The 72,089-nt window shown below is 37.0% G+C and overlaps 1 long non-coding RNA gene across 1 annotated transcript; it reads left to right on the forward strand.

Annotated features, from left to right (window-relative positions):
* The first annotated feature begins 17,330 nt into the window (after positions 1–17,330).
* LOC121643546 lies at positions 17,331–39,687 on the forward strand. The gene is made up of 3 exons (XR_006011121.1): positions 17,331–17,342; positions 20,456–20,462; positions 39,614–39,687. It is a non-coding gene; the product is annotated as an uncharacterized LOC121643546 (long non-coding RNA).
* The last annotated feature ends 32,402 nt before the right edge of the window (positions 39,688–72,089 follow it).

The following is a 72,089-nucleotide window of genomic DNA, read 5'->3' on the forward strand; positions in this document are numbered from 1 at the left end:
TTTTGTTATATCTAACTGTGTTATGGATTTGGCATATTCTATTTTTATTTTCCTTTTATTATTTTGGTTGGAGCACAAGGCCTTTGCAAAAAAAAAGAAAAAAAAAGAAAAAGAAAAAAGATCAGAGAAAAGAACAAAGAAAATATATATTTTGAAATATGGGCTGCATGATGAAACTTCTTTTAATTATCTTCACCTACATTTTTTTTTTAATTTTATTTATTTATTTATTGGTTTCAGGGTTTACCTGTTTAGCTTCATCACAATCCAGCTCTTTCTGGCTTGTCTTGCTTTTTTTTTTTGTTGATGGGAGGACTACAGTCAAATCCAATGAAAGAGGAAGATGCTGGCCATGCTGAAGGGTTTGGTAATGAAGCCAGTAATGCTGGAATGACTGACAGTGATGCTGGTGAAATAGCCGGCTCTGGCAATACTAATAGTGATTCATCTAACACCAAATGAATCCAAAATTTGGTCAGAAAAGAATAAAAACAACTATTTACTGGAAACTGCAACCATTTAAATAAAGAAAAGCTGATCACAAATATAATATTTAATAATATTCACTCAAATAATAGAAATAAGTTTATATAAGCTGATATAAATAGTAGTTTGTAGTCAACCTTATTATAAAACAGCTCACACACATTAACACTGACTTCAGTGTCTGATATATCAGTCAAGACACATATTTACTGAGACGTTAGGCCTGCAAAGTATAAGGGCTGGGATATACTTGCTGTGAACGCAAGCGTGCATGTCAACGCTCCTCTATGTCTGAGTATATACTTGCTGCAAAAAACAAAAGCATGGCACAGCCAAAACGCTCAATACTGAAGGTCACCACTAGGGGCAGCACACAACACTGACTTTAAAATAGTGAGAAAAGTCACACTGTATTTCTGGGGCATCAACTCCCAAAACTCTTTCAATCTGTTGCCAACAGTTAAGACATGAGTGTTTATCACTGTGGAAGGGGGGAGACAAGTTACCTTGCATCAACACGAGCGGCCTACGTGCCAAATGAATGCTGGGAACATGTGGCAGCACATATATCCCAGCCCTAAAAATATAAAATAGCTATTGAAAAATATAAAAGGGAAAATACATGATTCTGGGGTTTCACCAGCAACAAAGTCCTATTTAAACAGGTTCCAAGAATTAGGACATTGCCTTGTTGATGAAATACTACATTTGATCAAGGGGTCCATATAATCACATTATCAAAATTTTGTTTTGGAATCTTAGTCATTACTGTATGCAACAATATTAAAAATAAATTATGCTCTCAACAAACTAAGAAAGCAAATATAGATAAGAGTGAACCGTAATGCGACCTTTTAAAAATTTTACTCATTTTCATTTGAGTAAAAATTGTGATTAAGCCTCATTACTGTGTAAACGGCAGCATTATTATGTGATGACAGTGATTTTAATAGTCTCGTGGTCTTTTTGGTTAAATAAAACCAATGAAAATCACATTTTCTTCCTCTTTGACAAAGATCTATTATAGGGTATGTTTGTTTATGTAATACATATAGGACTACTGCGACTTGTAAACAAATTGTGGCTCTTTGTTCTTTGAAATACCTTAATTTCCCCAGTAGCTGCTCACAAGTCAACAGTCTAATAAGTCCCTAAGGATTGCTCAACTGCAGTGGTAGAAATGTTCAAAAAATGTAAAATGAGGTGTGTGTATTATTCAGACACAAGTCATAGAGTGGCTGTGTTTGACAGTGAGTTATTTAGTTGCATGTACGCACACAAACACAGCATTGCATACCTGCAACCCCCACTGGGAGCCTTGAGTCTAAAAATAAAAGGCCTAACAGCACAAATTTAAATCTCAGAGGGACACAGATGTCTTCAGTCTTTCTTGAACTGCAGCAGGTCTTGTTACATCTTCCTGTGAAGTAATGCAAGTCGTTGTTTTCTGTATTTATTCTGTTGTTCACAATATTGTATGGCATGTCTGAGCTGTGATTCCTCAAGTCCCTAAGACATTGAGAAGATAGGGCCTCCGGGACCTTATGAACCAATTCAAAAAACACCTGCTTGTTTTCTCGGTCTCATATACAATTTACTTGACTTGATATACCCACTGAGATTGTCATGCAGGTTCAAGAGGGAACATAAGGGGAAGATTCTGAACCTAGATCCAGTGAGGTCACAGGATCAGTTCTCATTACCAGCAACACCTTTCAAAACACAACACGTTTCATCCATCTACTGACTGCAGCACACAAACTCTTTGTCTCTATACAAGAACAAAGGAAGCTAACCACATCTTAGCCCTCTCTCTGTATTTCATACACAAACATGAAACCAATATTGATTTCTTCCTCTTCCTCTTGGACAGAAAGAGAATAAGCTTTTTTATTTTTTCAAATGTCATTTAAACAGTGTATCTTCAGTATCTAAGCACATCAGGCTGTTGTCCACTGTCCCCATCTTGGTCTATTTGGCGGCTCCTCCAACATCCGATGTGATATTTTCTCTCTCGTCTGTACTCCAGAACACAGTGTCATAAATACCAATTTTTTACTGGACGCAAGTGTAGATGTGGAACGCAATATGCAGCAAATAATGTGGCTTATGCAGATACATCCTCTGTGAATCCCCAACTGAGACTATGTACTGTTTCAATTTCACATATCCACTGTGTATTTATTTCTCTCACCATATATGTCTGCCAGATACTGGACACCTACCATGTCCTACCATGCAGTATAAAAAAGAAGGTCAAGAATGCAGTCTTATGCTATATGTACCAGATTTAAAGATATGTATTTAAATAGGTGACATACTGGTTTAGCACTTGTGCCTGATATTACCAGTTCACATAAAAGTACGATCATTCCAAAGCAATTGCATATGTGCAGAGAAAAAAAATTAATTATCACATTAAATCATGTGTTCTTCCTGTAGGGGCTGTTTTTTTTTTTTTTTTTTTTTTTTGTGCTAATGACTGGGATTTGATTTTGTGTCATTGAATGATTGTGTCATTAAATGTGAAAAGTACTTCTTGGTGTTGAGCCAAGAGTTAATTTGTGAAACATTTATTGTGGCACATGTGCAATGTCAAAAGTTACAAAAAAAAAAAAAAAAATCCTTGGCCTATCTCAGCTCTCTGCCTGGAAAAAATGAATTATCCAATCAAGCAGAGTGGCATTTGCCCAAAAATGAAGCTGAGAGCTGGAGGCAACATTCTCTGCAAATTAACCTTTCTGAGACTCTTGTAGAGGCAGTGCACAGTTTATTTCAAAGAAATTTGTACTGTTCTGTTTCATTATCAGAATGCTCTTGTTAAACATAATATTAATGCATGTTAATCCATATGATCACTCTCCACTGTTTAGTAAAAAACTAAATAAATAAAAATGGACAACTCAACAAGATCAGATAAAAGAAAGAAAAAAATTTCACGAAATCAATAAGTGGAATCAAACTAGTCATTTTAGCTAACGATTAATGACTTACATTTCCACTGCAGTGTCAAACTGTGGCATGCTAGTGCTTAGCAAACAGTATTTCTTTTAAACAAAAGAGAATTAAATAGTTAAATGCTCACCAGGGATATTGATTTGAACAGTGCACTGGAACGTGGCAGTGTTCATAGATGGAACAGTCTGCCAAGGCATTGTTGTCAACAAAATGGTAGAAGCTTTATCTTTTCAAATGCTGGTGCCACAGTGAGGACAGAGCAAAATATGGAATTATAGCACAATAATACAGATTGGCTACTAACAAGGTTAGGTGCTGATAGGATTTGAGGAGAACCTTGTGCTGCGTTTCTGGGCAGAGGTGACTGGAGTATCAAGCCCTGGTTAAGAGTAATGGTTTCCCTTCAGGAGGATGTGAAATTGGATTGCTCATACAAAGTGCTTGCCGAGGATAAACCTGTGTTATCCAATTATCCACCTAAACTACATAAAAAAAATGGAAAGTGTGGACTCCTGGCAACATTGTTTTCCTGGAATAAAAAAGAATATTTTGATAGCAGGCACCTTAAAGTGTACACATGAATCTGACCACCTTAATGTCCCAGTCCCAGTCTTTTAATGTGAATAGTCAAATACATATTTTGTTATGAGTGTTTATCTACTCATTTTATAAATCAAATAATGTGAGAGTGGAGAGGAGGCATCATTCTAACTGTCTAAGTCCTCTAATAAGCATTTAGTGCATGCAAAAGCCAATGTAGATAGCACAGTTGCCCAACAGAGGGCAATAGTTTATTGCATAATGCATTTCACACTCTTGCACAGATTTGCAAATTAATGTCTTTAATTTCATAATTCTTATCCTCACTTTCCCAATGCTCATTTATGCTGCAGATAGGACATTTTGTGCAAACCTACTCTTTGATTAATGTTAAACTGCTGACAAAAGGTTGCTGCCCTGTTACAGAAGCTGGCCTTGAGGAGTCTTGGTTTTATTTATTTCTTTATTTTTTCCACTCAAAAACACTAATGAAATGTGACAGAACCATGTGTGCACAGCCTTTCTGTGGTTGCTGTGGCACTTTCTGACTTCCTTATGATCATGGCATCAAAAAGTGACACTGGCTGTCCAGATCAATTCACATCTGCACTGATGTTTTGTAAAACAGTACACATTACTATTGCACAGGCTCACAGTGATCAGATCAACTTCCTTCTTTTCTAACCGTTAAAATCATACACCCTAAAATTTGCATATGTGGCTCGGTGGTGATGTACATAGCAAAGGAGTTGCGAGCTGCTCTTGCAGCTCACTTATGAGAAGAATATCCACTTCCTAATGAGACTGATTCTCAATAGGAAATACAAAAGCCTTTCTACTTCTAAAAGAGTCAGTCAGCACACATTTGCATAAAAAAGCCTTTGATTATGATAGATATTGCCTCTAGTCTCAAAAACACTGGCCTGGGGTGGCTCTCCAGTCAGTTAGCCTCCAGTTACGGCTTATATTGTTCTCTGATATGAAAAATTATGCATGCCGTTGCTCAGCTTAGAAATGTGGAAATGGCTTGCCTTTCTCATGTTAAAATTATTGAAGATTATATACTAATTAGATACTAATCCAAACAAACAAGCACACACACTCAGAACTTTCTTTGAGTACTCGGGCATTTGCATTCAACCACTTGGGAATGATATGTTAAAGGGTGCAATGCATTCAGGAGGACAGTTTCATTGTTGGAAGGATATATAAAACAGCCAGCATGGGATTCAGCATCCAGACAGACCAACTAGTAAAAGATTAAAAGTGAAACTTCTAAAGTGGAAAATAAGATGAAAACCACTGGGTTCTGAAAAGAGCGACGACCAATGAATTAGTTATCAACCATTACTGACAAACCCAGCCGACTTCATGCCTCTTAAAACGCAAAGAAGGCGATAGTGAGGGGGGTGGGGAAGGGAGTAGGATGTGTGTGTGGGGGGGATGAAGGAATTAAAGACAAATTCTGCGTTTGCTGTCATGCTCTTTGAAATTTATTATTAGGTACAAATGGGAATGTAAAGCTGTGCAATCCCAGGATGGCTCACCCAGGCAAAGAACATCCATTGCCAGATGTTTTTTTTTTCTTTTTTTTTTTTTTAATTGAGAATTGAGGACCTCCTCCTGCACAGTGAATTGTACTTAAACGCTGTAGTTAATGTCTCTTGTGCTCTGAGTACACATTTATTAAAAGAAGAAGGGCTGGGTTTCTGGGGAGCAGAAGTCTGGCCCTACCCAGGCCTTTGGGCCCCCTGTTGAAGTGTAAAGTGTCGGTGAACATGCTCAGCAGGCATGAGAAGTGGCCTGTGCCAAGTGTGATCGAGTGGGGAAGGACAGCTGCGCTGTGCAGAGGTCTCTTTGAAGGGCGCAGCAGTAATGACCTGTCCTCTCTGTGCGGCCTCTAGTGGGGCCGAATTCTGCCATTACGATGCTGCCTTCAGATTAGGCCTGCAGGTGCCAGCGATGCAAGGGAGTAAGGATCACAGGCTCTGGGTCAGTCTTGTCACACTGGAGTACTGGGATTGTACTGGGCCTGTGACAGGTCTTGTAGAGGGGGAGCACATAGCAGGGAGTCCAATCGCCCATTGGCCCCCTTGACACCCGCCACTATGTAGGCTCGTGATTCCCTGCGGCAGAAGGATGATTATCTGCATGACAGAGCCTGGTGCATTTGCAGCCAGTGACTGTGATAGTCCCTGGCAGCAAGCATTTTTTAGTTCACTGTCTCATGCTCCTGATAATTTCATGACAGGGTGTCCTGCACAGCTGCAGGAAAGAATGTGTAGTTGCATTTCATAAATAATCACTTAGTTAAACCATTACATGGGACAGATGTGATGTGAAAAGCAAAGAATGGCAACAAAATCTGCCTGGAAAATACAAAGGTGATTTAAATGTTATGCTTCTCTGTCTGATGCTTTGGCTGTGCTGCTTTTACCCGGGTGGATACAGTTGTCATTCGGCGAATACCATGATTCTAGGCTCTTCAAACTTGAGCTCTCCAGAAGGGTTGATGACATCTTGGCAGCAAGAAATTACAATGTAATGACTCATTTTCTGCCTGTGCTACTGTAAGTGATAAGTATAATGGAGTCTTTTTTTTTTGAGAGGGACACTGGTAAAAAATAATATCTGTGTTGATTTTAACAGTTATGCTTTGATAAGGCACATAGAGTGTGGAAAAAAAAAATCACTTGGCTCTAGTTTACAATGGCCATAACCTTCTAACTGCTAGTCATAGTGTCTGATGAGAAGAATTTGTATGGGAGAAAAATCATCAAAAGTTAATTGAAGTAGGAGGGAAAAAAGATTATGTGTTTGGCATAGTTATTCTTTCAGCATAAATGATAGCTAATAAATTATAGATTGTTGAATTTGAAAGGAAATTGTTTTATCGTGGGGATGCCTCTATGTGATTACAGAGATAAGATCTATCTTTACATGTAATGAAAAATGTTGTCACTTTGCCCATGCAGGCTGCGAACCCCAGACAGGTCATAGCTGAAAAAATTCATTTCCCTGTGTCCCAATTAAAGCCTGGAGGATCCCAGAGCTTGCTATGATGTGACATGGCTTCACACGAGCTCTGAGGCAAGGCCTCGTACTGCTCCACATTGTGGGAATGAACAAAGCATCAGCTTCTGATTATTCTTTCTGGTATTGCTCTGAGACAATGTGCCGTCCTTTTGAGGAGTTTTCAGGCTATGCAGATGTTTGGGTATTTGTGGAGCCTGTGGTGATTGTAGTGAAAGAGGACTGAACTGCCACCAGGGATGTAGCTTGTTTTCTCGACTTTACTTTTTCCAAGCATTACTTTGCATGCCTCCACCACATAAGACATTTTTTTAGCCTTTTATTTAAATTCATGATCCAAGAAAGCAAAGCAAAACTAAACCAAAAAAAACAAACAAAAACAAAAAACAAAAACTGAGCATACTCTTCATGATCTCTTGAATGTATGTTGGACAGGAATCAAAGTCAAGGTTTAGCGCAGTTCTTTAACAAGACTATGTTATCTTTATGAATGAGCATTTTAGAAATAGTCTCATACTGACCTGGACTGTGTTGAATTTGATTATAATGGGACTGAATTAGACTGAATTGGATTAGAATTGAACTTAACTGTGTTGAATTACCTAAATTTCTATTAAATGAACTGGGCTGATTTGAATTATAATTCAGTTCAGCTGTATTTAATTGGACTTTATTCAACTTGCTTACTGTCTCTGTGAAGTGCCCTGAGATGATTTTTGTGGTGGATTGATGATATAAGTTAATTGAAATTTAATTGAATTCTCGCACCGCTCAGCTGCTTTTATTGGAGGAGACAGGGTTTTTAGTTTAAACTGTTTATTATTAAGACTAATTAAGTATATAAGAAACACCTTCTTCCCTTTTGTTTATTTCTTTATTTCCTTAAGTCTATCTTTGCAAGGAATTATGAGGAGCCATGTCAAACTCTTGCCAGTAATAGCCACTTCTCTGCTCTTCCTGTTGATCTGTATTGGTGTTCAGTCAACTGAAGGTAACTCAGGATGCAGGGGAAAAAAAAAAAAAGACAAAGCATCACGAGCTAAAAAAAAAAAAAAAAACGACTGAAGCTCTTCTGTATGTGTTTAACAATTATCTGCAATGTAATGCATAAGTACATTATTGATTGTCTATATACTGCAAGCAATTTTTACTGATGTGTTTTTCAATAATCTATGTCCTTATTTCCTTAATGCCTCTGGACTGCTTCCTTTGTCTACCCTGATTCCATTTTTATCTAACAGGCCACTGAAGAGTAAATAAATCTGACTGTTCTGACTTTAGCACCGAATTTTTCTAAAAAAAAGATATAAAAATGTTGAAAATGTGGTTAGAAATAATGTTTTCATAATGGGTTACGAGCACAGCCCGAACACTGAATTCAGCTGATCAGAGGTTAAAATGTTTATTTGCTACACTCAGAATGACAGACAGCATTAATAAAGTTAATCTAGCAGACTTAAAAAATACCAAGGAGATCATCCTGCAGGTCATCTGCGTATGGGTGCTTGTACCTTCTGCAATTACCACAACAGTGAGTGAGCATAATCACTCTTAGCAGTACAAACAAGATGACATTTTCAACAAATTAAAGCCACAAAAAGGTTCGCTAAAGATCACTGAATTGTCACGTTGGGTTAATTTTTCATTATCATTGTTAGTTATTTTTAAAATAAAGTTTTGACAGGAGAAAAAGAAGTGCGTGCACATGATTTATTTATGTTTCTTTTTTGTTTACTTTGTGCATTTGTGTCACCACATTTTTTTTTTTTTTTCAATAATTTAAAGTGACAAAAATCACTGTCAGAAACTTGGGTCTTCAGCAGTGTGTTGTATTTGTCCCTCTCTGGCCAACATTGATATGTGACTGGAATGTTTTCATTGCATTGCATCCGGCACATTTACAGTGTGCTGTTGATGGCGTGTTGCAGATTTATGACCTTGTGTGTCCAGAAAACAAACCACGCTGATTGTATAAAAGTCGTATAAATGTATTTCTTACATTCTGTTCCTGGGAGAGTGCGATCCAGTGAAGGACAAAAATCCAGTGTAGAGCAGACATTGTAAATCCAGGACAGTTACTGTTCGATACCATCAGCAGGGTCAATGGAAGTGTAAATGGTCTCAATAAAGGTTGGAGGTTTTTTTACGATTGTGTCTATGGCAACCAAGTAGCTTTAGGAAGGAATTACTATCGTTGTTCGTACTATAACTGCAACCAATCTTTTTAAAGCAAAGGATGTATTACTAATACTTCTTCTGTTAATGCTGCACACTGCTACATGCAGTGCTGTTTACACTGAGCCTATTGAGTGAATTTCATCCTGCCATTTCAGTACTCAACCTTTTTTCATACATTCTCTGTAAACTGTGCAGAATAATCTGGTGCTCCTACTTGTCTATGTGGAAATTGTGGCATTAAAGTTTTTTTTGGGCTAGGAAATGAAAAGTTGAGGCGCTGACTAGCAGATGATGAAGTCAGAAAAAAAACTTATTTCAAAACAGTGTCTGAGACTGAAAGCTGTGTGTGATGTTTGCTAGAGTGCAGATCAAATACTTTGAAAACAAGTCGGAGATAAGGGTTGAAAAGGGTCTTAACACTAATAGTTCGATATACAAACAAGTAGATCAAACATGTTCTCAAACAAAAACATATACTTCAAGCTGAAAAACCTAAAGAGTTCGCAGACATATCAGTGGTGTATAGTGCTGAAACTTAATGTTGTGACACAAATTCATATTTGTAAAAACTTTAAGTTTCTTCTTAGTGACATTAGTGAAAACCTCCCAGTCACAAGTTTAAAAAAAAGGTTAAAAAAAAAACGATGCCAACAAACTGCAAACAGGCAGGAAATCATTACTAAATCTTTCAATATCTGATCAAACAGCAAGAGGATCCAAATGTCCAGTGTCTTTATATTGTTTAGTGTTTTAAAATGTGCATTTTAAATAGCAGAATAACGTTTATTTTACTAATGATAGCACTGTGCACAAGTACTAGAGAATTGCTTATTCATCACAAGAATAAAATAAAATGAGATTAAATCAAATTAATCTATGCTTCATGTGTGATAAAAGCCCTTTGGTTCAAAGCTCATTCAACATTATGAATACAACAGCAGATTTTGACTGCACATTATTAAGATGTGGCCACAGTTTAGTTATCACATTCTCATGCATTACTAACTTAGAGCTATGCAATATTATCTCATTTTCATGCATTGCTAAGTTGTGATTATTATCTCATTTCCATGTCTTAGTAAATTGTGGCCATGCAGGGATTTTTATTTTCCCACAAATGCAAACAGAAAGACTCTTAATACCTTAGAATATCATCAAATCCTCATATATCTGTCTCAGTTTCACACATGCCTGCATTTTTTGAAATTGCTACACATTTTCTGGATGGGCTGTGAGAAAACAAGGCTTTGTCAGATGCAACAAACTCCCTGGACTTAACAAATGTAGCTCCCTGATATTAAGGCCAGAGATGAGGGAATGTGTGAATAGTACAAGTGATTCTCCAGAGAATTCGTGTGGCTGCTTCATACTTTTCTACTTGCCTGTGACTTATATATATATATATATATATATATATATATATATATATATATATATATACGCTTGTTTCTCAAAATTGCAGACACAAGAAAACATGTAGAGTTAATATCAACACAAAAATAGATGTCACTATGGATGAAAAGGCAGTTTTATCTGCTGTGCTTGATGTGCTCTAAATAAAACATTGTGACTTCCCAGTTGTAATTTTCACATCCTGCACCCCCTACTTTTACAAGCAAGGTGCTATTTGATTGTATTTTCAGGTTTGAGAATTAATGTCTCATAGATAATCTACTGCTGTAAAGCTAATCTGTGAATAAAGTCTCAACCTGATGTTCTAAATATTGTCCAGCATTCATGTGAGGAAACAAACAAAATTTTAATCCTAAAATTTTAATCCTAAACCATCCATCCATATAATACATCTGCTTATTCCATTGCAGAGTCAAAAGAAAACTAATACACAATAACTAAACCCACAAGTTCAAATAGAGATAAAAACAGATTTTAATGAAGCTCATGCAAAATTTGACAAGAAAGATCTTTTCCATCTTGTCTGCTGTAATTATCTGGTTTGTGGGCTTTTTATCCTGCTATGCTTTTTTGCTTTGTCACTTCCACTTTCCCACGCTGTCAAACTTACTTCATTGTTAACTTCTGTCATCACAGCTCTGATCCGACGGTCTTCTTACCTGGTACTTTTTAAGCCAATCACTCTGATCCCTGTGCTTTACAAACGTCTTCTGTTATGTAATTTCCTCTCCAGGCTGCTTTTAATGCAATCTGCCTTCCTACCCATCTCCACCTCTTCCTGATACTAGTGGAGCGTCATCATAGACTTTTGCCACCAATTACCTCTGCTTATCAACCTCCAGCATTTAGAACCGGAGGTGGAGGGGGGGGCATATATCATCTCTTTTCTATGCATGTCACTGCTCCACTTAGATGACGCATCAGATTCCAACAATTATTTCAAATTCAGCTCTTGCAAGTATTCACATGCTAACTAGTCAAACGTGTAAAAGGTTAGCAACCTATCATACTAATGTGTGCAAAAAATTCAAAACCAAACCCTGGCAAGGTTTGTGATTTACTCCGATTAAAGCAGTAAGTCCTGGGCTTGATATTTATTACAGTGTTTGAAACTGTCTGCCAACTTAAAACAAGTTTAAGAGTAAAGTTGTTTCTGACTTGTCTGCCTTTAATTGTCTTCTTCAGATTGAACACCAATACTCATGTTCAACCTGTTTCAAATTGATTTTCCTTGCTGCACATCAGGCTTCTCTTTACTTCTATTCTTATTGGTTTCATTATGTCTGCCATTACTTTCTGCAGCCTCATCTTGATAGCCACAGCTCACTGCAGGCAATGTCCCTATGACATACTTGCACAGCAAATGGCCCAAAACATACCCTGAAACATCCGCAGAACTATTACAAAGCCAATTGAGGCTAATGGAGAAACTTTGGCACAGCGGCAATCATACACAAAGAGATAATGTGTTATACGTTTTTATGGAAAAAAAAGAAAAAAGAAAAAGAAACATCAATACGCAGTTTCTAAAGAAGCAGATTCTGAGAATGTTTTGACACAAAAATGACAAAAAAAGAATAAGCCCTTATTTTATTCACAGTAGAGTGTTTATGAAATATATAAAAACTGAAGCCTTTTACTATTTCATAAAAATATCTAAACACATTTTACATTTTATATGGCTAAAATATCAGTTTATGTGATTTATAAATAATCAAATTCTATTTTCAATTACATTTATACAACAACCCAACCTGTTTGGAATTTGGATTGTACATGAAAGCTGTGGTAGCTGCTAATAACAACAGACCTTTTTCTTTGGTTACATTTGCACTGAGACATGAACGCTGAAGCAACATAAGGACCAGATGGCACCTTGTAGACGAGTCAAAGTCACATTGTAATCCACCCGCGTTGTGCAAGCTCTATTAAGCCTTGGCTTTACTATTCCTCTGTGCTTTCTTAAAATTCTTGGCAAAGATCAAGAAATGTTTATTTGGGTAACATCAGTGTTTAAGAGGTTTTTTTTTTATTTTAATTTTTTGCTTTGGTTTGCATTAAATTTTGTTTTTCTTCTTCTTTTTCTCTGTAAATGTGGATTGTGGGATGTTGCTCTTATCCGTTCAGTCAATCATCATTTGGACTGTTTGCATATTTGCATTTGCAATTAACACATCATGGGAGGTTCCTCCCTCAATGTGAGGAATCCAACTTAACTAAAAGGAGTTCCTGCCTTGTGGACACAAAGGAGATTGAGCAGTTCCTTTCATAGCTATGAGAGCTCCAATGAGGTTCCTGTGGTTTATTGCAATTTTTGATGGAGAAATAAACAATAAACAATGAACAAACTAAAGATTTGGACAGGGACTGAAAACAACAACTGTTTAACCATATTTCAAAAGTAATAGAGAACACATTAATAGGCCAAGGTCATTCAAGTTTGCAAAAGAAAAAAAAAAAAAGAAAAAAACACAACTGGATTGATGATACAGTGTGCTCTGTGCTATAATTTGCTTTTTATATTGCTTAAATGCTCAAAATTTGATGTAGGTACTGTGAGCATTTTAAGTAACTTACATTTGCTTAAAAGGACACAAGTGGGGAAACAATAGAAAAACTATTAATTATGATATCATGGTTGGCATTGTAAGACACTCTGCACCCGGATTATGCATTACTATTAAAAATGCCTTAGCAGCTACACAGTACACACTGCAGGAGTGGATTTCATCAGCATGGCCTGCTGTAAATCCTTGGCTCAGGAGAGGATATAGTTTATCACAAGCACAAATCTGCTCCCCTTTCTTAGTTGATCCATTCGCTGATACGCAAAGGAATTCAATCAGGCCAAGCTTACTGACATAAAAAAGGATTTCTCATTGCAGTGGTGGGACTATACTGCTGAACTGACTTAAAGAGCTCTCTGCACCTTTAAGGATGGTCCTTTGTTGGACAACATTAAAGGTGACCCCCAGGCCTTTATTCCAGATATTGAGCAAGTGCTAATACTCATCATATGTCTAAATGGCAAGACTGCTTGGCAACCATGCATCATTGAGAACAAAATGGGCAGTATCTTCTTATTTTCTCAGTTTCTCAGTGAAATGACTGCAACAATGCGTCTTCCCTGATTTAAATCTGCAGAACTGCAGTTCAGTGGGGAGAGGCCAATATACAAAGACATCGGTGCATTGTGTTTCAAGTAATGGTTGAAAGTTTACAGAAATAAACCTAATCTATAGAGGGTTGGAAGTTCAAAAGATATCTGGATCTTCTTAACAGCTTTCTGCTCTTCGGCCAATTAAGTCAAGTTTCAGACTGTCAGTTACCTTGAAATTGTAAAAAGCGTGAAAATTGTACTTGTGCACTGAAGTAAAGTACTCCATGTTTAGTTTTCTAGACATGTTATTTAAAAGACTATAGTTGTGTTTCCATTACCCATTGAATTATGCAAAACCTAAATATTGCAATAAATAAAACTGGTAAATCTCAAAGGTTTTTACACTCTCATGAGGCAGTTTTTCAGATGTGTTGATATAGAAGTATATTGCTAAAATGTAAAGGAAACACTTTTTTCACATTTATAATTCACCATTACAAAGGGGGTCATATGACCAGCTCATTTCAAGTAAAGATGGTGCAGTATGTATGGATGGCGGAGGAGACAGAAATCTTTTTGCAAATAATCAGAGAAAAATATAACCATCATCCTTGATAGTTCAATTTAGTTCAGTTTCTTTGCCATTTGCAGTATTAAAAAACACACTGGAAAACAGTTGCAAAGAGCTCAAGTGCACTGTCGACATTTAAACAGACAAAACATACGAAACACAAACCTAAAAAAATACAACACATGGACACATTCTGAAGCGCATAAATACTAAGAAACAATAAAAACAATGTATAAATAAATAGTAGTAAAAGAGGTAACTAAAACAGTAAGGTGCATGTCTGAGGCATTTCAAAGTGCATTGTTCAAAGTCATGACAGCTTGTGGAAAAAAACTTTTAGTATGACGAGATGTAGTGCATTTAATAGCGCCATATCATTTCCCTGAGGGCAGGAGGTCGAACATCTCTGTAGCAGGGTGACTAGAGGGATCACTGATGATCTGTAAAGCTCTTATTAAAAGTCTAGATTTGTAAATGTCCTCCAGGACCTATAGGTCACAGCCTATTGTCCTGTTGTGAAGGATCGAGCTGGTACAAGGCAAGGACACAGTTGGTTTCAAAACAAGAACAGGTTTTATTTACCCAAAAGAGTACTCACACAAAAAGTTTGGGCCCTTAAAAGAGGTCAAATGAACAAAAATAAACAAAAGTATAACGATAACTCAGAAAACTTTAAACTAACTGTTTAACATGTAACTCAAAAGAAACCAAACTAACACCAGACCAGATCAGACCAGTTCTAAAACTCAAGAGGTGTTGACAAATACTAAACAAATACATTAAACAATTAGACAAAACCTAAACAGTTAGCTCATTACTTAACACAAGAATTACTCAAAAATAATACAAGAAATCAAACTAATCAAAATCGTAACAACAAAACTAATTGTTTCACGATATAAAAGCCATTAATCTCCCCTCCGGAAGGAGCTGACTTGGTCTGGGCCCATGGCACTTCCTGCTCCCTGGCTTCTGCCTGTTGAGCTCACTGCTGCCCCCCAGCGTTCATCATGCTCCCCCCAGCCCCATTAAGAGAAAAACATATGTTAAATACACAAACTTAAACAGAATTGAAAATACAATAGTGCTCCAATGTGCGCGCTAACAAAAGGGAACTAAAGCATTTCAACCTAATTTAAACCAAATATAAACAGTGTTAACTCAAACTAACATAACTGAAATGTGTTGGTGTAGTGGGGGTTACCGCCTTTAAATGTGTGGCCGCAGATACGGCCATCACACCTGTGAACAGAGCAAACCACTCTGTTTAAAGTTTCCTTTTCTTTCACAGTGAGATTACCAAACCACACTTTTTACAGAGCTGGTAAGAAGATTTTAGATACCACACCGAAAAAAGTTTAAAAGAATAGTTTTGTTTTAAGTGAATTCCCTTTTCGTAGGGATTTTCATAAGAAGAACAGACACTGCAGAGCCTTTTTAGCAATGTTACTAGTGTTTGACTGCCAGCTCAGATCACTGGAGAGTCACACCCAAAAACTTACATTCATCAACCATTTGTACCTCAGAATTATGATAATAGGCACGTTGTTCTTACACCAACTAAAATCAATAACCAGTTCACAGGTTTTAGAAGTGTTCAGAACAAGGTTGTTTTCTTCACTCCAGCAAACAACATTTTGACCTCTGCTCTGTAATGTGATTCATACTTTGAACTATCAGACCAATAACAGTGGTGTCATCTGCATACTTGACAATCAGATTGTTAGGATGATTAGCAGCACAGTCATATGTGTACAAAGTGAAAAGCAAAGGACTTAAAATACAACCTTGTGGGGAGCCCATGCTTATAGAAAGTTTATCAGAGAAGCATCCATTAATTTTGACCTTCTGTGGTCTGCAAGTTAAAACATTTAAAATCCATTTGCAAATGGCATCACCAAGACCAAGAGTTTTCAATTTGTGAATGAGCTTCACAGGAACCAGAGAGTTAAAAGCAAAACTGTAGTCTATAAAGAGCATCCTAGCATGAGATTTTCCTTTATCCAAATGTTCATATACAGGGTTCAGAGCAAAAGAAAACAAGGAAGTGAAAATCTCCTTCCTCCTCAAAGTGGAAATCTCGCGGGACGAGATTTTATGAAAATTACAGCCTATGCACTGAACACTATTCAATGGAAACACCTGCAAATCGTAATTGTACTTTTTTGAAGTTTTAGAAAAATCACTTTTATTTAGCAAAAAACTGTAATGGAAACGCAGCTTATGATGTTTATGATTATTATATAGGAGGGAAAGCTTTCACTAGTAGTTCATTACTGTTCATGCATTATGGGTAAAAGTGACACAAGATAGTTACGAACCCAAATAGCTCCAGTCTGTGCAGATTATGGTGCAGCCACAAAAAAGGAAAAAAAAATCTGAAATATACCTCAAAACAAGATTCCTTATTCTTTATTGGTTTGTTAATTGGGTTAATTGGGTCCTCCTAATGGAGGCGAATACAAAACATTACAGACAAAAAAGAACCCAGAAAAATAAATAAAATAGACAGACTAAAAAATCTAAAGCTTATACAACACCAACCCCTTTTAACAACAGAAGAAGATTAACACATAAAGCAAAATTTAATAAATATATAACAAGAAAAATAAGTAAACAATTTATAAATACTATAAATGATATAAATAAGTAAACAATCATAAAACTAACTTCATGACATCTGGAGGTGTCTCTTGCATCAGTGTAAGAAACAATTATTTATTGTACATATTTTTAAATGCTTTCAAGAAATTGGAATTTTTAATATTTTCAGGAGAATCTTTCGAGAGTTTTAGTCCTTTAACAAAAACACAGTGTAAAGTAAAAACCAACATTTAATGCTGGTTCTTACCTGCTTACCTTAGCTTCTGGATATTAGAGGGTAATTGTTTGTTCTTAGTTTTGTACAAAATTTGGATTGATTTATAATCTACTTGTTCAGTATTGTTACGTCCCGTTTCAGGGGTATGAGTGGGGCGCAACATAAAAGACAGTCGTGGACAGGTGTATAAGTAAAACAGAGCATTTTATTGTGGTGAGTATAAATAAGAGCTAAAACAGGAAGTCAAACCTAACCAAGTTTTGGGGTTAGAGGAACTCCTGAAAGAAATAAAAAAGGTTAAAGCTGAAACCATTCACAAAATCCACCCAGTAAACCATACAAAATTTATACAAACAAAAGTGTGCCCCTAACTTGGCGTGATAACTAAATAACAAAAGGTGCAGCAGTTGCAATAAACTAAATGAACACAATCACCAACAAATAGCCTAAACTAGCCCAACACAACACAAACAAAAGGTTAACAAAATGGCAGAACACATAGTAACCCGAAGCGCAACTCAAACCTAAACTGTGTCTATAACAAAGGCAAGCCCAAACTAACCAGACTATTATTATATCCCCAAGGGAAAAAGCTGCAGTATGATTGGCTGGGCGTTGAGCCAATCAGCGGGGAGGAGACCGGGTGCGTCTGATCCAGCCAGGTATTTGCATGTGGGATGAGCCCCAGCTGTCTGCAATGAGCAGCACCTGTAACAAGTATATTTCTTTATGCATAACTGAACAAATAATGATTTTGTTGTTTAATGATAAGGTTTATTAGTTACTATTCTAATCTTTTGTAATAAAAAAAAAAGAAATTGAATTAGTTTTATATGTTTTTCACCAAACCTCAACACAGTGCATCATTTATGGTACAGTTAACAAATGATATAATTTTAATGATGAGAGAGAGATTTTGTTGGCATCAAACCACTTTTTAACTATCTGTAATTCAAATTTCACTGTATCAAAAAGAAAAACCCATATAGGATACATTTATTAAATAAAAATCAGACATAAATCATTTAAAAACAATATAAGTAACAAAAGCCCTAGTACAGAACCATGTGGCACCCCATATGTAACCTTCAGCAACTTGGACTCTGTATTATCATGTACAAATTGATGCCTGTTATCTAAATAGCTTCTCAGCTAATTGTAAGCAAGTCCCCTGATAACATATTTAATTAGAAGCAATTTATGATCAGTGGTTTCCGATGTTGCTGTAAATCAAATAAAACTACAATAGTATTTTCCCTTTTTTCAGTAACATCAGTAAGTTGTTTGATACTAATAGCACATATTTATCAGCAGATTTATACAAAGAAAAAAATTTTTCAGATATGAAGGAAATTTTCCATCCATTAGGGACAAATTACAAATGTAAGAAAAGGGTGCAGATATACACCACAATATTAATATGACGGCTAATTTCTACAATTTTTATTCGTTTTTTAAAATTAAATTTAGCACCTTCCATGTATTGTTCATTTTAATCCTCCAAGATGAAGAAAATCAGAGGGATGGGATGGTGAGAGTGGAACACAGTGTGTGCAACAGCTCTTTCAATTCTAACAGAAGAGCTCCACTTTGTGTCATCTGCTGTTCCAGGTAAACATTTAGCAAGCTGAGGGGAATGAGTGGTAACTTTCACTGTGGTAATTTCCATGCTGGTTACTGAAATGATTGATGGAACTATTAAATTTAAGTATTTATTGTTTATTTGTGATGCAGTTGTGACTCAGTCTTACTGTGTTTGAACAGTAAATTTTCAATTTCTTGAACAGCACAGAACAGTGTTAAATTGAGCAAACAATTACCATCCATAACAAAGGATTCTGAGGGGAAAATGAATTTCAGTCAGAATTTAATATCAAATCAAGTTTTATTTGTAAAGCACTTATCATTCATAAAAGCTGCAGAAAGTGCTTTGCATAATAAAAACATTTTTATGTATTAAAAACACACATAAGTAATTTAGAAGCACACACTTGATCATACTGACACAACATACTACACAACCACAAACTCGCATTCCCAATGTCTGTCACAAAAGTAGATTTCTTTGTTTTTCTGAATGAACATACTTTAAGGGAAGCTCTTAGCCGTTCTGTCACCTGGAAGAAGTAAAGAGAGAATAAGCGAATGCAGAGGGACAGAAAGTGCACTACAACCAAAAAGCCTTGTATGATGAACTTCAAAAGGGGGAAGGTCTGGTACTACGTAACAAGGTAGAGGTCGGGACTGCCGTCACGATATGCTACAAATTAACAGCTTTAACTGGCAAACAGCATGGAGAAAAGCACATTAGAGGCAAAATGACTTGATGTTACATTGAGTTACTTTAATGTCGACATTTTCACCAAGACACACATACCAACCTACCAGAATGACTGATTTCTTATAGTACACAAGCCTAACGGGATCATACCATTTACATGGATTTTCAAAAAAACTATATACAGATAAATAATGGAAATATTTACATTAAAAGTTTCCCAGAGACCATGCATATATTTACAAAAAAACCATACTACTCAAAAATCATACTAAATATCCCAACCCATGATTAACCAAATAACCAATAACATCAACAACACGTGAATAATAACTCTTAGGAAAAATTGGTGAAAAACCATACAATATGCCCTTTAGATGGCAACTGAATAAATATTTTACCAACAATTGTTATACAATGATTAAACTAAAAAGTATGGTTTACATGCAAGTTGAAACAGTTTTGAAAAACTGTCAGTTTTTGCTTTGAAATTTGAAAATTCAAGATTAAATCAACCCAAAGATCATTGAGATGTGCTGAAGATGTGAATATAGGATTTGATTAAAACAATATACTTGCGAAAAGTAAATCATATAACATTAATGACCTTCTTTTCTATAATAATAAAAAAAAATAAAAAAGAAATAATTATCGAAACATTTAGTCGTCTTAAGCCTGGTAAAATGGTAAATGGTCCGTATTTATATAGCGCTTTACTGTAACTGGAACGATACCCAAAGCGCTTTACATCATACATCACATTCACCCATTCACACACACATTCACGCACTGATGGCGGAAGCTGCCATGCAAGGCGCTCAACCATGACCCATCAGGAGCAATTAGGGGTTCGGTGTCTTGCCCAAGGACACCTTGACACGAACTCGACTTGGCCGAGGATCGAACAGGCAACCCTCAGGTTACGAGACGACCGCTCTACCTTGCTGAGCCATGCCGCCCCAGATTTTTGGGCTGTTTTTGTCCCGATTTTGCCTACTTCCGACCTCGGACGGCAAACACCAGATAATCGTGAGATTTCCCTATACACTTATCATTTGGTCTGAGGTGTGTTACGAGCAGATTTGTCCCGATAATCCGCTCCGAAATGGGTCGTAGCCAACAATCAGAATTATTGAACATGTTCAATATTTCAAAGCCGATTTCTGAGGAACGCCGATGACTCGTGCATTTTGACTGCGTGCATGGTGACGTGAGCCAGAATGTAACCAATTAGAGAAAGAGCTGGCTGGGGAACAAGGAAGTAAATAAAGCATGTGTTCATATTGTATCCAGTCTGTTATTCTTTTCATTTCTGTATTTGTCTGTTAACAATAGTCCCAAGGCCACCATCATTCCCTTGTCCTATATGTCCTCTTCCATGCTGTGTGTTGTGTTTTACGATTGTTACTATGTTTCTCCTTCTGTGTTTTTTGCTGGTTGTTGCTATGGTTCTTCTTCTACGTTTCGACGTTTGTCCGGCTCGTCATGTGTGTGTTGTTCTGTAATTACATTATCAGAGCACACTACACAAACCTGATTTTTTTTTTTTATCTTCATGTGTGAGGTCTCGACCAGATGAAAAATCTCATAGGATTAAAAAAAATCATTATGTCTGTCAGTTTTATTGGTCATGTGGATATTTTTTTTAATTCAGATTTTCAAGATTATATCCTTAACATCTAAAAACAAACCTAAAAGGTTAACAATAAAAATGTCATTTTTACCTGAATACTTTCATTTGTAATAATTAAAATAACATTACACTCATTTGGAATGCTCTTTTCTAAATCCTTCAATCTTAGCATCAGAAACAATAATGTTAAAGTTCAATAATATCTTTTACTTTAAAATAACGATAACATTGTAATTTTCTGAAGGTATAGAAGTTTAATGATACCGTCTCTGTCACTGTATCTCTTGAGTTTCCTGTTCAGTTTACATTTGCAGTCACACATGTGCAGGCGTATGTGCATGTGTGCCAACATGCATGTGAGTCTTGGAGCAGGGAAGTTTGAGCTTTTTCTTCTGTGAATGATAAACCCTCTCCAGTTAAAAGACACCAACAAAGAAAGACATATAGTCCAAGTTGACTATTCAAAACTGTGTGTATTGATTAGCCTACATACACAGATATGAGTTGTTTGAGAGGCTGCACCTAAAGTCTCCCTTCTTGTTTTGGCTGTGCCTGTTTCGATTGAAATAGTTCCTGCTTTCAATAGTTTCCGAAGGTTGTATGTTACCTGTTTCATGCTAACTATTTCTCCTCCTGCCTGTCATCGCAATATGCAAACTAGAAATGTCTGTCGATGTGTGAGCCACCGAAGCCAATCTGATGAGAAGACAGGTTCTGTTGGGGCGAGACAGCCTTCTGTCTCAGAGTCCTCTGGCAGTGGCAGGCGATATCCTGACACAGAAAGAGTAGCTATGGCAACGTTTATCACTAACTGTGAGAAAGTAATTCGAATTCATCTTGGTCTCAGTATGTGTTGGCATTGAAACAAAAGGCGTTCCCTCCAATATTAAAACTACAGAAAGTGGTTTTGTTCCATGTGATGTAAATAAATGGGCCAGCTAAGTAAACCAGTGTGGGTAATAAGTAAGTAATGATATAGATAAATGTCATAATGAATAGCAACATTAAGATCAGGGATTGAATTGTGAGCTCAGCTTGTGGTGACAATTGTATCCCTACAATGATCTTACCTCAATTCAATAAAGTATTTCTCAGTTGTGTTATTTTTAAAGCCTGTGAAGCTTAAAAGACGGTTTTATTGCCAATACTATTTGAGCAGCACTGAAGTCTCATTTGTTTTGACTGACAACTGAAAGTTAATGCAGAAAATGTAGGCATTGACCAATTATTTATATAATTATGCTGCCATATCTTTTTTTCATAACACATCTTGATTGAATTTTGTCACTTCTGGATTCCTGTTTGCTACAGACAATTATAGATTTTTAAGAGTGGCATACAGGGCTGCATGTAAGGCTGAAAAACTTTCCACAGATTGCAGGGTTATCTAAACAATTGATCAATTCATCCTGCTTTTATTAGAATGTTGAGAACAAAATAGAGAAACAGACAATTGTCTGTTTGCCATTTTGTGATAACATTCTGCGTTTCATAGAAACCAACTAAAATTTGGATACCAGAAAATGCTTTCTTACAGAAACTTTGAGATATGTTTAAAAAGCAGAACATAAATCATGCATTCTAGTTGCTTGTCCACTAACACGATCCTACATAGGGTGTCAGACAACAAGGGCGTGGTTGTCAAAAAAACTGCTGATTTAACAGCTGATAGGAAATGTCACAGCAACATCACGTGTCTCTTCTGAGGAAGAATAAAGACGAGTTTGAAACATGTCAAATTTATTTATTTGTCTGACAAAAAAGAAAGTAGAGACTCAATAATGAAAAAGACAGTATGAACCTGATCAGATTAATACAGGAGAATTTTGATTTTAATCCAACTGCGGCCTAGCGTGTCCTGGTGCCAAGTGCACATGTGGACCCTCTATGCCTGAACAAGGTGTCCGTTATGGACAATCCATGACGAGCACAGAAGTCCAACAACAAAACACCACTCAGATTTAGATTGGGGGGGCATTTCTCCCAATCACGCCCCTCCAGGTCCCGCTGTCATTACCCACGTGAGAAATGAAGTCCCCCAGTAGAACGACGGAGTCTCGGGAAGGCATGCTCTCCAACACCCCATCCAAGGACTCTAAAAAGGGTGGGTACTCTGAAATGCTGTTTGGTGCATAAGCACAAACAACAGTCAGGACCCGTCCCCCCACCTGAAGGTGGAGGGAGGCTACCCTTTTGTCCACCGGGGTAAACCCCAATGTACAGGCGCCAAGTCAGGGGGCAATGAGCATGCCCACACCTGCTCCTCTCACCTCTCACCGGGAGCAACTCCAGAATGGAAGAGGGTCCAGCCCCTCTCAAGGACAGTGGTTCCAGAGCCCAAGCCGTGTGTTGAGGTGAGTCCAACTATATCTAGCCGGAACTGCTCAACCTCACACACCAGCTCAGGCTCCTTCCCAGCCAGAGAGGTGGCATTCCACGTCCCTAGAGCTAGTTTCTGCAGGTGAGAATCAGACCACCAGCGTCCCTTCCCACCTTTGGCTGCTGCCCAGCTCCCGCTGCATCTGGAGCTCTATGGCCCCTGCAGGTGGTGAGCCCACGAGAGGTCGCCATTCCTGGAAAATCAAAAAAAGAACTTCTAATTATGCAGCTCGAAGTTTGATAGGTGTCAATCATCCGTCCCCACCTTCACAGCCCCCCTCTCAGGTCCACCTCTTTGCCCTTTTTTTGTTTTTTTTTCGGGGGGGGGTGGATGTTGCCATTCCCGAAAATTCCAAAAATGGGCAAAAAGGTGGAACTGAGAGGGGGACTGTGACGGTGGGGACGGATGATTGACACCCATCAAACTCCGAGCTGCATAATTGGAAGTCTTGGTCCATGCTTTTGTTTCATCAAGGTTGGATTACTATAACTCCTTATTCATATGCTTAAACATGGCTTCCTTTTTTCTCCAATCTGAAAAATGCCAGAAATTGCAAGCGTTAGGGTGGGAAATGTGGGGTGATCAAGAAAGTGGGTGGGTCGGGATACACAGGCAGAAATGATTGACAGTCAGCAACTCAGCGACTACTACCAAGATGGAAACCTACACAAGAACAAGGTGGAGCCTGATGAGTTCTGCCCTGAGTTTTTGCCCCAGTCCAGCCCTGGATGTTTCCCTGCCTCAACATACCTAATTCAAATTAAATGGATCCTGAAATGGATTATTTTATTGGTCTTTATTGGTGTTAATATTCATTTTGTTGTTTGAATATTATTGATTTTCCGCAAGAATCTTTTTTCTTTTTTTTTTTTTTTAAATTGCTGCATTGTGTGGATTGTAACTTCTGCTTAACTGTGTTGCAGGGTTGGTTAGGAAGGCTTTGTGTACTTAGACCTGGGGTGGTGATGGAGTTGCTTACTGTGGGCTTGGGGTGGATGGGTGCGGTGAGTATTCCACCCCAGTAATATTATCCTCAGTCTGCAACCACTTTCAACTATTCCTCACTTTAAACTTTTATGACTTGCTGTTTTAGACCATCACAGATTTTATTTCAGTAGGTTTTTAACATTTTATGACAAATAAAAATAATGTTCTTTTTATTTATTATTATAGCTAAATAAATTTTGTAATCTTGGGGAAAAGTCTGTGTCTCAGCTTTTAATGAATGTCACTGGTTAACCAGTTATTGAAGTTCAAGAGGATTCTTTAGTCTTTCATGTTTTAGTATTTTAGCAAATGACCCTGCTTGAGTCAGCTACATGTTGTTTGATTTAACAGAAATATTTCAGTGAAGAATCAACATTTCTTGTTGGAGCTTGGCTTTATCAGTGTCAAGTTGAAACCATGATGAAACACTTAAATTGCACTCAAACATACGACATTAACAAGAGTGTCAACTGCACACAGATTAGTTCTCCATTGTTTTATAGTCCACTTCTGTTTTTTTTTTGTTTTTCTTTTTTGTTTTTTTTTTTTTTGGGGGGGGGGGGGGCATAATGTTGTTATGAAGCTATGTTGAAGCAATTTCCTGGCAGAATTTCTGTCAGGAAGGAGAGAGGAAAACTTTAAATTGAATCAGTATTGCAACAATGGAACACATGCCTCCATAAATATTGATTCTCCATCTGTGGAATTCTACAAATATAATTTAACCCAGGGATGAACAGTAAACACTGCTTGAAGTACATAAGCTTGCACACAGAAGGTAACAGCAGGGTTTACATAATATTTTAAGGTGATTGTATATGAGCAGGTTTTCCAAAGTATTATGATTTTATTCACAATCATAAAAATCTCTGACTTTATTGTAGTTTCAGATCACAAGCATAGTTGAGCTTTTGGCTAACAGTTCCCATAGGAAATGAAAGTGCATGGAAGAGTAAGGCTCATTTTTTTCTGTTTGCTACATAGCATTTACCTCCAGGCAAAAGAAAATAAAGTATTTGCTTTTCAAGTAGTTTGTAAATGTAATGTGTCTTCTACTTTTCTAAATGCTGTGATTTTTATTTCATGCCTCATGCAGGAAACTTGGTGTGGAAGTATATTTCCAGCTTTTTTTCTTTCATTTGTTGCAAGAACTTGTTGAAAACGTTTTGTTTATTTATGTGTGTGTTTATTTCCACATCTTTTGATGAGCAAGAAATGTACCTTCTTTTTATCTCTGTGAGCTCTGATGAAATGAGATGCAACTTGAGGAGTTTAATTTATCTTGATGAATTATCAACATCGAAGATAGTTCTCAGTGTGCAATTGTCCACTCTGGCTTTTGATTAGATGGAAAATTATGTTAAAATGATGGACAGTTTTGTTTTCCTAAAAGAAAAACAAACAAAAAAAAAAAAACATGTTGCTGCTTTGAACTAATCTCTCTCATTGAACTCAATAGTAAGCCAGGTCATTAAGAAATGGCAAGCAGCGCTGAAGGCACAATCTGTGTGCACATGCTGCAAAACAAAAATAATTGATGTTGATTGATATCAGCTTTTCATTCTTACTCCTCCAAACTATGTAATTTTAATAATGTGGATTTGCATACAAGCATTAGACTATGCTTGTTACAGAAAGAAAACAATATATACCCCCATGCTGTCCAAGACCTTGAGATTCCAAGCCTGAAGGCAGCCTCCTGTTCTCAGGGTGATGCCACAACCTGCAAGGTGGACTGTACTTTAGCCCACAGGCTAAATCTCTTACTAAAGCCCAGATTTTTCTCTTTTTTCCACAGCAACAAAAGCAATTCACAAAAGCAGTCATGTTGCCATTATGACCTGTTCTCACATCACTGATTAAAGTATTTATTTGCTATATTATTTTTCCTTATCACAGGTAAAATTTATTCCCTAATTCAACAGCAGGTTGGATAATTCATATTGCATTATTACCATGCCATATCAAATGACTTTCTTCTTACTGTCCCCTAGGCAACCAAATGCCATCCAGGCATCTATAAAAAAAAAAGATGTCACGACTTAGGGCAGCACTCTTGTATTCCATTCATTTGGGTTATTAACATGTGATTCATTAACACACCATTTACCTAATTTAGTTGCCCTCTAAGGTCATAGCACTAATGGTAGAGGGATGATACTGGCGGCACATGGGGCTAGCACAAGTGTGTGATATAATCTTTCCACAATATGCTTGAAAACCAAAAAGAAAAGCAAGAAGCGTGCTGGGGGCTGAGGCCAACTAACAACAGTGCAGCAGTCCCTGCAGTGGCCACCATGCTGGCTTTATTAGTTTAGCGTCATAAGCCTCTCTCCTTAGAGAGGGGGTATGGAAAGATGGAGGCGTACTAATGTTTTGTTTGCTTGCGTGTGTGTGTGCGTGTGTAAGTGAAGGCAAGGTTCGGGGGTGGGAGCCAAATGGGTATATGAGCCTCTTATGAGACTCATGTGCATCTCAGTGCTTGTAAATCTGTGTATGTTCAGCACAGTCCAACCATAATGTCTAACGCAATGTTTCATAGCACACATAATACATAGTGTCACAATTCATGGTTGTAAATGAGGTGGTAACACATCCTTACTCTGGTTATGTCAGATAATGGCTGTATGAGATAGGAAATGTGATCCATGATAAACTTTTAAGTAACCTTTTCTATCCAAGAAAATGCCATTGAAAAGTAAGGAATTTTTATTGTGAGGGAGGTATTCCTAAAATAAAAGTACAATGCCTAATACAAAATTATACAGAAAGTCTAGATGATTCGAAACTAAAGTGTTATCTTTGTAGAATGTAGGGAAAGTTATTTTTGAGCCTATCGTGTAAATGTGACTGTTGATATTCCATAATCTGCCATTAAAATAGGTTGGACCCATTTAAACGTCTGACAGGTGAACAGAGAAACACTGTTTTTCTTATTATGATGAAATTATGTGATTGGAAACTTGGGATGCTAGCATGTGTGTTTGGAAGTTTTTCAATAAAGAGAATAGTTATAAAAGTCCTGATTTTTTTTCGACCAGGATTCAACTACTCTGCACCATCACCACACATTTCCAGGGACTAAACCTATTTCTCTCTGTTAATAATCTGCTTTCAAACTTTTATCATTCTTTTGGTTTCTGTGAGGTTCCTGCCACCTTCCTGTATCCGCTAGGGCGGCCCAGAGACCCAGGTGCTCAGCAGAAATCCCAGTATAAAAAACCCAAGCCACCCCACTAGGAAGATGATCCTGGATGCACCCAGAGGGTGGCAGAGGAAGGCCCCAGCTAGAGCACCCTGCAGTCACAGGGCACAGGCACCGGCCATCCAGGGTGGCCAGAGCAAAGGACCCAGGGCCCCATGAGCCCACACACGAGCAGCCCTGCCCGCAATGCACTACATGGCATGGCCACCAGAAGTTGTTTGCTGTGTTGCTGCAAGTTGCCACAGGGTGCAGCTAATGAGGCCACATAGATGAAGCTCTCCACTCCACCCACTGTGACATGACCCAACACCCTACATGTGTGTGTGGCAGTGGGCTCCCCTGTTTCCTGAGAGGCCCCCCAGGGTAGGACAGGCCAGGAGCAGCCACAACTAGGACACACAGTGACCGCAGCCATAGAGCCACCACCAACCCCAGAGGACACTCACCCACCACATGCCTTTGGGGAAAGGAGAGGAGGGGGAGGAGGACAGTGGGAGAGGCCAGACCTACGGCCCACCACCCCCGGGTCCATCCAGGCCTCCTCCAAAAGAGCATGTGATCAATCCCTTCCCCACATACACACCTATATTCTCGCCCACTATCACTCACCCTGGCACATATACACACATACATATGCACATGCAAACCACTCAGTTTCATCCCTAAACACACCCCATCACCTCCCACTCAGAACCCCTAAACCCCACTAAGCACCACTTCAAACCCCTATACCCCTCCTGTCCCCAGGCCACTTGGGTTCCGGGGCAACAACCAGACACCAGGGGATGCAGCCCACCTGGGCAGATCCAGACCCCCCAGCACCAAACCGACCTCATTTCCCCCAAGATGGTGGGGGCACCCCCCAGCACCAGCACCAGAGCCCATAACCCCTACCCAGCTTGCCCCAGAACAGCCCAGCCATCTGACCCAGGGCCGACGCCCACCAACTGAATTTGTGGTGCAGCCCACCAGTGGCCACACCCCACTGGCACGAAGCAACCCCAACCACAGACCCCTCTCCAAAGCCCCCAACAGGGCTGGACACAGAGCCGCCCCAAAGCAGGGTAGCCCAGATCCCTACCACAAGATACCACCAAGGAACCGCAGCCATAAGGCACCACCCACCAATATTGAAGTGATGCAGCCAGTCACAAGGGGACCAGAGGGAGTGAAATTCAGCTAAATGATTCTTTGAGGAGGCAAACATTGTCTTAATACTGAAGTGATCTAGTAATAGGTTCCTAAGCTGCTGAATACACAGATTATGTTTAGTTTCCAGTTCACAAGGACAGTTTTCTTTGCAATGCATAAGACTGTGAGGTTCTATGTATAGTGTATTCTTATATTGCGTTTTTTATTTAAGCTGTTACTACTATGTGTGCACTTTTACGGGGCTGCTTTTAAATCTCATTGTACTCTGTATAATGACAATAAAGGCTTTCTATTCTATTCTATCATGCGTGCAGAGATAATTACCATGTCAATGTCATCCAAGTCACCAGTAGGCACAGTGTTGGGTTTGCAAGAATACATTTCAGCCATGTTGACACATCTTCACTTACCTGAAGCCAGAACCTGCAGGACCACTAGGTATGAAAGTAGCTGTCCATCGTGTTGTCGGTGCAATGTGAGCTGATATTTGATTGTGACAGACCCATCCTGAACATTCTTTGTTTAGTTGCATATTTGAATTCTTGGTCATTTTAAAGGTATTTTAACATATTTGTGACTATTCATTGTTAGTGAAGTTTCTGGATAAGTCAGTCTCCCATTTTGAAGTTGGAAGTGAGATTGAATCTTCTAGCTTAATTAATAGTATATATATATATTTGTTATTAAAGCTTTGGGGCATTGACACTCTGATTGATAGCTGTAAGTTTAATTAGTTAATGGTATATCTTTTTACATAACAGATTTAAGCTGGTGATATTCTAAAACTTTAGTGCTGCTGATTCCATATTGTGAAGTGAGAATATTAAATGACAAGAATTTTTCATTTTCTATTATATGTTCTGTTTTATTCCTTTATTTTTCCATTGAGTGAAGTTAATCATCTTTTTGTTTTGCAGGATGTCAGGGTTGTTCCAGATGGGTTTAAGCTTACATGGAAAAAGTGAAGACTTGATTATTTTTTTAGAAATTCTCACCAAGCCATTAAAGTGGGACTGATGTTAATGCTTTTAAAACAATTATGTGGTATGATGGTTGTGCTGATGAATAGTAGGTCAGAAATAACTAGATCCTCACACAATACTTGCTCTATATCTAACCATGGTTCATCCAGGCCGCTAGGTTTGAGCCATTTGGAGAAATACTGCAGTTTGTTAACTAAGAAATATTGGTCAAAGTTGGGAAGGTCTGTTGTAGGTCTGTTGTAAAGTTTTTAGACTGATACATGATGGCTTGTTTTTCCATAGGAATTAAGATATATGTGAGTCCAGTGACTTAAACCAACTAGAGAATGGTTTAGTTGAAAACAGGTAGGTGACTTTAGGTAGAACTATCAACCATTGTTTAAAGTGACTGTACATAATTTAGCTTTGTTAGTTCTGTAACTCTGAGAGAAATGTTTATGCAATGTTTCCCAAACTAACATATTAGTCACAAAATGTGTTCTTATGACAGCAGGGAAAATATCTTGAAGCTTTTTACTGTGTAGTGTCTGATGGTTTTTTATATTAACACTATACATAATGTTTTCCCAATCTTAACTACATTTAATGTGTAACAAAGAAATCTGCTAGAAGAGAAAAGGAAGCTAAAATAAAGACAGCATAAAGGGACTAAAAACAACCATGCATCTATCTACCTCCACCCTCCTGACCTCATTATGTGGTCTGTGTTAGTTGTTCATAACCCAATACTATAGAATAGTGTTGTTTTTTATTTTTTTATTTTTTTGCTGTTGAAGTTATTATCTAGAAGAACAGCCAGTGTGCCACTTAGCACTAACTTTTTTTAATTGGCAATATGCAGTTGTTCAGCAGTTCCTTGTGCATTTGAAAATTAAGATGAAGTAATACCTTCTACATAAAAAAAATGACACAATGGGCTCTTGACCAAGCGGCAGCATACAGCGCAATGTAAATTGTTGTTTATCTATGAACAAGTCATAAGATACACGGACTGAAGAACAAAAACATGTGCAGCTGTTTTCCCACTTTCTATTTTCATTCATTTTTCTTCATAACAGCTACTTGGTTTGGAATATACAACCCAATCTAACCTTGCTAGAGTGAAGCATTCAGGTTACTTTATTGAGTATTGGGAAACAGATTGTGTCTGGGGTTTTAGTCACTCTTTTATGACAACTTATTTATCAGACAGTAATGCAAAAGAGAACACATGCTTCTTCAGGAACATTGTTCCAGACTAAAAAAATCCTCAAAATAACCACTGTCGGTCATCATTGGACACTTTTAGAGACCTCACGTTCAGGCTAATCAGAGCTGTTCTGAGTGGGCAGGGGGTCTAAACAATTATGCAAGGACTTTTAAAGCTATGGCTGATAGGTTTCTCTTTCCGCTTGTGGCATCAGGACTGTGTGGCTTTCTGGCCCTGTGATTTTCCTATTGTCTGACAGATGTGGTTCTCCACAAAAGTAAAAAGATTGTGATGCAAAACTCTTGCAAAAACAATAGCCTGTGAGGAACCAAACAAAACAAACAATGGAATCCTTTAAATGGCAAGTTCCAAAACAATGCTCTAGTAAACAGGCTGACCCACAGAATTTTAATCATTGTTTTTTAAAAGCCAAATTTACATTTCCTCTAACCTAGGGGCAGCTTTCTAGGAATGTGGGGTCTTATAGCAGCACTCTTTCCAGATGCATTTTATCTTGGGTAGTAAGATGGAGAAAGGCACAGTTCCTCAGGCATGAGCGTCAAATAAGAGAAAAGGTGGGGTAGGTGTTGCAAAATTGAACAGCTGCAATAGTAAATAAGGTTTATGTGGCAAGAGGAGAGCAGTTTCTCATCGGTCACCACGGTAACTGTGAATGTTGTTGATCCCTTGAGGAGAAGGAGGAGGAAGCATCTCTTTCTTCACACCAACACACTCACCTTCCCTGCTTAAAGTTGCAGCTTTTTACTGTAAGCTTTAAGCAAACGTTTAATCCATATTAATTTTAATTTTTTTATTTTTATTTTTGGGGTTTGTGTCACCGCATGCCTTTGATGTAACACAAGATTCAGCTGATGACCGAGTGATAACAAAACAGAAAAGGGGAGCTTGATTAAAGTGAGCTTAAAGCAGTCAAGCTGAAATGCAGTATGGCTGCCAGAAGAAGAGCTGTAGGGAGCCAGCAAACTATATTTTAGAGAGGTTGCCAAAGAAATGGCTTTGGACTAGTATCACATTTTTGTTATGAATCTTAAGCAGCAATTATTTTCAGTTTGTGGTGCAGTCTATCCTACATAATATGTGGTTTATTTTCAGAAAACACAGATGGAATGAGTGAACTGTTAAGATCTTGACTTTGTTTTCAATGACACCTTCTTTGCTGTGATTGCACTTCTAATAATAACCCATTACAATGCTACAAACAGTTGCTTGTGTTTTCTTTTATGGCTAAGAAAGAAAAAAAAACACACCTGAAAGAAATTTAGTTAAGAGAAAGAGGACAAAGTAGTCTAAAAGTAATACTCTTAGATAGATTTGACACATAACTTCGTGAAGTTTCTTTGTTATATGTAACACTGTTTTGGGCAGGTCGGCATTGACTGTCAAATCAGTGCAGGAGAGAAAAGAGGATACTAGCCACTACAACTCCCTGAGGCAAAAACCAGTGCTCCTCTTGTTTCCCTGTTGATCTCTCCGTGGTTGACATGTCCTGTTTTCCTCTCCGACTCATTCAAAGGCTAACAGGCTCATTTGAGCCATTTCTACAGGGAGACATGGATGTAGTCATTTGAATAGAGTTGCTTGGACCAGACTCATGGTGGCATGGCTTCCTGCACATTCAGGCCAGTGCTTGATTACTGTGCAGGGAGCCATTGTAGATTTGTCCACCATCATTTTGCATACAGTACAAATCAGCTATTCTAAAGCTTGTGTTTACCCTTTGAAAAAGCATATATGCTAGAGAAATGTGCAAAAGTATAAAAGAGCCACGCTGATTTAAAATATTACATGGTTTTATGTTGTTTAGTTTTCTTATGATACCTTAGCAACAGCTTCAAACCTTTTTTTTATGTTTTGTTTTTCTTCTTTCCTTTGGTACACCATTATAAATCTCTTTAATGAGATTTGATAGATCTACCACACCAGGCAGGACCCCAGGTGCAGGCTGTGTAAAGAGGCCCCTGAAACAAACCAGTACCTCACAGCAGGGTGCAAGATACTGGCAGGAAAAGAATGTATGGAATGCCATAACCAACTAGCAGACATAGTGTACAGAAATATCTGTGCAGAATATGGACTACAGACATCTAGGTCACAATGGGAAACACCTCTGAAGGTGGTGGAGAATGAGAGGGCTAAGATCCTGTTGGACTTCCAGATACATACTGATAAAACCTGGCATAGTGATCATGGAAAAGCAGCAAAGGAAACTAGTGAGCATCAGAGCCACTATCCACAAATACCTCAAGAAGATGATACCAATCATGGCAGCACAGGAGCAAGCATGAGCACAAGAGCAATAGAGGCCTAGCTCTATCACACCAGGCAAGATACCAAGCACAGGTTTTGCAAAGAGACCCCTGAAACAATTCAGCACCTAAGAGCAGGATGTGGGATACTGTTAGAAAAAAAAAATAAATAAAAAACATAATCTGAGGCCCTTTATATCACTTGTGCAAAGTCAAAATCACAATTGTAACTGAAAATTGTAAAACTTTTTTTTTTTTTAAATTTAGCCTAATCTTAACACCAGTGGTTTTTCATTGCACTAATCATTTGCATATTTAATCTTTGTCAAAGGCAATATGTACAGCATTAACTGCCTTGCCAGGTATTGTATCAAAGCCCAAGACAATACTTGGACACTTAAAATTATTGTAAGCAGTTTTGCACTTTAATGATTTTTTGGATATATTGAGTCAATCCACACGTAATTTCTTTAATTATCATTATTATTATTATTACTGCTATTATCAAAATTAAAGGTCAATTGAAAGTTATTTTTGTGCATTTATTAGATGGAAAAATCTTTCCTCTGTTGCTGTTCATTCTGTAATTAAATTTCAGGTTTGAATAAATGGTAAAGAATTGTGATGGAAATTGGATGGTGATTTTTCCAGTTTACATCTGATCGACCTCCGCTCACCCGGACATAAATGTTTACTTTTCACTCATTTTTCTGGGGGAGCTTAAGGACTCAGATTTGCCATGCGTTGAGTTTAAGAAGCACTAGTAAGAATTAGGCATGTGATGTCTCTTTTCTCCCTGCTCATCTTGAAATGTAGGTGAAATCATTCATTTTAAAACTTCTGCTACATGAAATATCCATCACAGAATTTCCTGAGGATGTGATGCGATAATACCCAGATGGTGAGGGCATATTGGGGAATCGAAGTGGTACATTTTAATAAAATATCAAGTACTTTTAAGGTCAACTATTTATTTTCAAATGCTTTTTAGGTTCTGCTCTCAATGATCTTGGGAGACTGTGGAGGCTTTCCAATATTAATCTCTAAATCTTGATGTTATTTTCTTTGTTTATTGTTCTTTTTCATAGAAGTTTCTTTCCTTGCCACATACTTGAAGTTAATGTGATGATGGCACACTGTGCTAGCATACTTAGGTGGAGCTATTAAATACATCCAGTAGTTTTTCAGCTAGCATAGCTGCAATTAACATGAGATTAAGGTTTTCACTGATCTTTCTCAGCTGATTGATTACACACACAGCCAACAAACACACAGTATTAATTTAAAATGGATAATTTAAGAAATATAAGGTCTATATATCAAATTCCAATGATTATACACCATATATATATATATATATATATATGTATATATATATATATATATATATATATATATATAGTGTATACATATATAGAGGGAGAGAGAGAGAGAGATTAAAAATAAGGTTAAGAAACTAAAAATATTGTCTTTCGCTAAGTTTTTTTCATTCAATAATTCAGTCCTTCATTCATTGATTCATTTCATGTTATTACATCCAAACTGAACAAAAGAAAGAAAAGTCATTTTAAAGCAGACGCTGTTGTTGATGCTTTTGAACATCAGAATGATTTAAGGGCAATGTCAGCCTGACCGGTGATTCTAAAGCTGGCTGCTCTAATTAGGCATTTCATAACAATCTCTAAGAACATAAACATACTCCCACAAAGTCAGAGTTGAATGCAGCACAAATAAATGAACAGTTTACTTTTACTTTTTCTTATTTGGCCTGAACACTAGTGCAGCTTTTGTAGCATAGCTCATAACAATAAAGCCACAGTGCGAATGATGGTATACTAGCAGAAGTGGCTGACAGGGTTCCACTTCAGTAACCTCACTTCTCTTGTACCCTGTGGAAATGTTAGAGTGAAACTTTGTTTTGACCTAATTTAAGTGTGGGAGGAACAACAACACTGCTCACAGAGGATCTGGAAAGTGACCTCATCCCATTGAGTTTCTTCTTTTCTTTCTGTGATCTCCCATCAAAACTTGTTTTTGTCCCCTACCACAGAGAGGGCAGGAATCAGAGGGCAGGGTCAGACATAAAGCCACGCCCATGTAGATGGAAAAGATTCAGAATCATACTTAGGACACTCACACTAGGAAGGTTGCTGGGCTGATTATAGGACATTTTCTCATGATTACGCCGCCCTACTGACAGTTCAGCTCACAATGACCTTTTGGAATGTCATATCCCAAACATCATCACTGCGAGATAATGGGCCACAATGGCACAAAAGCAGCCTCAAATACAATAGAGAAATCATGACCACAAATTCGTCCTGTCATTAGAAGCATGAAGAAGTTAAAATTAACCTCTGCTTGAAATGATCATTTTAAAACTTAATCTTGCCATGAATTGATGAACAGTAAATCTGTCAGTTGATCTTCAGCTAGCAAGTCAATCAATATTCTGACACTGAAAATGATCCAGACACTTGACCTTTCAAAGGCTTAAATCTTGGCATACGAGGTTGAGAGGATCTGCAGATTGCCTTGTGACGCTAAGAAAGATGGGATGAATCACAATTTGGATTTTATTGGCAGGGTCAGAAATTAACAGGGGTGCCAAGGGAAAAACCTACCCTTGAAAGTTCTGAAAATCCACATAAATTTAAAAATGAAGGAAAGCAACATGTCTCTTGATAGCAATGAATGTCCTTTTTAAAATTTCCCTCTTTTGACAAGACATTCATTAAGCTGTCAAATTTTCACTTGTAAATGTGCCGATTTGGTCATTAGTGGTGATTTGTAGAAGCATGTAGCAAGATGATCCTCTCTAGTGCATCTCAGAAAAGAATAATTGAGTTATTTCTGTTCAGAAAAACACCAGGGCAAACATACTTAATGCTTGCAGATATTGTTTAATTTTCACTGTTTTCTGCTTGATGATGGATTTATGGAAAATACAGGGAATCTCAGCCATGGCGCTGTGAACATTTAATTAGCAGTGTGCATTGCAAATGAAAGCTTATGATACACAACACATTCAAACATTCTGCAAAGAAAGTCATTCAAGAAGTAAATGGAAACTAACAGAAATGAACAAGTTTGAGAAATACTTTTAGGATTTGTAAGAATCGATGTGTGATTGTGCAGAGGGAGCAGCAACTTAAGGACAATTCCCAGAAAACTCAATCCTAGTATCATTGCATAGTTTACTTATTCCTGAAACGGTGTTAACGTGGCTTTGGATTTGAAGGGGGAAAAGAAAAAGACTTACATTGACAGAAAGCCTTGAGAAGAATAGTAATGATTTCCAATCAAGAGTGAGGTAAACTGGGATATCAAACTCATCTCTTACACACAAAGACTAATTCCTTCACGGCAGTAAGACGTACATTGGTGTGCTTCACTTATTCTAATTCTTAAAATAAACTTTGTTGTTGCGGTTAGTGCAAGTAAGGTGCATCAACTAAAGAATAATCTTTTTTTTACAAATGAATTGCATTATCTGCAGTGTAATCAAATATGTTGAAGGAACAGGGGCAAACTTATTTGCTGTTACACAGCAAATGAGTTAAAGAAAGTAAAGGAACTGGATGTTAACCAGATTACACTTTGGCCATATAAGTGTAGAGTTAAGATGAATGCCACTGGAAATGCAATTCTTTGCTTTTGTCCTTAAAAAAAAACAAAGCTAATTAGGTTTTTTCACTGTTATGAGTAGCTGTTTTATTTGCTGCAAGGCACTTACAAAATATTACCCAGCTTACACTATATCTTCCATTTGGTTAACACTGAGACCAATTTAAATACATTGGTGCAATGTAGGCAGAGCAATGCACACATTTTCCCCATAACACAATCTCACACACTCAAGAAAGCAACAAGACAAATGCAGGTAAATACCTGATATGACAGATCCAATCCAGCTTGTGCTGTACAAACAGGGATGGATAGGTCCAGGCCCAAACAAAATATTAATAAAGAGTTTTAGTTCAGAGATATGACGAGTGCTGCAGCATTACTCTCATTCATCTTTCACTTTGCTTTTTCTCCAGGCCATGATATTTCTCATCAATCAGCAAGTTAGGTGTCAAGTGAGAACAATTCAGCGCAAAGTGAATGTCAAGCTCTCTTCACTGCCCATTTTCCAATCTGGTAAATGAATGGCTCTCTGATGCTGATGAATATGTATTGATAGAGTCAAGATTGCAGCGGCGGGAAGACAACCTCACTTGCTCATAGAAGAATTCCTTCCTTGGCAAGGGGAAATCCTGTCTTCGATTACGTGGTAATGTACACAAAAACCCACTTAGTTAATAAAAGAAAGGTAAAAATCTTAGACACACTGACAATACGGTAGCTTAATCCAAGTTACATTCCTATGAATGTTTGTTTGTTTTGTTTGTTTCTTTTACTTTTTGTGTTCTCCAACCTTTAGCTTTCTTAATTAGTGTTCCCCTTATATGAAATCAAAGCAATACAAGCATGCTGATTCTGAGCTCATTAGTAAGTTTGCCCTAAACCATTCAGATAAGCATTGTTATACTTAAGGGATTAAATTATTGTTTAAGCTTTTTTTGAATAAGAAAAGCAATGTTTGTTTACATCTCTGCTTGTTCGTCATGTTTTAATTATGTTTTAATGTTAACAATTAGTAAAGGAAAAGTCAGCTAAACTTGATTGGAATCCTTCATAAAGACTTTGTAATTAATTAATCTCGATTAATCACATTTTAATCGCATAACAATAGTTGCCTCAATAAGCAATTTAATTAATTTTTTTTTTTATGGATTTTAGTGGCTGACTGAATCTAATGGTAGACACAGAAATTAATGATGTAAGATCAAGCTCTAGAAATGTCTGGAAAAATGCATTTAACTGCATTTCAATTAAAAAAAAAAGAATCTGAAAATATCATTGGCCAAAAATGAACAGACCTAAAGTTAAAGTGTCATTTTAAGTACTTTAACAAACATCTCTAGCTGTTCTCTGATTAAGAGTCCACAATTTGTTACAGTACTTTTACCTTTTTAAATGTTTTTGTCCACGTTCTTTATTAATAGGCATTAAAATCTGACGGTAAGCCAGGGCGGGATCAGCCAGTGGCTGAACATCTCCTGCTCTGACTGCAGCTGGGAGGTGGCACTGCTGTGGTGTGAGAACGAGCGTCCTGTGAGTGCTTTTGGATGGTGGGAGGGGCCTGCGGCAGCACCCATTGCTCATTGACAAACTAAGACCCGGAGAAGAGTGAACTATAGATTTGTTGCTAAATGCTTTTTTTGAAATATAGTTCTTAGAAGGGTCTGAAAACTCATTAATTATAGTACCATAGTTGCTAAGTTAGCAATAGTGCATTAGCCGAGCTCTGATATGTGCATAAGTGGTCGCTGTACCAGAAAAGCTACTTTGCCAAATTCTTAAACTTGCTTTTATAGGTCACAGCACCAACAATAGCAGCTTTGTACAGAGTGGAAGTGGATGTCTCTATCTTGTGTTGGGTGATACTAGACAAATATCGTCATAGGATATCATCCTCTGCCAAGGCCAATTCTTTATATATAAATTTTAATAGTATTGTGTTCCTAATTTGAACTGAAATTAAATGCGTTCCTTCTCTGTCCATGCACCACCTTTACAAAAGCTGTTTTGCTGGTGTCTTGCTAGCAAACAGACAAATGATAACGATCACAACCAAACACAGAGAACAAAGGCAGAAGAATAAATAAAACGCCATCAAATGAACACCTCATATTCACCCTACACACAAAGAATAAATCATAGATTATTTGCAGTAGCACAAAGATAGCATCAAAAATACAATTAGTTAAAGCAGCAAAACATTTATTTTTTAACAAAACTACAGAGTCCAAACACAGGCATAAAAATTTGATGCTTGGTTAAAGGAGGAGACATTACTGGCCATAACATTTCAAACTAGAAGCACTTAAAGAGCGCAGACCTCTGCCAAGCCATAGGGTCACTCACATGAGGAAATGTCCAATCACCCACAAATATCACCCCTATATATTAAATCTATCTAGAATCAGATCTAGAATATCAACATGATTTGGGTTAAACAAAGATTATTATATTATAACATCTAACATGATGTTATAATGTTATAATTTACTTATTTTATTTTATTTTATTTTTATTTAATTTATTTTTTTAACACTAGTGATTCTGGGCATTATCTGATGAGTTAGAAGCTGAAATGGCAAAATTATTCCTAACTCCCAATAGTAAAAAATCCTGTCAATAACCTTTTGAGTTATGTTGCTAAAAGACAAACAAACGTATGCACCTGAAAACATAATTTAAAAAATGAACAGAAGCAGAACAATGAATGCAGAATAAACTTTCGCAATGCTCCAACAAATGAATGAGGAAGACTCAAATGAGGGAGAAATGTTTAGCTCCTCTTACTGCATTATGACCACGTTAGGAGTAGACATCCTTGACCAGATGCAGAGGCAGTATTCATCTCGAGCTGCAACTAGAAGATGGCTTGTTGTGTTTTATGCTGTTTTGGACATTGCTGCACTGAATGCATGGGTCCTTCACGGGAGCTGCATCGATGCCAGAATGATCCAGTGTGCATTCATTATTGAGACATCCACGTGTGATCAGCTGACATCCAGAGCTGTTTTGTTACTTTAGCATTATATTATGCATTTGTTTCCTAATTGTTTCCCTTCAAGTGGGACTGGCCTCTGTCAACACCACCTTCGTCATTTTTAAGCTGCGTCAGCACAATGTCAAAATAGGGGCTTTGGAATATTGGCGGTTCTACTGTTTAAGAAAAATTCCTGGATCCAGGCTGTGATCTGGATCACCCCCAAAATCTAAATATTCCATTTCAGACATTTCCTTAAAATTTGAATGAACATCAATTCATATAACCTCCACTTTGGCAGAGGTAGTTAGGTTTCACCACAAACAGTGCTGCTCAGGCAAACTTTAATCTTTAGGTGTATGTTACTATAAAACTCTTCTTAAAGATTACATAGAAACTGCCATAATGTGTGCAGCGAGAAGTATAGCTAAAAACCTGGTTTGTTAAGCATCCTCTCTGTATTTTCCAACACAGTCACTTTCCATTTTAAGCTCCCATTTCTGTTTATAAATGCAGGGTTCATCACTGTGGACAGCAGAACAATAAGAATTAAAAGAGCTTGTCTCAGTGTTGTCAGGCCCACTCTGCATGCTGGCCTTCTGTTCCTGCTCAAAAATCACCCAAAGTAAAGAACTATAGGAGGATCCTGGATTCTGTTTAAATTGATCCAAGCCTCCTTGTGTTTACCTTCTTCACAGAGCCATGGCTATGCACAAATGAACATAATAATGCTTAGTTATATGTATTTATACGTTTTTTTTTTTGTTTTGTTTTTGTTGTTAATGGCTTTATTTTTTTTCCCCAAAATGACAAGCATACTATTTTAAATTATAAAGACCATAGTTTTAATCCTCTACCAGTTATAATTCCCAGTTTAATCCTCATTCTATGGACAATGCATTAAAAAAGAAGAAGAAATATATCAATGCAAATCTAATCTGAACATGCTTCAGCCAGATATAAAGAAATTCTTACAAATCGTTTAAGAAATATCACACCTATGAGAGTAAGACAGAGTGGTGAGCTAAAAAAGAGATAATGCTGGCATTGAGGTATTTGTATATTAGCAATAGCCACATTTTAACCTACAAGCTACTAACATGCAGTGTGAATGGCACCGTCATGACTTATGACTACCATCAGCACTCTGCTAAGCACATGAATTATTGTCCTGTTTCCACATCATGTGCCTGCAAACAACAGTTCTTTATTACCTGGGAAATCATTCCCAATCCATTTTTATGGTGCTTATGTTGTCTGATTAAGCTAAAAGCTGCTGTCAGTATCATCTTCAGATGAAGCCTTCTGTCATATATCTTTGTTTTTGCTGATCCTGTAAAATACTTTGCCTTCTCTAATTTTGAATATGATATAATATTGTATTTACTAATGAGACATTGTTTGATTGGCAATTAATGATAAATGCTTTTAACCATTGGATGAATATGCATCTCATGATAGCCATGGCAGTGACTGGTTAATGTACATGTACATACGTACCAACCTACTTGAATTCTATTTGAGAAATCATTTCTTGGCTGTCAGGACAACTCTACTTTCATTTCACTCATCTCTTAGAAACACATAAATGGAAATAGGAAGAGAAGATTGGACATTGGAGTCTGTCATTTTTTTTTTTACTCTGCCAGCCTATTTTTTACTGCGTCACTTAAGAGAATAGCATAGTAAGTGTCAGCTGTTAAGTGTGTTCTTCTAACCTAACCACACACCCAGCAGCCCACCCACCAATCCATCTCATCCACCCATCAATTCAGCCATACAGTATGTGTCATGAGCCAAAAAGAAAGTTAAAACTACCTGAGAATTAGTTTTTGTTTATTTTTTACTCTACTGTGGTAGTGACATTGTGAAACCACTAAATTAGCAACCTTATGGCAGAACGGAGATCATTTTCTTAGTGATTTTCTTTGACAAAGTGTATCACATTGCTTGACAGTTTTTATTCAAATTAAGAATTATTTTAAAACCAATTCATTTTCAATTGTAAGGCTAGGTTACACAAGTTTCATTTGAATTAAAAACAAACAAAAACTAATACATCCAAGCCCCTTATCTGTCCATATATTGAAAAAAGCTGAAGCAATTTATTGCAACATGTGGAAACATAAATGGAAATACTGGCTTGAGAGCCAGTATTTGGCATGACCAATCAATTCTTCAACACAGTCTAAACCGTCTTAACAAGCTATGTCATGATTTTTTTTAGTAGACTTCAGGAATATTCCTCTGGGCTTCTTGAAGGACATTTCAAAGCTACTTTCTCTTCTGTATCAAGATGATCCCACACTGCTTCGATAATGTTGAGGTCTAGGCTCTGAGGAAAATTCATTTCAGCACAAGACCTGTTAGCACTGATTTTCAATCGAGTTCTTGTGTAATTTGGCATACCTCAGCCTTTTCTCTCTGCTTCCCTTTCTTAAGAATGGCTCCTTGACAGCCACCCATCCATGGAGACCATTTCTGATGAGGCTTCAGTGAACAGCAGATGAATCAACTGAAGGGCCAGGTTCATCTTTCAGGTCTTGTAACAGGCCTCTGATAGATTTTTTTCTTTTTTTTTCTCTTAAGAACATTACTGCTCACCTGCTTTAGATATTTTTTTAAGTCTCCAAGTTCTTTTGTTCCTAACATGCCCTCTGCTAAATTATCTGTTATGTGTCTATATAAAACTGGTTTGTCCCTTATCAATTGGAAAATTCATTTTTCTGTAAAGGGTCAAGTAAGGGCTGAATTCAAAAAGCTCCAAAAAACCTTCAAAATGCTAAAGGGTTACTGATAAATTTGAAGATTAAAAGCAAGTTCATAAAAAGTCATAAAGAAATGAGGGGTCGCTTAACACTTTTTGTATGATACTGTATGTGTAAGCACAGAAACACATACAAACAAATGGAACTAAAAAGGCACCTCTGCCCTGGTATAGGAATAACACAGATGCTGAGTTATGTCTGGTCATTTTTTACCCATGAATACTGGATATTGATCCATGTATCTGGAAAATTTAGGATTACCACTCCCTGTGGAGTTCTTCCATATACTCTTATTTCTTCCCATCGCTTCATTCTCACCATGTTTCATGTTAGTGTGACATTGTCACAGAAAAAAAAAAAAAATGTGATTTAGGTGACAGTGAAAGAGTAGGTATAATTATTTTAATAACATCTGGAAACGCTTCCTCTGTCCATATGCAGAGCTTTTGATGGCCCATTTAATTTGTCACTGTTTCTTTATGAGCAGCCAAATTTCATTAGGCTGAAGCAGTTTGCTTCTGGTCCACATGCGCACTAACACCCGTTTATTGTTGACCATCATGTCTGAAACATGAGCATCTAGTTTGTATTCCCTGCCACTGTTTCTGTGGCTGCTTTGCTTGCTCACTCACTCAACCATGACAGATCAAATCCCTTGCTTTTTGCTCATCTTTTCCACTTAACTTTAATAATGTGGAGGAATAATTTGCATGTCTGAGATCAAGAGATAAGAGGGAATTGGCAGAGAACACATCACCCGACTCCAGGATGCTTTATTGTTGCCAGTCACCAAGACAACCCTCTTTCCCCACTATCTCTTTTCGTTTCTCTGCTGCTGTCACACACAATAAATGACACATCTTTAACTATCTAAAGCTTTCATGTCTCTTTAAGTGCACTGGGTTGGCCTCTCTTAATACTCATTAACCAATTAAAAAAACTATACGGATTCCATGAACACAATCTAGACAAACTGGTTACTGGTTTTTATGTCATTGTGTGTTAAAGATCCGTCCATGATTGTGTAATCATTGGATAATCCAAGCTGCTCTATTATCTTAGACCATAGCCAGATAACCATAGAAACTGTAAACAATAAACTGAATACAAACTAATTTCTTGTTTATACAATTGTGTGTGTGTGTGCGTGTGTGTGTGTGTGTGTGTTTGTGTGTGTGTGCACATATATTTATATATATATATATATATATATATATATATATATATATATATATATATATATTCTATTATATGCAGAGTCCTACTCGTATGTCCAGATTAATATGCAGCTTTAATTTGACGTCTCGTTCTCCTTACTTAGTTGTCATCTCAGATAGCTCTCTCTGGTCTCATCTTTATGCTCTTAACCTGCTCATATATCAGTCTTTGCCACCTTGGTATAAAAACTATATTCATTGCTGTAATTTCTTGACTCTTTAAGCTGCATCAGTGTAAGTCAGTTTGGTGGCTCTTCCCTTCATGCTCTATTCTTTCCTCTCTGTTCTCTGTCTACTTAATCTCTTTCCATTTGATAAGAGTTCCCGGAAAACAAGCTTGGCTTGGGAAGGGTCAAGCTTTGAAATAAGCATCAGACTAGTGAGGTTTGTGTTATTCAGAGAATTTCTGATTTGTTTTTCAGTGAATTTCTGATTTGTTTTCCTTAGTATTCTAAATCCATGTTCACTCAATTTCAGAGTTTGTTAACAGTTTACTTTTGATCTGGTTATCCTCTGTATATTTTAATGAGTTACTTGGTGTAAATTATGGTAGAGTCATCCATTTTTAAGGAAAACAGAAGACTTTTAGCACAACTCTGTGAATATCTTTCACAAATGTACCTGTAATAGCTTGGTGCAATTCTGACAGACCTTTTTCATTCATGAAGGATACTCCATCTCTTTAATGAATTTAAAAAGATGAAAACGAAATGCGTTAGCCAATTAATTAAATACTGAATCAATTTGGTAATATCATTACAAATAAATAAATAAATAAATAAAACATAATCAGGACTAAGCATTCTTAAATCGTGTGCATGGGTTACTAATGCATCCTCAAACCAGTAAGCTTGGTTACAATTCTATTATTAATCTTAACTTTAATATACAATCAAATTAAATGATAATTGCCCATAAATATGTGCTTAACTAAGGTATGGCCACAAGTTAATAATCTTATTGCTCGAGTTAGTAATCTGTGGCCACGATTTAGTAATATGTAACCACGTGTCACGTCCCCTGGCCTCTGGCCTGGGTACGTGCTAGTGAGATGCTGCATGGACCTGCACCCTGCACCTCGCCTCTGAGACCTCCTCCTTCTTCCTCCTTCCTGGTGATTGGTCGCCGTCGGCTCCACCTTCCTTCGGAGGAGACAAGCCTCCGACACCTTAGTGGACGACTCCTTCACCGCACTTCCTCCTCTTCAGCCAACCAGCACGACGCCTGGCTTATAAAAAGGAGGCAGCAACGCTGATCATGGCAGCTGTGTTCCTTCGGCCCACAGCTTGCCAGTGCTGGGATTGTGCTTGAAGTAGTAGCTGGACTGAGAACCTTGTTGGTTTGTAGGAGCATTAATCTTCCCTTTAGTTATTTATTTAGACACCGGAATAGGTTATTGTTTGAGATTCTGCGCCCTCTTTTGTATTCCTTGGTTTAGAGGACACCTTTTGTTTGTTTGTTGAATATACTTGATTTGGTGTATATAAAAACTCTGTTTAAGGGAGTAAGAGTAATATTTTGGTTTGTGATACATTTGGAATTATAGTGGACTTTGTTTGGTTAAGAATAGCTTGTGTTTGGTTAATTCTAACCTCGAATGAGGACTCCTTGTGTTAATTAGGATCTCTTTACTTACCTTGGTTGTTATGTAACACTTGAACCCGTTTGTATTGTAATAAATTATTGTGCATCCTTTAAGTTTTGTCCCATTTTGATTTGTTACCAACCCGACTACCCCTAGGTTGAGTAGGGGTCATAACAACGTGATAACATCTTTTTTTTTCTGTCATTGTCACCTGGGCTCAGTCATTTTGTGCTATTAAGTTTTAAGAATCCTGTTAATTTCCACTTCATGCTGCAAGTGCACCTCTGAATTGGCTTGTTTTCTGAACAGCTGTGTTAGACACGCCATCAACTAGCAACATATACTTCAGACCAGCTTTGTTTGTTTTTTATAATACAAAGCTTCTCTGGTTTGAAGATGGTGGTACAGTGTTACAATGCTTTTTGTTGGCCAAGTAACACCGCCCCCAACTGTTGACGTAACCAATATGAAGTGGTTTTTCGCTTTGTCCCATCAAAGAGTTGGTACCTGTTAAGAGCTAGTTTTAAGAGCCAGGGGCCAGTGTGTATGTTTCTGGTTCCCAGATGGGAAGCTTAAGTCTTGCATGTTTCCAGTTCAGCAAACTGTGCACTTCTGTTCAGTGATAAGCGGCTGTTATAAAAGCCGGATCGGTACAGTTCCACTGCTGTACTGATGTGCTTCCATGACTTGATGTACCATTTATTTGGTGGTGTGGTGTCCTGGCCCAGCAGATGATCAGTCCCTTTGCTATCTTGTTTGAAATGTTTGATTAGCACATGCTAAATTGGTTCCTTTATTTTCTTTGTTGTAGGTACTGTTTTAGGACCGAGGTGATTAGAACCTTTACTCGAATTAAACCCTTTGCTTGGTGGAAGTACGGTGTCTGTTTTATTGCTTTGTTCTTATGTTGCTTTTATTGTGGAATAATTGTTTTTTAATTTGCAATGGCTGATCCACCAGAACAGCCAGGTGTTGGTGTTTGCCTCCTGTTTATGAGAAGGTATCATCATTATACAAAAAGAAAACTTTTGTGATGTTTGTTCATTCAAATTAACCTGAAATGTAAACAAAAAGAGTGTCAATGGCAACACAGCAGGAAAGCATAATTTTATCTGCAGCACTAAAGTTTTAGCTGAAGTTTGAGTTTCTGTTAAGGTTGCAGAATAATTTTTATGGAATGTAATTTAAATACACAGCAGCAGTTTGAAACTATACCACAGTAGTTATTACCCAATTACCGTTTTTTATACCATATGCTTTATTTAGATATTTAAAGTTTCACGCCTATGGGATTTCTGTGAAGGTTTAATTACCAAATAAATAAAGAAACACACACTTTAGGAAAAGTCACCTTTATGCCAAAAATGTATTTTATGGCATTAACGTCTTTGGCATGTAATCCTCTTTGAAACAGAAGAGGAGAGAAAGTGATGTAAGAGCATCTCATGAAAGCTAAACTAATCCCAGTGGGATTTTTCTTAAAACCCTGAAAAAAATCTAACAAACTCTCACTAACTACCCACACCTTGCACTGAGAATTATTCTTAATGCAAGAACACAGAGTGAGACTCCCACATCCACAAGGGTTAGCTCAACTCCTGCATTCAGTTTAGAGCTCTCAGTTTATTCCAGAAAAAGTCACAATGTCACTCTTTTTTGTCCATAAATATAAAATGTTGTCTGCACAGTGTCTGAGTTGATTCTAGTACATTGCTGTTACACAAGGTACTAAAAGATAAATAGTTTCAGAACTCTGCTTAACAAAAGGTAAGTTAACTTTTCTGGGAAAACAAAATGCCTGCATAATCATTTAGTGCAGCATAGTGCTTATTGTGTGCCTTGAGCATGCTATTGGGCAAATATTATCCACTCCTGGTGCCCTCTCCACCAAGCACAGAGCATTGCAGCAGGCAAGGCCACAGGCCAAGCAAATATTGTCCATCTAACACATTCATATGAATTATAGAATAAATTCTGCATGAGCACAGCTGAGCTGCCTGGCATAAAAATTAGACGGGTGGTTCTTTCAGGTAGATGTACAGAGAGAGAAGTGCATCATTCGGGACAGATAAAATGATGCCCTGAGTACTTGAATGATTAAAGTTGCTGTCGTCTCAATGTTCAGTTTTTCCTCCGCAAAGAACATATAAGTCTCCTTCTGCAATTCATAACTGTGAACATATATTAAAGATTTTGTCAGAATCACTCATTAGCTACATAGATTAATGAAAATATTATATGAGGAGATAAATGACTGTCAGGGACAAATGCATGCATGGCACTGACAGATGGTACATCATCAGCATATTTCCTTGGAGAACTGAAATTGCCTCATTCTTTGGAGTTCTAGGTGAGAAGTGATAGTATTAAAACCTTTTTCTCTTTCTCTGCTTCACTGGTTCAAGATAACCACTGTGGAGACCAGTGCTTTTGAAATCACCCCAGTGGCCCCATAAGACCACCAATACTGGAGAGTTTCTTGATTTAAGAGCTGACAGTGAATGTAGTTAGGCTTTTCTCTTGTTGGTAGGCCTAGATCACACAGTGAAAGCTTAATACTGAACATTTAGAAGGCTCATCAGCTATTATCAGTCCTTTACTAATTCTTTTATATATAAAACAGGAATGACATCCTCACAGTTCTTTTTTTTTTAATACCTCCACTGAGTTGACTTACAGGTTAAATCCATGTTTCTGTTTTCTACATTAAGGGAAGTGATTACATCTCAAGTGTATGTAGTAGAAACCACATCTACATGTGTAAATGTTGACAATGACCCAGTGTTTTGGAAAAGTTGTAGCAACTATTCAAATGGTCATTGACACAGACTGATTGCTTGGTCCCTGTGTTGCCCTTTGAAAAGTTTACATTTTCTCCACTTTGTACTGCAAGCAAAACAGAGCAGTTGACCTTAATGTTGGTTTGGCTATGCATGATGTCATCACGTGAACAGGGTGAGCATTGAAGCTTGAAATGCATACATGTTAGTCCTGCCTAAGGATAAGTGATGCCGTTTATTGTACAAATTGAAAAGCCCCATGAGGCAAACTTTCAGTATGTGATATGAGAATTTGCAGAGAAAATTAAATTGTCAAGCTTTTGTTGCTCAATGTGTACTTTACAGTTTATCAGGATAAGGAGTTCACACACATGTGCAACATTAATGCTTAAAAATGGTTATTTCTCATTGGGGCCCACACCTCCTGCATAAATGGAGAAAATTCAGCCTTATTAATAGTTAATCTGAAGGCTGCATGCTCGTTGCTTGTTTTCTGGAAACACTGTAAAGAGTGAAAGAATCACATCCACTTTAAAGCAAAATCGAGGTCTATTAATATTTATGATGAAAAGATACAAATTATTAAAACTTCTCTAGGAAAATATAAAATAAAGCATCAAATCAGCAGAAATTATGCAATTTGGGTCACTTTATTCATCTGCCTTCCCTTGGATCAGGTGACTGTCAGTCCCCCTGCCCTCCTGGATCAACCTGCCCTGGATCAGCAAAGAGTCTGTGGTCATTTGTAAGAATCATACCAGGCAGCCTTTGATGATGGAGCACATCTTCTTAGAAGTTGGCATTAGTTTTTCTTGGTCCAAATGCAATAAAACATAGCTCTTAAGATCACCCCCCCCAAAAAAAACAACAACAACAACAACAAAAAAAAACTTGGTAATACCTGATTGATTAGAAAAAGAAATAGAGCACTGTCATGAATGGCGACAGAAGTGAGGACCCAAATGCAGACAGTAAGGCAAAATGATGCTGTTGACCGAGGTTTATTCCGGCACTCAAAACAGGAACCATGACACGACAGGGGTAAACAAAAGGCCCTGACAAAGACAATTGAAAACCAAGGGGCATATATACACAGACAGAGTAATGAGGAACAGGTGAAGTGAATGAAAAATCCAACCAGGTGATCTAACGAGCCAGGAACAGAAAACAGAGCACATGAGGGAAAACTAACTTTACATGACAAAACCAAAAACTAAAACCATAAAACAAAAACTAAACATGACAAAAAACCAGAACTATAAACCAAAATCATAACTAAAAAATGTACATGATCATGACGCAAACACAGTCCATGGTCATGACAAGCCCAGGTCTTGGCTTGAAGGTTTTAATTTGGAATATTAAAAAAAAACCTTGTGGTAAGCAGTTTGGCCTGAACAAAAGTAGGCACCAACTTAGCACAAAGAAAAAAATTAAACAGATTATGACAAACTACTTTGACAAAGACAAAACAAATGACTAAACTGTCTTTTGTTTTGTGAGGTGGTCTCAGCAAAAAGCAGAAGGCAAAAAGAATAAAATGAATAAATAAATAAATAAATCATAATAAACAAAAAATAAAAGAAGTGAAATTCCTTTCCACTTTTTAATTCTGAGTAAAAAGCATTGCATTTTATTTATCCAAATAAAACTAAATAAGAAATCAAAAAATACTGGCAAAATAACTCAAATATGAAATGTTTCTTACTGTGTAAAAGTCTTAAAACATTTATCATTTCTGATTATAACATGGCAGCAAAAGGCATTTACAATAACATCACAGAATAAATAAAGAAAAAGACATCGCCAATTAACCTGTTTCAGTGAACTTTAACATAAATAGGACTATTTTAGTTGCATGACATTAGCATATAGACAAATATTAGTTAGCCTATTCAATAACAATGAAAATCCATCTATTCATTAGGAACATATTGAAAAGGGAAGAGAAAATGGGTTTTAACTTTTCTGGTGGTTGGAGTTGTTGCTTCAGTGACCAACAAGCCTTTGTTTCCTTAAAGTGGCTTTATTATGCTCATTTTAGTTTAATGTATTTTAATATGTAAGTTCACAAGTGCAGGAATCAATCCAGCATTTTTCACAAACTCCTTTATTTAAGTAAGTAAGTGGGTTAATTCCTTCTCACTCACCAACTATCAAAGCAAACAGACAACTTATTCAGTTTTTCTTACAGCTTGGGGCTCAGGATCGGAAACATGGTTCTTGATTGTAGGAACACTCCCTCCTTGTGTGATAAAAAACGGTGCCACTTGTCTGATGAATATTCAACATTATAACACTGTAGAAAGCTCAGAAAAGTCAAAACAGCATAATAGTAAATTCTAATAAATGTCATGATGGTTGTGTGGTCTCTGAATGTTGTAGAGCTGTGTTCACCAACCAGTCCTTGAGATCTAGCAACCTACAGGTTTTAGTGTTTCCCTAGTACAACACACCTAATTAAAATGAAAAGGTTCTCCAACAACTTGTTAACTTCTGCACCAGCCTGTTAACGACACAGGCTGTTAACACACCTGATTTGAGTCAGGTGTGTTGCAGCAGGGAAACATGAAAACCTGCAGGATGCTAGGTCTTGAGGAGGGGAGTTAACAAGCATTGAATAACCATCATCCCATATCAGTTCCATGGTATTTATTCCACATTTTCAGAGAGTTTTAAAACTTTTGCTATAGACGAATTTGTTTTCCTGTTGTAGATAAAGAGCAGATACCACGGTAGATGTGTGACTCTTGACTTTTCAGGTGTAAATTACCAAAGGGGGTTGCTTTGTCTTTTCTGGTCCCCCATGCATGTGAGAGGAAGTAGACGGGTCTCAGGGTCTGTATTGGAGTCAGTTCTCTCAATAACGCCAAGCGTTATCTGTTTTTTGGAGTCCTATGGAGAGTTATCACTGGTAATACATTTGATGTTCAACAGTCACCCAAGCCCAACAGAATTATTACTGAAGAGTTTTTTATTTTGTTTTTGTTTTTTTTTTTGGTTGTTTGATTTTTTCTTGTTCCACTATCATGGAGAACACAAAACAAGGGGGGGTGAACATAACGGTTAAATTCCTTTTGGGAAGAGATCTGTTCTTTTCCTTTTTGACCAGAACCTAACATGAACGCTATACCTGTGCTTTTTAGTCTAGTTTTGTTTGTTTGGGCAATTTGTTTGGGCAATCCACTTGAGAAATTTTATAAAGTGGTTTGACATAGAAATGAAAGGAAAACAATGCATTGCACAAGCCAAGCATACTTTTTTGACAGATTGAGGAGGACCAGAGGAATTGTCCGTCTAGCAAGTATACACCTAAGAATGCAAGAAATAATATAATATAATAGACGGCCCTGACAGGTGTCCAGTCAGACGCTTCACTTGTCAGCAATGCTGCTCCAGGCGCATCAGTTTCTGAAGCCACTGACACAGACAGTGATGCACTCCAAGGCACATCAGGGAGTCCTGCCCCCACCAGTGATGCATTTACAGACACACCAGTTCCCTCAGGTACCTTTTGAATGCTTGCATTGAAAATACACCACTACCGTTCAAAAGTTTGGGGTCACTTTGCCATGGGATTCAATAGGGAAGTGACCCCAAACTTTTGAACAGTAGTGTATATTAGAAATAAAGATTTTTTTTCCGTTATTTTTATTTATTCATCTTTCTTATTTTTCTAGTCAAGGCACATGTATTTGTATAGCACATTCCATGTACAAGACAATTCAAAGTGCTTTACATTAACATTAAAAGCATTACAGTGCAGGAAGCAATAACAAGTGCATTAACAACAAACTTTAAAAGAAATAAAAGAAACTATATATATATATATATATATATATGAGAGCAGGCATCATTCATCAGTTTTAGTGTCTCAGCAGCTTTCTGGTTTTCTGTATCAGCTTATCTGTTATTGGTTGTGGGCTTCTGTGTTGGTGTTTATGAACAATATACAGAAATAAAAAAACTTTTTAAGACAGTCTATTTATTTACGTTTGTGTCCTTATGTTAATACTGATGCAGCTGTTTGCCTGTTTATCAGATAATCCAATAATTCTGGACCAGACTTAATCATTATGATGAAAAATAAATAAATAAAAATCTCCATTCAATCTTCTGCTGAACCTGGCTGAGATAAGATCTCCAGAAGATGAGAGCAGGCAGCACAGACACACACACAGTCACTGTTTCTGCACTTTGTTCCAGAACAGTTTTCATCTGATCCATCATTTGTCATGTCTGTTTTTTCTATTTTCTTTCTCCGGCAAACACACAGTAGATTATTTTATTTTACAGTTATCATATTAACAATACTTGTTGGAGATATTTAACATGTCTACTCTCACTGAATCCTGCTTACTCAATGCATGGTTTTAGTGGGTTTAAGTAGCTGCATGGTAGATATTCACATTTAAGGGACCTATTGAGATTTGTGGTGTGCATGATTGTATATTTACTGGTCTGAGCAAAAATGCCAGGGCCAACATTTTTGTCCTAGTCCACCATCAATGTCAAGTATTAAAAATAAGACTAGATCACAAACAAAGTCTAAGACTTTGTTAATCAATTCCTGCAGCAAACCTACACTGTGTAATATGTTTATTGTAAAGAAACAGTAAAATGTAATAAATAGGTATTTTAAAGTAGCATCAAACCACCACATTGTAAGGATGAGTCTTTAATGTAGTTTAGGTCCAACTGGAAACTATGGTCATAATCTCCTCTCTTACTGTTGAATTATGGGGCAGAGCAATGGCCAGAAGTGTTTTAACATGACATTATGCAGTGAAGTGGACCATTGACATTGGGAAATAAAACATTACTTCATCATTTCACCTTGTTTTGTTCATTTGGAATGTTAGAGTTGTCACCAGTAATGTCTTCTGTGTGGTACCAATTACTGGGTTGTATCACTTCAACAGGATTTTCAGTAATATGCAACATGGATTCTGAATTTAGTCTGTAAAGTCTGATTTGTTTTGTTTCCATCCACTACTTTTGCACAGTAATTTAGGGTGTGTTCATGAAGGCAAGCCATATGTGAGGAGTAATTATCAAACCAGAACTGCAGAAGCTGCTCTATCATGCTGGTGCCATGGCAGTCGTCATGTGGAGGTTGTTGAAACGTTAGTTTTAAATGTTAAATGTTATTGTCTGAAATAAATATATGGCTTCCTGCCACTTCTCTGTCTTATGTGCCAGTGTAAAAATCTTGCCAATCCAGTAGTCTTTTAGGCATCCATGTGCTACCAGTGTTGTGTTTTAGAAGCCAGCTCAACATGTTTCAATTGCCTTTCATTGCAATGAACTTTTGTCTTCTCTTCACATAAAACTTCCTTAACCTTTTCATACAAAATTTCAAATGAACGTTGACCTTATATTTGTGTTTATGGACAGAATGGAAACAAAAGTTACAGAAAACCATCATTTCTGCTTGCTATATAGAGTACTCACTTGACTTTGCATACAGATGCACTGTTAAATGGGCAACTCCACAGTTCTCACCAAGACCTCTGATTGCAGGTTTAGTCTTACTGGCTAATGATAAAGCCAGGGCAGGTAATGGCTCCTTAAATTGCTCTTGTTTTTTAACTTCACTAATTCCAAAGAAAAAAAAACAAACAAACAAACAAAAAAAAAAACATCAGACAGAAGCCAGAACTTATCAGACCGGTGAACATGCAAAGTGTTCAATACCTTTAAAAACTCCCTTGTCGGTTTTTCTTGCTGTGATGCCAATCTTAACCTCAGCTGACCAGGGAAACATTTAGCTGGGCCTCTAAAGTTAACCCCTTAACCCCACAAAAACAAAATGAACAAGACTGGAATAAAAAAAAAGAGAATTAAATATTAAATAAATGAATAGCAATAGAGATAAATAATAGAAATTAAAATAAGTAATTAGTAGGATAAAGGTTGAGCTTTGAGTTATGCACATCTTGCTGGTCTTACTGTCTGTAATAGCTAATGACAACACAATATAGAGCTATTAAAATAGCATTTAATAAAGAGAACAAATTATCAATTAGAAGGCAGAAATTAAATTATTTATTTGTGGACAAAGTTTTTTTTTTTTTTTTATTCATCACACTATTTTAACAATTAGTGTAAATGAACTAAACTAACTTGCATGCATCCAGAGTTGAAGTTGCGGGCAGTTCTAGCATCATTAAAGTGTTCATCATTAAGAATCTTACACGCCATGTTAGATAATAACTTTTACTAGTGCTGCATAAGAATTGCTGCACAAGAGAAAATACATAACTTTCATTGTGTGAATCAATACTAACAGAGTGCCACAGGCAAACTGTGTGTTATGGGGCCACACAGGCAGTATAAATCTTTTATCTATGATCAGAAAAATAGTTTTGATTTGACTTGTGTGGGCTAGACTTTAGTGTGAACTGATCTGGTTCTGTCAGCCCTGAATAATTAATCTGTATTAATTAATAAAAATGCTGCACCAGCCCAACAGAATGGAAGAGCTACATAATTAGAACTAATGGCCACTATGTGTTTTCCCCAAAACTGAGTATAGGTTAAATAAAAGAATTAAAATAAATAAAGGGACCAGATATCCCCTGATCCAGTCAAATCAACTCTCTTGATCATCATGCAAATCAAAACCCTGCATGTATGTTGTGGCCAGTTTTGTGCTTTGCAGACAGTAAATTAATTAAAATTTAAAGATAGGAGTTAGGAAAAAATCAGCTACAGAAAATCTCAAAAAGAGTAAATAGATGGATTCTTCTGAAAAAAAAAAAACAGCTGTATTGTGCTTTGCTAAGAATTTGAAATAAAAAAGTAGTCACTTTAAGTAGTTCCTATTTATTTATTTTTATTTATTTTTAAGGATTTTTTTTTGTTGTTTTTTTTTTATTACATTTGAAGCTATACATTACATTGTCTTTAACCTCTCTGACTCCCCTCATTCCTAGTCCCTTCACCCCACACATGCTTTTACACACATGAGTGGAATAGAAAGTGACATTTTCCAGCAAGCTTTGTTACCCATCAGTCATTGTTAGTGTGTGTCATGGAGGAAAAAAACCCTCAGAGCACTAAGGGAGTCCAAGCTGGAGTGAGGAACAGAAGCATTTGAGTGTTGGGAGGGTACAACGGAGCAAGGTTGGATTTATTGTGTGTAAGTGTGCTCATGTCACACATTCACCTTACTATGCCTGAAGGTGGTCATGGCCATCAAATAACAAAGCTGTCTCATTACATTTGAAGCACCATATTTATAAGCCACATCGGTCCACAGGGGGTGTTTGGGCTGGATGGTGATTCACAACAGGGATCAAGGGTCACTTTCAAATTATTGCCTGTCATTAGATTTAAGCAACAACAGCAGAGAAAGAGATATCTCTTTGTAATCCTTCATTTTTTTTTCTTAAACTTAAGTGTGGAATAAGGAGAAATCCAAGGCTTTTCAACCAACTGCAGAGCTTGGAGTATTTTTGTAAATACAAAACAATGTCTTAATATTTTAATTTAATGTAGCACTGTGCAACTTTTTGTCTTTAAATGTTTGCGTTTCTGACTCGTTTTGATGGCACAGTAACATTTATTATGTAGATTCCTGGAGCTGTCATTGGCCAGCAGCGCCCCAGGGCTGGGAAGCTGCACATCACAACTTTTTATTGCTGTGTCACTTCAAGCAGAATTTTGTTTTACAATGCTCTGTCACACACACATGCATATGGATATCAACACACTGGTCTTTTTAAACGTGCACTGATTTTATCAAAGAAATGCAAGAGGGGATTGTTGAAGGATCCAAGGAAGAGAAAAAAAATGTACAGAGCACAAGATGAGACAAGGTTCAATATCAGACTGACTTTTACTGGCTGGGGAGAACTCAAAATAAAGGCAGGACGCAAGATGGGTGCAAAATTAGCTGTCAAAAGGGTGCACCTCACTAAGAAAATCTGCCTAAGTTTAATAGTGTGACTTTAAGGCATCCCAGTTTACAGTGGAAATAGTGAGTGATTTTAGGCATTCACTTTATATAATCATATAAGCTATGAAATTGGACCAGTACCAACTAATAAGACAAGACTACAGCCCAAACAGGTTAGTGCCCTGAATAAATTGTATAGATCTTAATAATGACTGATCCAATTACTCAATATGAGGTAATTAGGCACAGAATAGAGTTGAAGGTATTCTCAAAATGCATACTGGGACCATACGACACACTTTAAATACCACCAACAACACCCACAACTTTAAAGGCCCTGTGTTCTTTATTATTGAACTGAAAGATTTTTGTCAGTCCCCAGCTTGTTTCAGTTTCACTGATTCGTCAAAGTTTTGCTGAAGCGTGCTGTCCCACTCCATCAGTGCTCACCAAAGTATTGGCATTGCCAGTCTGAGACCACAGTAAAACCAGCACATCCATTTGGGCAACATTAACTCAAACTCAACTTAACATGCCACACATTTCTGGGGTTTTAAGAGTTGTTAATTCTCTTAGAGCTTGACTGCTGCAAAATATTCAAAGATGAAGATCGTAGTTTTCTGATTTCACTGCTTTTGGTCACAGTGACAGCAATCTTTTATTCTGGAGCTTGCTTGGTCACCACAACATGCACAGTTTTTTTCCTGCTATAATTACTTGTCAACTCTGTTCACTTAAAAAATTTTTATATTTGCTTTCTTTTATATTGTCAAATTGCTTTAAGGTATCCAAAAAAAGTCATTTCACGTGCATGAAACACTGATGGGTAATTCTACATATGTCTATTACAATTATTTAATGTAATATAAAGTATGTCCAAAAACAAAAAAATGCTGAATAGCTTTGTGATTTACATTCATTTTTTTATATCTTCATTAATAGAAAAAAATATATATTTTTAGGACAAAAATTGGGAGTTTTTTTTATTATTATTAAAAGAATATAATTTATCTCTAGTATCACCAAGTGGTTGCTCATATTTAATGTGCTGGATTTTTCTCAATATAAATTGTCCTAAATGGTGTTTTGCTGTAAGTTGCATTTAACAATGTAAATATAACTGAATTGGATAAATAGCAATAGAGTCTAAATATGTTAAAGAAATGCATTCTTTTTTCTCACTTAGCAAGTTGAATTTGCTGGATAGAAACAAGATGATGTTTTTGGTTTTAAGCCATCTATATCAGTATATTTGTTAACATACTCTGATTACATTTTTAGTGTCTGGAGATAACTACCTGTTGATGTTAAAAGAAACAACAGCATGCAAAACGAATCAAGGAAAATCACAGCCGCTGATTAGACAGAAAAGTTTGCTGGTGTTAGGTCATCTTTGAAATATTTTTAGTTTTTTATCCGTATGTGTGTGTTACTTGGTGAAAATATGAAATATCAAGGGATGACAGAGCAGTTGCCTCCAAAATAGTTTCTTTGACTTCATGTGGTTGTACACCATGTTTTAACATCTACAGATAAAATATAAATATTTGATGAGTCAAATATGCACCCTTTCTATCCTAATATCCAAGAATGTAATAACCTTGTCTATTCATTAAATGTTCTGGACACAATTCCAAGTCACCCTTTTGTTGTTGCTGTTGCTACCAATCTCTTTCTATATTTTTTTTTACATTTTTTGTTTTTGTTATGTCTTATTCTGGGAAATCCAATTAGCATACTGTCCTTCAGGCCAGTAAAAATGATTAAAGTTGTCTTTCACAACATGGCTGTTCTGTCATTTATGAGCTCACCCTGTCATTAGAATATCAGTCAAATTCACAATCATGTTGTGCGTTTAATCATTACCATCTGTCCGAAGAAAATCGGTGACTCCCCGAGGCTGGTATTTGAAATGAAAAGGCTTATTATTATAAGGACTAAATATTTCATGTCATTCCCACATTTCCTGAATGGTGTGGCCTCCGAGTATGGCATTTTGAAAATTTCATGAGAGGAACCATAGTTGGTTGATGCAATTGGTGATTACTGTTAAATTCAGAATCTCTCATCTAAATATAAATCACTAATCACTGAATAGATGCATTATGTGGGCTTTTTTAAATAAAAACAGAATAACTATCTGACCTCCCAAAGATGACTTGGTCTCTTTCCTTCATTAACATGACCAGCAGGCTTTTTCCACCAGCGATAGGCAGATATTCCCAGGTAGCCGTAGGTAAATAGAGGCAACTTAATTACAGCTTTATCTTATTGTTGCTGTTTATGTTTAATTCACTCTTGCATTTTCTTATGTGTGCAGATGTCTTTAGGCAACGAGGTTTACCCATTCAGATCTGAAAAGAGTCCCATTTGCACAAATAAAATGGAATAGGAACAAGAGGGTGGGTGAAGGAAGAGTTGTTATTAAACCAAAAAATCTATCATTTGCAAGATGATTCCTGCAGAACAATGACAACACAAAGTACCTGCAATTATGGAGTGTTTTAAATTCAACTTACCACACATGATTTTTCTTTCTCCCAAGCAGACAAGTGAAATTTCCATCCCAGATGACCGCTGCGTTTTGTTGTAGAGGTTATCAAAAATTAATGAACAGCTTTCAGCCAACCACAGCAGTATATTCACCCAGGCCATGTTATAATGTAGAATATGTTCTACAATTCATACATATGCACAGTATAATAACTGTAATGAAAATGAAGATAATAGTTCAATCTAGAATGTAGATGGTCTTCAGATTGTTAGACCAGATCCTATCATCGTTATGAAACCTGGAAAAGAGAAAGCGCAAGGCCGTGAGGGAGAAACAGATTTGGAGAGACAGAGAAAATGAGAAAGGAAAAAAATGAGAAAGGAGGAAAAAAGGAGATCTGCAGCATTGACATTAGTGTTAAATACATACAATCACAAGCAAAAAAAAGGACCCAAAGACCTGCTGGAGTGGCAGTGGTTGACTCACCACTCTTATGCCCCTCCATCCCTCCAGAATTCACTTTCATAGCGGGTGTACTAGTGCATAAAGTCTTCCATGGCTGAGACCTGACAGCCTCAGATGCCAAGAATCCATCTTCCAATGCAATTTAGCACAGGGGGAGCTGGGAAGATGGGGAAATTATACAGGACTTGAGTCAGAGTTTTAAGGTAGCAGTGGAGGCCCAGAGACACATTTGAAGTGATGACAGGTTGCTAGAATCTGACAAGTCAAAAGTTAGTGGCTCTAAAAATAAAATTTCAGTCACTTTCTGGAGACCCTTGTGACAAGGCAAAGTATTGATGTGCTGTTGCACACCCTCATTTTGTTTTCATAGGCTCAAGATAACTAGCCATCTGACCAATTCTCCTGTGCATTTTTCTCATTTCTCACCTCATCTGAGGAAAATAGGAGAGATAAAGTTATGCCAATTGTTGGAAATTGACTGCAGAATGTGATCTTATATTCATTGTATTCCTCTCAGTAAAAGGATAAGGATTTATGCAAGATAAGCTACATGACTGTTGATTCAATGTGTTTTAAAGACATTCTATTTCTTAATGTTGTGTTTAATTGAATGTTTTATTTGGTTTAATGCTTACAGTATACAAGCATGAATAATGTTTTAGTATTTTTAAAGATGTTAAGCACTATATTTGAATTAATTTGCCTAAGTAGACTGAAAAATAAATTAATTATTTTGGAAATATTTATGGTAGAGAGCTAATAACACGTTATCAGACTATGTAAAATACTGAATGTATAGGCTATTAAGCCCACCATCGATTCATTATCTTCAGTTTCAGATCTAACAGAGCTTATGCTGCCTACGCCCCTTTTGTGAAAAGTTCAGTGAGTACAAACAAACCCGTGGGCAAGGCACAACACATGACACTGACCACAAGTCAGTAAACTAATAGGACACTGTCATTTATAACTTTTGCTTCATGAAAATTTCACATGTAAATATAGCAAGAACCACAACATTGCTGTTTTCTTCTACTTGCTCACATACAGTTTCCTAAAATACAGTTTTTATCAAAAGCAGCACTAATCGCTCTGATGTAATGGCTGTTTGAGCTTAGCCTGTTTTATTTCTTTAGATCTGTTTCACTGACAGAAGAAAATGACAGAAAAACATTTAAAAGAAAAACGGTTCACTAAATCTGAACATAGATGATGGGTAAGAAGAAACAGATATGAAAGGTTGACAATAGCCGCCCAAATTTTAGTATTATAGATCTGTTCAAAGAGGAGGACACAAACAAGACACACATTTGCAGGTAGGTCGGATGAAGAACAGTGACATTAATGAAAGCTACGGTACGTGGGTAGAACAAAGAGACGAAAACTAAACTGAAGGCTGCCGCTGTGTCCAGGCATGCTGAATCCAAAGTTCAACAAAGAACCATCCTGTTAATCATTAAAGGGATGTTCGAAGGGTATAGTGAAAGAATGTATACTCTAAAGGACATGAAGGAAAGGGTGCTGGTAAGCAAACAAACTAAAAACAAGCTAAAGGAAGAATCGGGCTACAGATAATACTGTCACAATTCATGGTTTTTGTTCCTTGGTTTACTTTTATGTTCTTTCATGTTCTGGGTTTTTGTCATGTTTTTTGTTTATGTTCTTGGTTTTTGGTGTTTTGTGTCATGTTTAGTTCTGTGTTGCTTTTTGTTTTCTTCTCATTAATCACCTAGTTTGATTAGTTCATTCTCCTCACTTGTGCCTTTTTAGTTCTTTCCATGTATTTAAACCCACTGGTTTCAGTTCCTCCTCACCAGTCCATTGTTTGTTACCTCTGTTGCTGTTTAAATGTAGTCCATGCCATGTCAGTGTTTTTGTTATGTGAGTTTAATTTTACTTATTAAAACCATTTACCTGCACCGGTCTGCCTCCTGTCTCATCTGTCTGCACTTGGGTCCTCACGTCCACAGCTTCTTGATATCTACAGCACAAATTGGGAAACAGAACATATGTGAAACTAATTAGGAGTCGAGCTGATAACCAAAAAAGAAGTACGCAACATTAAAAAAAAAAAAAGTTGAGTATTAAGGAAACTGTTAACATCCCTGTTCACATTTTTAGGCTTCACCTGGGGAAACCAAAGCTGTTCCTAGGTCAGCCAGCAAGTCCCGGGGGCCTTGTCCCAGTGAGACTTGCCTAGAAAACCTCCTTCATCATTAAAAACCAAAGCAAAGTCCACATCATTGCAGATGGCGTACCAATATATCTGTACAATATCTCACTTTCATGCATGAAGAATTGGGTGTGGAGAGTAGGGACATGTCCCTATCAATATCCAGCAAGTCTGAAGTTGTCCCTTCCCTCTTCCTTTGCAGAAAACAGCTGGGAAATATGTTATCTCCATTGACAGCTTCACTGTAAGTCCTGCTTTGTAAACCATTTTCACTTACAGTATATGATTGGTTCAAGTCTTTCATTCTTGCTAATGTGATTGGCTGGTCATGCTGTCACTCTCTCTAGTAAAAAGCTAGCACTTCTGCCTAGCTCTAGCTAGTGTCAGAGAGCGTCTAATGGTCAAAAACAACTTCAGGAGCAAAGAAAAGAAATGTAGACATCAGGAGTTATTTAAGGGTAAAATATATTATATAAATATATATATTTAACCTCTTAAGGCCCAAGCAGATTTTTACATGCATTTTTTATTTCTCTTTGTTATTTGAGCTTGTTTTAACCCAATTAGAATAAAAAGCAAGCGTCATATATTGATGTTATGTACTTTTAGAGGAAAAATTATGTCCACGTATGTGGACTAATGTTCTGAATTTCCATAAAGTGCTGTCCACGTATGTGGCCGCTAAATTATTGTGTAAAAGTCACAAAGAATTTTTTTTTTACCTGCCACTGTGTCAAAAATAAAGGTGATAGTAATCCTCAGCATGCTTTAATGAGTTGTTAGGTGATGGAAACACAACTGCCAAGTAATTCAGAGAGATGATGCAGGAGGAGAAACAGATGAACTTTAGTAGTCAGACTTGTTAATCAAAGTCATAATATGGCATACTGAAGTGTTAAACTGACCTTTACTTAATACTGTACATCATTATTAAGACATTCTTGCTTTATACAGATCCTTGCAAAAAAAGAAAAAAGAACATTTTTTTTAATTAAAGTGAGAATAATGGTGTGGAAATGAACATTTCCTCTAACATCTCACATTTTATGCAACTGCAGAAAACCGATCACATATAGATTTTCTATGTTACTACAGCTTTATGGATAATGGTGTACTTTGTTACAATGGTTTATCACTCTATTTGTAATTGTATCTATTAATGGGTATATTTTCCCCATAGATAGATAGATAGATAGATAGATAGATAGATAGATAGATAGAATGATAGATAGATAGATAGATAGATAGATAGATAGATAGATAGATAGATAGATAGAATGATAGATAAATAGATAGATAGATTATGCATATTATTGTTATTATTAATTATTATTATTGATTTTTAATAATATTAATATTAATACTTATGCATATTAAAATCAAAACGAGCCTTTGCACACATCAAAAGAGACTAGATAAAAAAAAAAAAAGTCTTTCATACAGTTGCACGCACAAACATGCATATAAACACAAAGCAGATACCCACCCCCGTTCCCATTCTGCACATGACTACTTGATTTCTGTCTCTGAACTAAAAGTAGTATAAAACACTAAAAGTGATAAACATCTGGCTTGATGCTGCTGTGAGGAAACAATATCATGGGGATCCATCCACACCAGGAGCCAGTCCACCCATGTCGTATAGTGGCTGCCATCATGACAACCAGCCTGATCAGGGCAGACCGGGGCCCACACCACAGCCATAAGGCTGCAGTGTAGGGCCCCAGCCACCCAGACAAGGGTGATCACCGCAGAAAGAACTCCCAGACTGAGCAGGCAGAACCCCCGGCTTGGAGGATCCCCATGAGGCTTGATGAAAGTAGTTTGCACTGTGTCTGGACAATAATGATAAGAAACAAACATGCCAATAGATGTGTTCAACTCAGCAAATTACAAAATCATTAAACAAAATAAACAAATGCCAAGACCGCCCCCAAAAATCACAATGTTGATCACAGAAAAGGATATTTTGCATTATGAACATTTGCTTGTATAGATGTCCTCCACTCATTTACATGATATTTTAAATAAGCAGCTATCACAGGTGCAACACTTATGTGGACTCTGGGGACCACATTTATGTCCCCACTAATGTTAAAATCAAACCTTCTTCCCTCACTCACGAACAAGCCCTTAATATGTTTTAACTCCTCCACTTGGGGGAGGATCTCATTCCCAGTCAAGTGAGGACACTTCCTGTTGAGGACCATAGTCTCAGATTTGGAGGTGCTAAGTCTCATCCCAGCTGCCTTACACATGGCTGTGAATCGTTGCAGTGAGAGTTTGAGATCATAGCTCAATGAAGCCAACAGAACCAAATGATCTGCAAAAAGCAGAGACCCAGTCTTGAGGTCCATAAAAGTTCTGAAACGAACAAATATCAAAGTGCAGCCTTGACGGTGTCCATCATCAAAGTTTTTTGGGATACACAATGTCCGGTCCCTCACCTAGAGACCTGTTTGCCTTGGGTGACCCTACCAGTGGCTCGAAGCGCCCCAAAAACATAGTTCCTAGTATTACTAGGACACATAAACCTCTCACATGGGCAACCATGGTTTGCATTTACTAACCACCGTACATATAATGTTCAAAGAAAAATCATTGACAATTTAGCAAAGGGTAACAATAACTGTAAGCATAATTTTTTTTTTAAGATTTTAAGACTTTTTTAGATGTTTTCTGCTGTATTGGACATTTTGCCAGCCTCCCCACATTCTCATAAAAAATACATATACAGTGAAGAGCTGGAAAACAACAAAACCATTTAATGCTGCACATCTGGTACTGAATATATTTACTAACCAGAGACTTTCTCCTGTAGTCTCATTCACTGTCGTACTATTGATCGAAGTCTGGCTCAAACATGTCCAGCTAGATTTGAGGTGTCCACATCATCAAACATGTAGTCTATCAAAATTTTCCTTTTGCCTATTTTAAAAGCTTTAGTAACTTTCTGACTTGTGTAACAGGGATAGACTGTATTTGCTAGCAATGATTGGTTAGTGAACGAGCCAGCTCTAAGAGCCAGTTCTTTGCAGTGAACAAGAAAAGTCTACTCCCATCAGGGAGAGCTAAATTTTCAGCCATTTCTGCTCAGCTCTGAGAATCCATAGAATTTCATAGGCAAAATTGAAAGAAGGAAAAGGGTGGACAGCGGTTGTAATGGGCAAGAGAGAGGGATGGAGATCTTTTTTCTTTTTTTTTATGCATAAATCCTCATATAGCATACTCAGATTAGGAGATGCAAACATTTAACACAAATATATATAAATTTAGACATTTTGTCCACAATCTGTTTTCGCTACATGTTTCTACACTTAAAGCTGCACTTTAGGCTTTCATGTTCTTTCTGTGTAAATGCACTCACAACATAGTTGCTGTCAGGGGCTTTATGAAAAAGGTGAATTGAAAAATGAGCATTCATCTCAGGTCAGTCAAAGTGAAGATTTATGATGTTTGTACTTAGGTGATGACAGCAGCTCCATCGGAGGTGTATAAATTCATCACCATGTTAATAAGGGATTCCCTAAAGCCCAATTATCTTAATATGAAAAAAAGACATATAGGCTTACTCTTCAGAGGTGGCTCTAATGGTACCTGCCTGCTGTAGTGTTGAATAATGTATTTAGTTAAGTAGATGGGTGTACAACTGGTTTGATCTGAATGGAATTTAGATGTAGTGACTTTCCCTATTCTATGACCTATAGGGCCTTGCTGATTTATTTTTATGTTTTCACTGATGAGGGGTCTTTAAATTTAAATTCATGCCATGGTTGGCTCCTTGTCAGGCTTTAAGTATACTGGAATTATGGTTCTGTTTGTATTTGCAAGAAATCTCAATTTTAGCTTCTTTTCAGTTCAGATTGATGAAAAGTGGTGCTTGAATGCACCAGACATATTTGTGGAACTCAGCAGGAAAGTTGTTGTTAGGTGCAAGACTGAGAGCAGCTTAGCATTAGTGAGTCTGTAAATCTGTGTTATCCACAATGATGCAATAAGTCAGTTTCACAAGGACGTTTGGCTCCTGATTTTTACTGAAAATAATAGTTAATGAATACAAAGTATAATATTCATCAACTGTGCTGAAAAGAGAAGTTATAGTTTGACTCTTTTCAGTTCATTGATATAAATATATATACATACCAGTGGTGGGACTCGATTAAAAAAAACTACATTGATCACAACAGCTTTCCTCTGCTGCTTATGCATAATCCCAATGTCTAGTTGGTTGGCCATAACCAATTTGTCAGTCTATATCTGGAGGTCCCACAAGATCTTAGCCGTCTCATTTTCCTATTGTGACCTAGAAGTCTCCAGCCATGTTCTGCACAGATGTTTCTGTACATGCAGCATCTCACATCCTGCTGTTCTGGACTGTGTCAGGGGCCTCTTTGCATAGCCTTAACTTGGGATCCTGAACATTGTGGTAGATTTGAGCCTTTAATGCGATGGTGCTCAAGGCTTGCTCCTGTACTGTCATACACAGGAGCATATATGTAAAGTGGTTTGGTTCACCGTCTACTTTACCCAACAGCCCACACACTGCTCTCAGTAGAAATCTCTCCATAAAACTGTCAGAGGCAGCTGAGAATCAGTAGCTACTTTTCCAAAGTTTATTTCAAATCAAGCTTGTATCAGACATATTCCTTGACCACTCAGTATAATAACGAAAATTTAAAACTTTATCCAGACTTTTGTTATTTCTGTGACATTGCTGTTGATATGAGAAACTACTGTTTTATGTCCTTTAGATCTCTGAAGTGAGAAAATCAACTCTTTTATGTAATAGTATGTTTCTTTTATCGCTAAACTTACCATATAATATAATTATCTAGCTTATTAGATACAAGTTGCATCCCATATATGTGTCTCTCCTTTACAGTTAAGAGGCAAATAATACATCAAGTCACGCAATGGTGATAATAGCATAACACAGTTGAACTTTACATATATATATATCAGTGATACAGCCTTGTAATACATAACAACCAATGAAATAAATTGATTACTCTCAACAGACATTAATATGCATTTCAATGACTGTTCATTTCTGTGTAAAATACAAGATTTTCCCTCTGGTGCTTAACACAGAAAGTCAAGTATAATGTGGGTAAAGTGCTCATGTCCCTCAGAGGAACACATGACCCTACTGTCAGATGCCAAAATGCCAAAGGCTTGATTGACAGTCTTGTGTTAAACTGCCTGTTTGAACTCATTAGCAAATTAAGGTCTCGCTACATTGAGGATTGCCATTCACTGTGTATTAACGTCATAGTGTTTGATTCCTTTCGTTTGTCACTTTACACAACGCCCTTGTAAGACTGTACAAATTAAATGGTAACCCATACTTTCTAAAAAAAATGTGATTAAATTTATTTCTATGTCTGAAATTTGTCTGATATTTTTTAAAAATTCATAATTACTTTTAATAACCGCAACCACATAGATTTCTGTGTGATTACAGTGATGTCCTTGCTGAGATAAACATGCACCCACATGTACACACATAAATCACATATATGTCAAAACTCAGCTCTGATTCTTTTTTCACAGCAGCTATAATTCCAGTCTCAATCATAACCCAGTGCTCAGAGCTCAACATCAGTCAAGTCCACCCACTCCTATTCTCACATCTGTCACATCAAACAATCATGTTGAACTTTTGGGTTAAAAAAATATTCTTTCTCGCTTTCCCTACTTAGAAGTGGAACATAACATTAAAGGACCTATAAACATGTGTTTGTGCCAGGCCTGTAATTTGATGACAAAAGGTTAGCTCCAAGGCAGAGGTACAAAAATATGCTAATGCACTCTTCCTCCCATGTGTAGACAGTAATACCTTGATAGCGAACAGGTTACACAAATGGCTTGCTTTTTAAATGTGAGTGCTTTCTTTTTTAAGTTTTAACTGTCACCCTAATGCATCTTTCTAAAAAGTGATTGATGTATGGTGTTATCATCCTCACTGACATTATAAAGAGGGCTAGTGGCAGGCTCAATGCACTCCTCATTTTTAACAAATAAGGACAGCGCATGGCTGGAAGCTGTCGCCTTGCTGGTCTCTATCTGACATTAATGCATTTCTTTGCCAGATAAAAGTGCTTACTCAATAACTAACTTCAGTTTCTTTCTTTCTTTTTTATTCTTTCTTTCTTTCTTTTTTCTTTCTTTCTTTGACATATTTCTGACATATTTCAGTCCAAAGGAGGTTGTTTAAACAATAAGTAACACAGAAATGTCTTTTAACATAATGACAATAAATTCTTCAGTGAAAATGCTTTTCCACCCAGGCTGTAAAAGAGTTGTGGAGGCAACCAGTCAAGAGGATGACATGTAAATTAGGTACACAAAGTGACAATTATTATCAGGACACGTATGGTTTAAAGGATACCATTGGAAAGTAAATAGTCTTTTCCATTGTAACACAGATGTGTTAGTAAATGTCACTTATAAAACTGATCTATTGATGTTATTTAATTAATTCTCTCATTATATTAAGCATATGCTAAACATTTCAAGAATATCCCCGCCCGTGATTCTAAATTAAAAGGAGTTAATGTGTCACTGAAAATCCTGCAGGAGGCTAGAAGCAGTTTAGGAGAGGAGGAGAAACAAGGGAAGATTAACATCTGAGCAAATACTGTCACAGTTGTGAGTTTAGCATCGTGGAAAATGAATAAAAATATGTCTCTTTGTGTGTACCAATCCTTATTACATTTTTTTTTATCCTGTTTTCAAGAATATTTGAAGACCAATAAAAAAAAAAAATAAAAAGAAATCACATACTAATATTAATATTTACATGGATTGACAGCTGTGGACCCTTAAAAATAACACCAGGAAATGAGTTACTTATCAATCTCTTTGAAGTTAAATTTAATCAAAAATAAATCAGTCATTCTTTGAAACAATCTAATTCCCAGTGACTCCGGGAGTAGGCTAACAGTATTGAACCTTCAGCCTAGATTAACATCCCTCGAACCCTCCGTTCAAGCTTAACATATGATGCAATTCAATGCAAGTCAATATTTTTTCGGGATTTCACTGAAATTACCATGCATGTCTTACAGGGTCAACATACTCAAAAAATCCTCAGCTTTCCCTGGCTGTGAACGCTATATTCTCCCTTCCGCCCTCTGCAATTTGGTGATAGAAATGTATTCCTCTCACGAGCTGAGACGGAATATCATACAGGTCATATCAGTCCTGTGATCCAGCAGCTATTAATAATCATAGTGCTTGAAAAAACTAGACTTGCATATAGTCAGTCCCATTAATAAATGATAGCTCTGATCCAATTAAAAGGCCTTGCAAAGGAAGGTTTCTCAGAGTGTCCTCATAGAATCTTTTTTGAAGACACACAGGCCTGTAAATAATCAAGCCCGGGGCAATCCCGCCCTCAGTACCCAGGAGATGCAGGCTGTGTCAACAGCGTGGCACTGTGCTGTCACCACATATCACTCCTGAGCCTTCTCACAGCTCTCAGCCGTGTGAAAACACCGCAGCCCTTATCTTTTCCCTCCTTACCACGGCACCATGTTAGCCGTAGAGCATACAGACTGGAGCCAGCCACACAGATTTTCATTTTCTCTCTCCCTCTCTCCCCCCCAACATCATGTTTGCCTGGTTATTTTGGCTTCCTTTCTGAAACGACTTAGCTTTGCAAAAACAATTTAAATGTCTTAAATGGAGGAAACAGCTGTAGATATAGAACATATACCCCAGTATTATCATAAGGCTTGTCGAAATTTCAATGAAATAAAATAAATAAATATAAATTGTTCTGACTGTAGTTTCCCTTATAGCCATCAGAGATTTATCTATATAAGCCTGTTACTGTCCTTGCATAATTATGAAACTTTTTTCTTATTTCAATTGTTTTGTATTTGTCATTGGTTGATATCAAATATCAACCATTCATTCTGCCAATGGGAATAGGTGAGTAACCAACTTCTTCTAATGCTCATTTCATCACATGGTCAGTTTGGTCAACTGGCATGGCATTTCATCACACCAGATTTCCATTTAACATTTTTAGAGTTATCTCATAATCCGCAATCAAAGTCTCTGAAAGTCTGAAATTGAGAGTATGAGACCACAGCAATATGTCCTTTGATGGTGTAATTGCTGTTGCAACATCCATCACCTTGGTAACACAGTAAATAGAGAAGAAGCTTGGTGGAAAATGAGATGTTCACCTTGTCAGGATGACAATGAAACAATGTGTTTGTAAACACAACAGTCGTTATGGTTCCTAAACAACCAAACAATTAAAGAAATATAACAATAATAATATAAATAAATAACATTGAAAGGAAAGTAAAACAATAGCAATCACATACATGATATAATTTTATACTCTTGAATTGATTTCCAGTACCAGGACCAGTCTTTTAACCTTTGTAGGTCTTTCATAATTGCTGACATCTGCAAACAATGAAATGAGGCAAAGAAGACTCCTGACAAAATGTCAGAACATGTCAAATTAGGAGTGAGAACATGTTTTAGTAACACCTTTGCTGCTATTGTTGGATACTTAATCATTTGTATGCTGTGCACAGGCTGGTCCCATAAAAACAGAGATTTGCAGCCTTGGAAGAAAATTCATGTGACTTACCATCATTAGTGGAAGGGACAAGCTCATAGTGTTTAGCTTTGTGCCCGAGGCTTCATGATGGCCTAAAATATGAGCAACAGTGTGCTTAGAAGAGGTTGTGACCTTCATATACAGAACCATGAATACTCCAGAACAATATGATTGTTGGAACAAAATTATCTTAATTGGGAAAGGAACTCATTCTGTCTAACACCAGTGCAGATACCAGTCTACCAGTCTCTTCTCCAGCGACTTATCACCACTTAATGACCTCCACTGAATTTGGCGTGTTGGTCTAACTTTAAAAGCCACATCACAGACAGTGCTGCTTATACTATAACTGACAGCACTTGTACTCATTAGTAATGATGGGTTTTGTGGATAATATTATTTGTTACTGAATGAATTGTAAAGGATTTTACCATCCGTGGCCACATCATTAGCATTTCTTGTGTACCAACGAATGAAAATTTTATAATGCACAGGGAAAGACTGTCACTTGACATTGTCTTTAATAATAAGAGTTTTGAGGTTTAATATGATTTTATATTTTAGGTTTTTGATAGAAGCAAGAAATCTAAAAGCTAAAGTAAACGGTATTATGGAAAGTAAAACTGCTGAGCAAACCCAGGACATATAAGAACATTTATTCCACAAACTAAATTTTCTTTCTTTTTTCTCTTTTTTTTAACTCCATATTAAGGATGCCCAAATTCAGTTTAAAATACAGTTTAACAAAACAATGTCAGTATGTTCAATATCTGATTTTTTTCTTCAAGTTCGTCTTACTCTTGATTCTTTCACCTTTTTGATGTGAAGGATGACAGTGCTGCATTTTTTTTTTTTTTTTTTTACGGATAAATATGTTGAACCCTATGCATAAAACATTGTTCATAATTAAAATGTGCTTGCTTAAGTACAACCTCAATGAGACAATCTTTTTTTTTTTTAAATAGGGCTGTAGCCAGGACATAAATATATCTGATGTGAAAGCAGACTTAGACATTATATATCATACATATACCCATCTTTGTATTTGTTGCTTTTCTAAATTACATGTTGTTTCTAAAATGCAATTTTCTGCTGTTTGTTCATTTTTTATTTTTAATCTCTGTGCCTCCAAATGTAACACACAATCAATTATAACACGCATGTAGGACAAAAGTCTTGCAAAAGGGCTCATGGTCAGATGTGAAATGTGTATTGTCCTGTGTGGTGGTGTGTGTGTTGTGCATGTGTGCTTGGAGTTACTCTTTGTTGGATTTCCTCATCTTCTGGTAAGTTTCAACTCTATTTTAATTGTTTCATTGGCTTTTAAGCATTGTGAATAGAAAAATAGCTTTTTTATTTGGAACCCTGTTTCATACCTCGTAAGTATAGCAAACCTGAACCTGCACTGTGTTCAGGAAGGTTAATGTTAACCTCTGGGTGAAAGTTCCAGAGCGGCGTTGTCAGACTTTTATTTAATTTTTATATATATACCAAAGTTCACAGAGGAAACACTGTGTTTCTTGTCATTATAAAGACTTCTCATAACTTTCTTGCCTTCCTTTGTTTTCTGTGGACTCAGTGCTGTTGCATGCAGATTTTGGTCATTTGTATCACTGTGTGCTCGTGTGTTCAGGTGAAACGCTTGGCCAAGTCTGCCTCTGTTTGTCTTACCATGACAGGCTATTCTTCCTCAGTCAATCATCATCACTTATTTGGTTGTTTCTCCCCCTAAGCCCTCGATCAGATGAAAACAACAACACAACAGTGTTTGGAATTATAGTAAAGCTCCACTTTTTATCATCTGCAATGGTAAATGCAATTTAACAATGGACAGAGTATTTAGTTGGATTACCTTATACTGAAGAAAGTAATGCTGTTTATGTTAACATGGTTATTTCCTTCACTTGTGTCAAGGTGCAACTGATGAGAAAAGTTGTTTGAACAAATCATTGAACAAAGTAAGTTAGATATGCAAACTGTTATTATTTAGGGTAAAAGCTATACCCTCATGTTACAATAACATGAAGAAAAAAATGGCATGGCTCAGTGGGTAGAGTGGTCGTCTTGTGGCCCAAGGGTTGCCGGTTCGATCCCCGCCTGTCGCGCTCATGTCGAGTTGTCCCTGAGCAAGACACCGAACCCCAAATTGCTCCTGATGGGTTGTGGTTGAGCACCTTACATGGCAGCTTCCACCATCAGTGTGTGAATGGGTGAATGTGACGTACATGTAAAGCGCTTTGGATAAAAGCGCTATATAAGTACAGATCTTTTTTTTTTTTTATTTGGTTGCTATTTCTGTTTTTATTCCTTTTATTCATATCAGTTAAAACACATAGTAA

This window comes from Melanotaenia boesemani, chromosome 7 (genome assembly GCF_017639745.1).
Source record: "Melanotaenia boesemani isolate fMelBoe1 chromosome 7, fMelBoe1.pri, whole genome shotgun sequence".
Taxonomy (NCBI): domain Eukaryota; kingdom Metazoa; phylum Chordata; class Actinopteri; order Atheriniformes; family Melanotaeniidae; genus Melanotaenia; species Melanotaenia boesemani.